General features: G+C 40.4%; 4 protein-coding genes across 6 annotated transcripts; 2 read left to right on the top strand and 2 right to left on the bottom strand.

Moving 5' to 3' along the window:
- Positions 1-645: 645 nt before the first annotated feature.
- On the top strand, positions 646-8,755 carry tpp1 (tripeptidyl peptidase I). 3 transcript variants are annotated; one of them, XM_053335685.1, is made up of 13 exons: positions 646-684; positions 971-1,048; positions 1,689-1,828; positions 2,152-2,302; positions 2,632-2,753; positions 2,868-3,052; positions 3,185-3,383; positions 3,807-3,995; positions 4,620-4,692; positions 4,799-4,919; positions 5,022-5,183; positions 5,666-5,791; positions 6,256-8,755. In XM_053335685.1, exons 1-13 carry the CDS (start codon positions 674-676, stop codon positions 6,394-6,396), a joined length of 1,698 nt encoding a protein of 565 aa, XP_053191660.1. In that variant the 5' UTR covers positions 646-673; the 3' UTR covers positions 6,397-8,755. The 3 variants fall into 3 exon arrangements, with proteins under 3 accessions (XP_053191660.1, XP_053191661.1, XP_053191662.1); XM_053335686.1 differs by having other exon boundaries at positions 649-684; positions 974-1,048; XM_053335687.1 differs by lacking the exons at positions 646-684; positions 971-1,048 and adding an exon at positions 1,479-1,515.
- Positions 8,756-9,475: 720 nt separating this feature from the next.
- yy1a (YY1 transcription factor a) lies at positions 9,476-13,087 on the bottom strand. The gene is made up of 5 exons (XM_053335638.1): positions 12,502-13,087; positions 11,332-11,482; positions 10,926-10,986; positions 10,571-10,729; positions 9,476-10,352 (listed from the first exon to the last, which is right to left on the bottom strand). The coding sequence occupies exons 1-5, from the start codon at positions 12,998-13,000 to the stop codon at positions 10,170-10,172; spliced, it is 1,053 nt and encodes a 350-aa protein (XP_053191613.1). The 5' UTR covers positions 13,001-13,087; the 3' UTR covers positions 9,476-10,169.
- A 1,927-nt stretch (positions 13,088-15,014) lies between these two features.
- degs2 (delta(4)-desaturase, sphingolipid 2) lies at positions 15,015-19,216 on the top strand. Its single transcript, XM_053335641.1, has 3 exons — positions 15,015-15,096; positions 17,803-18,545; positions 19,073-19,216. The coding sequence occupies exons 1-3, from the start codon at positions 15,015-15,017 to the stop codon at positions 19,214-19,216; spliced, it is 969 nt and encodes a 322-aa protein (XP_053191616.1).
- Positions 19,217-21,750: 2,534 nt separating this feature from the next.
- Positions 21,751-54,956, bottom strand: evla (Enah/Vasp-like a). The gene is made up of 15 exons (XM_053335637.1): positions 54,815-54,956; positions 36,540-36,708; positions 35,540-35,720; positions 30,525-30,582; positions 30,230-30,291; positions 28,468-28,473; positions 25,938-26,191; positions 25,879-25,890; positions 25,712-25,827; positions 25,386-25,413; positions 24,935-24,971; positions 24,753-24,813; positions 23,372-23,429; positions 23,185-23,242; positions 21,751-22,966 (listed from the first exon to the last, which is right to left on the bottom strand). The coding sequence occupies exons 1-15, from the start codon at positions 54,835-54,837 to the stop codon at positions 22,929-22,931; spliced, it is 1,161 nt and encodes a 386-aa protein (XP_053191612.1). The 5' UTR covers positions 54,838-54,956; the 3' UTR covers positions 21,751-22,928.
- Between the last annotated feature and the right edge of the window lie 6,310 nt (positions 54,957-61,266).

Raw genomic sequence — 61,266 nt, 5'->3', positions numbered from 1 at the left:
AACCTGAAATGTGTAAAAATCAAAATTTTGAGATGTGTAAAATACTGTTAAATATTTGTGCTGCTGTCTTCTAGGATGTCCCTATAAATACAGTATTGTTCAAAGTCCTAGTCTTGAGTCTTTTGTATTGGTCTTTTTAATAAACTTTTTTAAATTCTTAGCTATGGTTTATTTCTGTATATTATGCATTAAGATATTACAGTCATTTAAGGCAGAGCTTGCTAACCTTTATGTTTTGTCACTAAATAAAATAGCTGCTTATGACCCCTTACCACAGCCTGTGATCATACTGTGGACATGAACTGTGAGAAGGATCTTTCTGAATGTATATGTAGCCTACACTCCTTTAATTCAGATTTAAGGTGAGAACAGAAACCTTCCACTTTGAGCAGATAAATGTGAAAACAGCCTCTGTACATTCATTATCCTGCACGGTGAAGCTCAAACATCACTGAAGGAACAAGAAGAAAAACCTAATTTTGACTAAATGCACTGAAAAACGATGTTAAAAAATATAAAAACTTTAAGGTGGTAAAGTAAATGAGAGACTGAGTATTTTAAACCTGTGTGAATCATTCACGTCATCACGCTGATCACGTGAACGCATGTCACGTGACTCCTGCGCCCATTGCAGCCCAGCAGACAAACAACTGCAGCAACAGCCGAGGACACTATGGACACACTGTGAGTGTTTGTAAACGAGTCTAAAGTTATATTTTTCTGTAGACCACGTTAACTTCTTTTGACTTGAACGTAGCTCATCGCGTGTTTCATGTTTTTCGTAGCAGGTTAAAGCTGCGACTTAGCAACACTTTGTTGTTTGTGTTCGCGCGTTTCGTATTACCTACATTGAAACTGTTGTGTTGTGACCTCGAGACAACACACTGAAGTAACGGCGTGTTTTTAATATTTTCCGGCTATATTTGTTCGTACGGACTTCTGAAATGTGTTGTGTTGTTTCTCCTGTCAGCAGACTGACCTTCCTCATCCCCTTGTTGTCCAGCTCGTTGGTCTGGAGTGGATACCTGGAAAATAACCAAGATGTCTTGTGAGAATAATCGACTTTAAAAGCCATTCCTCTTATCTCTGTGTCAATTTAATCGTATTTACAAGCCAGGCCTGACTACCAAATACTGCAGTTAAAAGTCTATGTCAAAGGTCTTAGATCAAATGTGCTCATAATTTGTTTGGCTTTCCTTTTTTTCTATCTGCACTACTATCACTGCACTCGAGATATGAGCGGTTTTGAGTAATACATACACGATTCAGTTCTGGTTTCAACATTAAGCAAGGTTTAATAAGACTCAAAGGTTCAAATATGTTGTGAGGTTATTTGTAAAAAAGTAAACACTAGTGCTGCGCAGACAGTGTTGTCCATAGGATCTGTAATGTCTTCCATTACATGTGTGGCAGCTGTTAGTGGACTATTTAAATACCTTGTAAAGATCTCAAGAACTGCAGGATATAGTGAAAGTCTTGGCTAATACATTAACTCATTAAATTACTGTATGTAATGTAAGTTTGTATAAATGTTCAGTTAACTGTAAATCACTTCAATATAATAAATCCACTTCAAATTCTACATGTTGGGTAATAGCTGTATATTCAGGTCATGCAGAGACAAAGAATGTTTTCATATTCTATTTTTAGTGAAAGGATAATGAAATGTGTTTTGCTCTTTCCCTCAGGAAACCAGAGGGCTGGACTCATGTTGGCCGGGTCGACCCAACAGAGGAGCTGGAGCTGACCTTTGCCCTCAAGCAGCAGAACATTCACCTGCTGGAGGAAAGACTCAGGCTTGTGTCGGACCCTGACTCAGCTCAATATGGTAGGACTCTGTGACCTTACTGCTGGTTGTCCTCAAGCAACCCTAAAATACACTTGTTTCGATAAGCTTCCCAGCAGTGTTTGTTAATGTATTCAAATGTATTTCTATTTCTATTCTTCACGGTGTGCAGAATATCACAGGAAATATGAAAGTTTCTGAAACTGCTCTGCTCTGACATGACAGTTTAACCAGCTCTCATCTGAGAAGACTGAAGCCTTTTCTCACCCTTGACCTCTTTCTTTCCAACAAAAAGAGCCTTCATTACTTCACTGCTTCATTTAACATAGATGAGTCATGACAGAGGTCTGTTTTGTCCCCCGCAGGTAAATACCTCCACCTAGAGGAAATAGCCTCCCTTGTGCATCCATCTGAACTGACCCAGAAGGTGGTACATCACTGGCTGCAGAGTCATGGGATTAAAGACTGTCAGACTGTCCAGACTCAGGACTTTTTACAGTGCACCATGACTGCAGAGTAAGCATATATTTTTAGGCAACATTTGTTCTGCTTACTCAAGTTGTTTCCACTTGCTCTTGACACAGTTAAGTTACAAAAAGGTGCCTTTTCTGCTTTGGTTCCCTTTGTGTGTAAATCATGCCGAGGCCACACTCTGCTTTGTCTTTTGAATCAGTTCCTCTTCTCTGTGGTTACTGGCTGAGGCTTTGGATTTGCATCAGTTTTGCATATAAGCTATTAGTTTCTTACATGTATAACTTCAATTTGGGTGTTTGCTTTCCATAATGTGTGTGTGCATTTTCTTGACTTTTTGGGTGTGACTGTTTTTGTTTGGATTGTGTACTCAGGGTCGCAGAGACGCTGCTTCCAGGTAGCAAATTCCACCGTTATACCAGAGACAGCCAGTCTGTAGTGAGGTCTTCAGCTCCGTACTCTGTTCATGATGATATTCACCAGCACCTTGACTTTGGTAAGCACATTTTCTTTTGCTGTGAAGCATTCATCTATCTTCTGCTGTATATTTAGGTACCGTTTTGTACTATATTTTGATAGATTAATGTTTTCTTTACCCCCGTTCCGACAGTTGGAGGGCTTCACCGCTTTCCTCCTAAAGGGCTGGACCCCAACAAAGCCTCATCTAACAGAAAGCAAAAGCAGTCAAAGGCTGGGATACACCTGGGAGTGACTCCTGCCATCTTGAGGGCTCGCTATAACCTGTCAGCAAGTGATGTGGGAACGGCTGGGAACAACAGCCAGGCTGTCGCCCAGGTGTGACTCTTTCACAGTAACAGTTCAGGATGAAATGTTGCTTTTATATTCATTAGCTCACACTAGAATATCACTACAATTCATTGTAATTTGTCACTTTACCTGGCTGTTTTCTGTTTTTTTAATTTTCAGTTCTTGGAGCAGTACTACAGCCCAGCAGACTTGGCTGAGTTCATGGCGATGTTTGGTCGGAGCTTCAAGCATCTGTCTGAGGTGGACCGGGTTGTAGGCAGCCAAGGAAAAGGAAAGGCTGGTATAGAGGCCAGTCTGGATGTGGAGTACATCATGAGCACAGGGGCAAACATCTCCACGTGGGTCTTCACTAATCCAGGTCTGTAAAGAGAAGCTTAAGTTGGGATGTGTGTGTTTGTAATGTATGATATCTCAACCCTTTCTCTTTAAGGTAATAATAAGAGAAAAAATAATGTTATTATAATCCATACAACATAAAAGCATTGCATTAAAATACGTTCCTGCTGTTCTTCTTGACAACTGCTTTAAACAGTGTTTCTGATTTCTATTATTTTAAATGCCTAACAGTGATCATATTGAAAGACGAATACAGAGCAGCCAAAAGCTCTGTACAAAAATAAAATAGAGTGAAGTTAAAGATATCAGTTAGAAGAGTTATTAAGGATAATATTTGATGACTTGCTGTCACATTCTGATCTCTCACATTTCAGCTCTATAAAAAACATAGACACACACACACACACACACACACAGGCATTCACACTTCCTCATTGTCCTTCAGGTCGTCATGAGTCCCAGGAGCCTTTCCTCCAGTGGATGGTTCTGCTCAGCAACATGACTGACCTGCCCTGGGTTCACACCATCAGCTACGGGGACGACGAGGACAGCCTGTCTACTGCCTACATGATGCGCATCAACACAGAGTTTATGAAAGCTGGCGTCAGGGGCATCTCTTTGCTCTTTGCCTCCGGTCAGTAATAGGAGGAAGTATGCAGAATTCATCCAAAAATCATTTGACTAATAATGTCTAATTCATATCACATCAGCAAAATATGAATGTCAGAGAGCAAACAGAGTAAAACCCCTGTTACAGGAAAGTTTCAGCCTATTGTCTTTAGAAATATAATTCATTTTCTATAACTGAGGCTTCTGAAACTCTGTAGCATTTTTTCCACTTCTGTTGGTTAAAGCCTGTGACCTCTCACTTATTTGTATTTTTAGTTTTAATACACCTAGTCCAGATAGTTAAACACAAATTCCTGTTTTAAGTGGTACAGGACTATAACTATACTCACACTTGGGGAACTGTAAACTCTAATTTCGTAACAACCTGTGAGGGAGTGACGAAAATTAGATCACCGTCAGTCTCTTTGGTAACACATCAACTGACTTTGGCTTTGGTCCATTCTTACTGTGCGATTATTATCTGACTTGAAACCTGAATAGATCATTGTTTCAGATAACACACCCACAATGAAATGGTGGCTCTGGGAAGCAAATGTGTTCAAGTGTGACCTTTTTTTTTTTTTTTTTTTTTGCTGACAACTTTTTTTTTTTTTTTTTTTTAATCTCTCTGATCTTGTTTCATGTTCAGGTGACAGTGGTGCTGGATGCAAACATTTGGGTAAAGGACAAAACTGTTTCAGGCCCAGTTTTCCTGCCTCAAGGTAAAACATGAACTTGTTTTTCTGTACTGCTACTGGACCTTTTGAAGGCATTTGTCTCATGTGTCATAATAATGATAAGGGAATAAACACTTTCTCTTGTTCCCAGCCCCTATGTGACTACAGTAGGAGGAACCTCATTCAAGAATCCATTCAAACTGACATATGAAGTTACAGATTATATCAGTGGAGGAGGCTTCAGCAATGTCTTCAAGATGCCAGAATACCAGGTAACCACATCAGTTCATTAATGTGCTTTTTACACACATTTTGATACTGCTTAATGCTTAATGAGGTTATGTGATTTATGCAGAGTAATTGTGTCCCTACAGGCCAGTGCAGTGGATGGCTATCTGAAAACTGTAGCTGCAGCCCTCCCACCTCAGGCTTACTTCAATATCAGTGGCAGGGCCTATCCAGACATGGCTGCTCTGTCTGACAATTACTGGGTGGTCATGAACAGAGTACCTATCCCATGGGTGTCTGGGACTTCGGTAAAATATTTCACACTTGATTTATGTGTTTTAGTGACTAGAGAATTGATGGTGTGACAAAATTGAATAGAAATACAGGATACAGCTGTAATGAAATGCTTTTGATCAGTAAGAAGTAGTGAACTTTACAAGATAAATGTAAGATGAATACATAATGTAAATTAACATGCAAAAGATCATAACAAAAATATGTTCATGAGTCAATTGTATCATTCAAAAAAGTATATTTTTGTCAGTCTATAGTCCTCAGGCGAGTTGTTACAGGGTCTCAGTCAGAGCCCTGATGGAAAATCCATTTTTCAACCTAGTTTGGCTCTGCTGGAGCTGGATGTTAATGTAATAGGCTACACAAAATTACACAGATGGCAATATTTGTGTTCTACATCATCATTTGTGACAGAGTATAATAGTTTTATTTAGCAGTAATGCTTCTGAATGCTCATTTCATTGTGCATCATTAAATCTCTTAATTGTCCCTCTAGGCATCGACCCCGGTGGTTGGCGGCATGCTGTCTCTCATCAATGATCAGCGGCTGCTGAAGGGCCTGCCTGTCCTGGGCTTCCTCAACCCACGCCTCTACAAGCTCAAGGGACAGGCCTTATTTGATGTGAGTCATTACTCTACTATTTACTCTTTACTGGACCAATGTTTTCCCTGTTTTAAGACTTGTTTGAGGTAGTAATCCGTGTTACCAACATTTATTGTGAGTTGTGTTCTTACTTTGGGATTTAATTCTTTTCATTGATGTTTACTTATTTGTAAAGTTTTTTTAAAGTCGATATACAAGTGACAGTTTCATGACACAGCCCGAGAAATCAAATTATCCCTGTGTAGAAATTGAATTCCTTCTTAAGGCACCTAATCCAATAATAACCCAAAAACATGCACTATTGTGCAACATTCTGCTTTAAAATCACAAGACAAACAACATGCTTTCAGTTACTTAACTGCAATGATAAGTGGAAGTGGTACACTTGTGAGCATGTTTTGAAGACGCAAGAAGAAAAGCTTTTGATACACATTCTGTATTCATGGTCTTTTTTGCTAAAGTCTGTACATTCTTGCCTCCAGGTGACTGAAGGTTGTCATCTGGGCTGCCTAGACGAGCAAGTTCAGGGGAATGGTTTCTGTGCTGCACCATCATGGGACCCGGTGACTGGCTGGGGAACACCAAACTACCCTGAACTGCTGGCTGTACTGCTGGCAGAGTGAACATCCCCAGGTCCAGAAAGTTAAACCATTAGGGCAGTTTCTGCTCTGAGAGCAGGTACTATACACACATCCAAAATCCTGACGCGGCTCCTGATGCCAAAGGCACAATGGTGACATGGAGGAAAAACGATGCCTACGGTCTAGATTTATGCCTTTTAATTTTATTCTGATTTTCATGTGAGATTGAAATATTGCAGTATTACAATCTACAGGGATCTTTTTTTTTTTAAATTCTCAATCATACTACTTATTTTTACTCCAAAAGGCTTAAAACCTGTTCAGATATTTTTAGGTCAGGGTTAGTGGTGGGATTTTAATGCTTCACTGCAGTTGCCTGTTTCTGCTGTTCATTGAATTTTATCTGACCCAGATTTTTCTGTGAATCTCTTACACAAGAACTTGCAGGCAGATGGGTGTTACAGTAATCTTGTGCTTTGAAATCATGCTGCTAACTATACAGCAATGAGAAGTGTGGATAAAATGGTTGCTATGCATAAAACTTAAAATGCTGAAATACTCACACCAATCACCTTAGTTGCACACACAGGCCTATTTAAATCTATTTTGTAACCACTGGACGAAAATATAAAACAACATTTTTATTGTTTGTCATGACTTGTAATTAAAAAACGATCAAAGCCCTTTTCTATACATACATAAGGCTTATTTTTCAAATGTGTTTAAATCTTTATGTGAATGCATAATAAGACACTGAATAAACAGCAGCAGTACACAGGTGTGCCTGGGGCTGTTCACAATAAAAGGCAATGCTCAAATGAGCAGTTTATCACAAAGCAATGCAGATATGGCAAGTTTTGAGGGAGTGTACTTGGAGCTGTTGCCCTTCTATTGATGGTCCTCTCACTACCGTAAGCCGTCTCCAATGTCGTTTCCAGGAATTTGGCATTACATCCATTTCTGCAAAGTGTTAGAAACAGTCTCATGGAGGCTCATCTCCATGCTTATTGTCTTCTTCACCTGACTGTAGTTCCTACTTGACTGACTTGAGTAGGCAAATGCTCGCCTTCAATGTCATCTGGCAGTTTGGGAAAGGGTTCTATACACAGATGAATCCCAGTTTTCACTTTACTGGGAAGATGGCAGACTGATGGTGAGCTGTTTGCTAATGTCAACGTTGTAACCAGGGTGCACCATGGTGGCAGTGATATTATGGTTTGGGGAGACATACTCTACGAACAATCAACACAATGCAGAGATAACATGACAAGATCCTGAGGCCATGTCATTCATCCACCGCCATCCCCTAGTGTTGCACCATGATGTGCACAGACCCATATTACAAGGATTCGCACACAATTCCTGGAAGCGCAGAACATCAAAGTTCTTGCATGGCCTGCATACTCAGACATGTCAACCATTGAGCATGTTTGGGATGCCCTGGATCAGAGTGTACGACTGTGTTCCAGTATTCAGCAACTTTGCTCAGCCATTGAAGAGGAGTGACCACCCCTCCATAACCCATCATCAACCACCATCAACAACCTTGTCAACTCTATGTGAAGGATATGTTCCGCACTGCATGAAGCACTCGCCACACCAGATACTGGCTGGTTTAACCCCAGAAAAAAAACACGTGAATTCATATGAAATCCATAGTTCAGTGCCCAATTAATATCCTTTTTTCCAAGATAAAACTGCACATTTCAGAGTGGCTGTTTATTGTAATTGGGCTAAGGCACACCTGTGCAATAATCATGCTGTTTAATCTGTATTGATCAGCCACACCTGTCAGGTGTTTAGATTATCTTGGCAAATCTCACTAACACAGATTTAAATGAATATGTGAACATAATTTGAGGGAAATAATCCTTTTGTGTGCATAGAAAAAGTCTTACATCTTTTATTTCAACCCATGAAAAATGAGCAAAAACATGAGCGCTGTTTATATTTAAGTATATTAAGACATTATATTACATGTCATTCAAAAATCTACTCTGGATGCAACAATCTTTTTTTATTTTTAGCATTTAGGAAATTGTTGGACTTGTTTAGTTTATAGTAAGATTTTAATGCTATTCTGCAGGGACAAGCTAGTTAAGTCATTTAAAGTCAAATATTTTTGCATGCAACTCTACAAATGTCAGTTGTGAGTCGTGACACATACCGTCTGCGGTGTAAGTTGGGCAGGACCTGTAAAACTTGATTATTTTTTGGTTTGATCTGCAGCCGCAAATCAACCACATGCACTGTAGATAAAAAAAGTGGGTTAAAAGTGATTCAGCAACTCTACCCACCAGTCTGTCGTCTTTGCACTCTTTGACCATGTAAATCCTCAAATCAGAAAAAGCTGCCTGTGTTGTATTGTTTGAGAAAATGTAATAAAGATGGATTTTTACTTTGAGATGTCACGTGATAGTGTGTGATGCTGCAGGTTTTTTTAAGGAAATAATCCAAATGCTTACGAGGTGAAGTGTTGCAATAAAGAAGTGTGTTTGATCTCATTCACGGTTTCTGTCATTTGCAAAAACAGAGCTGCTGTTGAGAAATAAGGCTGTTAAATTATATTGTTACTAACAAAAATGAGCAAAAAGTAACATGTGAGATTGCATTCCTGTTATCTAAAGTGAGACATAGTACAATCTTTCTTCAGGTAGTATTAGAACATTTTTTTTCCTTTCAATGCAAATGTGATGTTCCCCTCTAGTCTCTATACTGTTATGTCTCATTTCAGGCAAAAAAATGACTTTGTTCAACTCACTGTTCCACAATGTACCAGTTAGATGTCATTTTCAAGCTTAAGTTTCTTAGTTACTTTCAATGCTGAAGATTTTTTTTCATGACACTTCCTTGTTAAGCTCACATTTTACCAAAGAGGAAATGAAGAGTAGGGTACTTTCCCAAACAACCATTAAACATTCATTATTTCTGTGCTTATTGACTTTTGGGAGAAAATCTACTTAAGACCATATTTACATTGTTGAACTGCTCCAGTATTCATGGTCTACAGAACAGCTACATGATTTATCTTATCGATGGCATTACCTGAATAACAAGCATGGCGTGTATTATGTTTAGAATTAGCACGAGTTTTCATTATGATGACAAATGACACTTTTTTGTTTTGGGTAGTGCAAGGGGAAAAAACATTTTAATCGTTGATCACTATTGAAAATCACATGGCTATTATCTACATAATTGTGATATTGCGTTGTACAAAATGAAAATATGCAAAGACCACCCAGTTCCCCCGCGAAACACACTCACATGAAGGGGAAAGGGTGAAACGAACTGTGAAATCTCTTCATACAGGGGCTACGGGGACTTTCTTACTACATACATGACCACAGAGCTTATGTCAAACAGTGTACAATATGCACACTTGGGGAAGAGTACAAAATTGAAAAGGTGTCATTGCTGAGGATAGATGCAAATTTGACTTATGCAAAAACTTTTTTTTATCTGGCTGTGTTAAGGTATAAATAAGTTTGTAGGTGCAGAACCATGAATTAACATCTTCACAAGAAGAAACCGTAAATTGTTCCTTTCAGGTAGCGCCAAAGTAGGGTACGGTAGGAGGCCTGAGGGGGTTGGGGTTCTCACGAGTTTCTTGTTCAAACCTCCATACATATCAGAAAGTCTGTGAAAAGGTTGTTTCTCTGTTTAAACCTTTTTAACTAGAGACGATACAAAGGGGACTTCTTATCTCACAACAAAGCAGGCCACGGGACATTAATTGTCTGTCAAGGAGCGGAGATACAGGTCAGATCCTCCAGTGTATGCTCATGTTGTCATTCTCCTGGTTCGGGGTTGATTCACTGGTTGTTTTTAGCTTTTGCGTGTGTGAGGATGTGAGACTTCAGGTTGGTTGACTGAGCAAATTTCTTGTTGCAGCCATCAAAGGGGCACACATAGGGGCGGTCTCCAGTGTGAATACGCACATGTGTGCGCAAGTTAAAGTCCAGAGAGAACCGCTTGCCACAGCCCTCAAATGTGCACTGGAGACAAGAGAGAAGGAGAACAGGGTTAAAGCCACTGTGTGTCTCAACCTGGCTCACAGACAAACTGATACTATTCAACAACAACAACAACAGTTATTTGAGATGACAACAGAAAGGTTTGCATATACTGTACCTGCTCTGAAACAAAGCCATGTTCATATGTCATACTTCTCTAAAAAGGAAAAAGTGACATGAAGAGAATAAAAGGAACCTACCTGGAAAGGTTTCTCTCCTGTGTGTACGAGTTGATGCCTCTTCAGTTTTGAACTCTCCACGAAGGCTTTTCCACACTCTGCGCAGACGTGAACGCGAGGCCCATGGGTGTGCAAGTGCTTTCTCATTGCCGAATTGTCCCTGAACATCTTGGTACATCCCTGAGGAGGAGAGAGGAACAGGATGAAGCTAATTACGCAGGGCATAATCACTTAACCGGGTAGTTGTAGAAACTCTACTAGTCTCTCTCTAGTCAGCATAAAGCCCTAAAGAGTAAACGTGATGTTTTAACAAAGGTCAAAAATAAGGAGAGGACAGAGTAACTGATTATGATGTAATGCTGTAAACGCTACTCACTTTGTGTGGACAGGCTATCGTCCTGGGTGCGTCGTCTTCTTTTACTTTCCTTGGTTTCATTCTGTCATAAAAATCAAAGTGGTCATATTTTTAGAAACTACAACTGTCACCACTCCTGTTACAGGAAAATACAAAAATTGTTTACTTTTCATTTGGTTTAACATGTCAGATCACACAGTTATTTCAGTCAACATCTTCAGTGCTGTAGTATTTGTATTTCACATTAAAAGTTAGTGTTCAATAATTTGCACTGCATTATTTCTCAAACTTTAGCTTTTTAAAAACATTTAGTGAAGCAAGTGCAATGTTGGAAATTGCTGCATGAATAAACACTGATGTTTGCACACTGAATCTGATGCGCCATCATTTAGCCCGGATGAATGACAACATCTGTGTCAACACTTACCGTGCAAACTCTGCCAGCTGTTTGGGGTCTGACAGGTCGATTCCTGGGATGCCTCCTGGAGGAAGCTTCTTCCCCGTCATGTACTCCGAGTAATCTGGAGGCGAGTTTTCACCCGTGATTTGCTCTTCATGGTCTATGTCTTTCTTATCATCTGAGTGAGAGAGTTAGATAGTGTGAAAGAGACGTCAATAATTAAAACAGTGCCAGAACATGTGGAAAGAATTGATCACAGTCATCTATGGCAACACTTTAATCACATGCCACCTCCCTTTCCTGTTTCATTTAGTTCTACTATTACTGATTTATTACCAAAAGAAAAACTGAAAGAAAAACAGCTCAGTTTTTTTGGCAAAAACAACTATGAACAGTATTTATACACACATACTGTTGACATAAATGTAATTATTTGAGGATATTATTTATTAGGGCTTTTTACAGATATATACCATTTTGTAGCTATTACAGAGAAATGATAGCATGAGATGTTTAATATCTAGTCATGTATACACAATATACCTTTAGTGGTCACGTAAATCACTTTGTACCTTGTTATTAAAAGTGCTATAAAAATATCATGTCTTCTTATTTTAAACCGTGCAGGTAATCTTTTGCACCATAATATACATATTAATTGGGGTATACCTCCTGTTTTGCTTTCAATAACTTGATACTAGTGATGTGCAGCACTAAATTAATCGCAAAGAGAGTAATTACTTTTGATCACGGGGTCTAGTCTGCATTTAAATGCACTTTTTAAACCATTTTAAAAAAGGTACGGTGCGTTCAAAGCCTCAGCTGTGTAAAGTCTGAGTGGTCCTTGAAGGCACCACGGATACCGTTGAACTGAACTGCGCCACAGCGGCCTAGCGGAGCCAGCTGCACTCGCTCCCACTCTCGCCGCCATCTTCGTCGGCCAAATAAACGCCATTTTTTCGGGCCGCCATACTTTCTCGACCGGGGAAATATGGCGGCGCCCATCGACACATAAAACATGGCTTCCCATAAAAACAAAAACATTTCAAATGGAGTTTAAGTGGCTCATAGTTGGGAAAATAGCTTCAACTTTAGCGGAGGACAAGGGCCCAGCTGGGCCCGGTCACAAGGCACACACGCTGAGAACAAAGCGACGGGCCAGCTTGCAGGAATTCACTCAGTTCAGTCTCAACTTACCCGAAGCCCACATAGTGACGGAAAACTCCCCCTCCAGAGTCTTTATCTGGACTTGTTTCTGTTCCCATTTTCTGCCCATTTCTCCTGCGCTCATGTAGCTCTTTTTGCCCGCTTTCTTCCCGCTTCCAGCTCTCTTCATCCGGCCCGTCGACGAGCTTTTCCCCGCAACAGTAACCAGAGTCTGTTCGATGTAGTCCTCCTCCACGGCGGGCACCGGGATGAGGATCTGGTCCTCGAAGCCGTCGTCTGCGTGCAGCTCGGAGTCATCCTCGCCCACAACCTCCTCCCTGGTCTGCACCAGAATCACCTCTTGGTGCGGGTGGAGGGAGTTTGCGTCGTCCGCGTCGAGCGGCTGTAAGGCGATCATCGGCTGGTGCTCCCCGTCGTCTCCAACAACTGTAGTCTCGATTGTCTCCACTTCGATTTCGTGCAATTCCACTATTTCGGCTGGCATTTCAGACCCGTCCGTCTCTATGTACAGGGTATCCCCCGATGCCATGGTGAATTTTGTGTTTCCTCCTACTTAAATTGTATTTTTTCCCCACTCTTGCTTTCCCTCTTCTCTACTCTCTGCCGTCCGCCTCCCTCTCCGACAACAACTCTTCACTGCTCTCGTCGCCACTACGCTCTAGTTATGAAGTATCGCGAGACTTGGCCCTAAAAGTCAATTTTTAAAACATCATATTACTTGCAGTTTGTAATTTTCTTTTTAGTTTCAAGTCTCCCCTCCATTCAAATACGTTTTTCTTCTTGTTCTTACTATTGGATGTTTGCTCTTCACTTTGCAGAATGAGGAATGTACAGTGTTTGAAGCTAGCAATTAAGCAATTAAGATATTGTATCTGCAACCTTTTTTGTGCCTTTATTCTGTCTTGTTGTATTTATCTGTACAATTATTAAACCGTCCTATATGTGCCAAAATGTCTTTTTAAAAGATATATAGGCAGAATTTTATGTATGGTGACCACATTTGGGGGGGGGGGGGGGGGGTGTGTTTATGTACATATTTTGTACATGGGATTTATTAAATTCCCTAATATCGTTATCGACATAAGTCCCAAAAATCCAGTATTGGTGGGTCCCTAGTGTCAATATATATATATATATATATATATATATATATATATATATATATACACACACACACAATTGTCTTATATATTTACAGCTTTTATGCTGCAAGTATATTTTATGTATCTTTTATTTGTTTATAGTTTTTCTGTAACTGAACCTCCTAGCCAAAGTATTTCACATGATTCCCCTTGTATAACCTATAACCGCAGTGACAATAGACATGTTGAGTCTTAGTGGCTCCACAGTATATTTCACACATGCCGTCAGTTTACAAGCATTCAAAGTCTGGTGAGATGCCACTCAGCATTTTTGCACCTGAAGAAAGGATCAGTTTGCCTACAAATCTTAGACTTGCTCCAACACTGTGTTAGTAAAGTAAAGACCTTCCTTTTCACTCAAGCATTTTCTCAGATGGACATACTGTATTTGTACAGCATGTGTGTATGCACGGCTCTTTTCGTTTGCATATTTATGATGTTTTTGTATGAGAGGGTGTTATACAGTAAATGTTTTATTTAATTAATGAAGTCATAATTATTGAACCAAAATATATGTGTGCCACTTATTTATGGTAATAACAGACCATAATAATCATAATATGTACAAATGCTGCACATAGTGATTATTTTCCTTATCAATTAATTTGCTTACTATTTTTTGATCAATCATATTAAATATGGGGAAAAAACGTACAGCTATAGGTGACATATCTATTGTTGGCTTTGTCTAATCAACCGTCCCAAGATATGAACATTTACAATAATATAAAACAGAGAAAGACAAATATTTCTCACATTTCAGAGGCTGGGGTCAAGCCAGGTCTCGCATTTTTGGTTGAAAAATGACTCACTATTATCAATCATCATTAATTTAAACAAATTAATACTGATTTCAAAGTTGAACAAATCAAATCAATACATTTCTGGTTTAGTCCCACCTCATGGAAGGAATTTATGAATTTATGAATGAAAATACAACTTTCTGCTAGGGATGCACATAAAATACTTGTAACATTGTGCTACATAGTGAAACCCCCGCCCCCCCCCAAAGAAATCATAAACATCTGTATGGGATGAAGAGCCTACAGCAAAATGTTGCAAAGAAACCTCTTTTTTTAATCGTGTAAACGTATTGTCTGCACTGTTGTCTTTTTTTTATTGTTACTCATAAACACCACGGTCATATGCCTAGTAGTTTATTGCACTATCATTACATTTTCTCATGTAACTTTGTGTCGCAGGTTGTGTGAATTTCAACAGGTCCACAGCCAGCTCTCTCTCTCTCCCTCTCTCTCTCTACACCTGTTCACACCTTTAGGGAGGGGCCTCTGTGATCACACCTTCAGCATGCAGCCTTCAACCTGTGTGTGTGAGAGTGGGTGTGGAGCCTTGATGGCACAAATAACGCCACAGTTGCTCCTGACACGCTGCGGAATAGACATGGGAAAAACAGGTGGACGAGCTGACTTTGAATGGGTTTACAATGACCAGCCGCACACTTCAAGAAGAAAAGAAATACTGGGTAAGAATCCTGTAATGGGATAATAACATCTGTCACCACCGAGAGATCTGCTGAATGTCTCGTTTGTCTGTGTGATAATTCTAAGCGTGAATTGTCTTAGGTTATAAAATCATAGCCGGTTAAACCTGTTTACTAGCTGTTGCTTAACGAGCTATCAGTCAACAATGGATGCAGGGGAAGGGCCCTATAGAAACGACCTGTTGATAAAGTCAAACATTTTCGAGTAATACACCTGTGGGGTCAATCAGAAGTAGAAATATTCTTTTAAAATTCTTTTATTTTTTAAAAATTACACATTTTGAAGGTCACGATATTAATTATTGGAATTCAGTGCATATGGATGTTAAATATGAAAATACAGCTTTATTTACTTTAAACGTTGGACTCTTAGTCTTAAAATCCAACTACATTCATGGCTGTTAATCACATTGCCTCCTCTCACAGGTGAGTCACACTATTTATTTACTTATTTATTTATTTGTAAGCAGAAGACACTTCTTAGAAAGTCAGAAAAGTCACACATAAATAAACACGCCCTTCCTCCTCCTCCTCCTCCTCTTCCACCTTCCAGGTCAAAAGGCATAATGTTAAAGTGTAGATACTTAGATAGGCATGAGAGGTGTGGACATGTTTTAGTCTCAGTCAAGTGACTATTTAGTACCAGCAGGTTACTTAAGAAACTCACAAAAGAGAGGTAGGGGGTGGGCTCGCCTCTCTTTATGTAAACTTATCCACCTCGATCATCTTTTCCTCTGACCTGCGAGACAATAACCGCTTATTGATAGCAGGTTGAATTTCATAATGCCTCCGGGCTCACTAAGTAACAAAACACATTCCCAGCTCATGGCAAACAGTAAGAAGAAAGGCTTTCTGGGAGTCAGAGAATACCATTTATTCTATCAAACCACAGCTGCTATACAAAAGAATACTTGTCTTAACTGTGTATTGAATGCACAATCCAAGCTATAATTTGTGATTTATCATGTAATTCAACTTTAAAAACAGTTTAGATCTAAACCTGATAATGTATATTTGATCCTGGCTTTGTCCATTAGTTGCATGGTTGCTCTGGTGTGTGAAGGAAACATCCAGAAGGTGTTGGGTTGTTTGATTCTATTGACCTTTGAATTATTAAGATGCTCTGTTTTAATTATCCTCTGCCATGCCCTGAGCAGGGAGGTAGAGTGATGTCAGTGTCAGAGGTTGCTGGACATAATTTTATTTTACATAATCATGTTTAACGGACAGGTGGTTTTATGATCTGAATGACTTGGTTGTTGGGCATGCATACAAGTGTAGGCTGATATTTGATCATTTTAAGCACTTCTAGAAAAGTTTGAACAATGCGCAATTTCATCTTTTCTTTGACTTGTCACATCATTTTTAGTTGAAACCTGAGGCTGAAACCTTATACAAGTATCTGCAGGTGAACAAAAGTACATGTCTATCTAACATGGTGAAGCTGCAGTCCAGTGATGGCTGTGCATGGTGCTTGGCTGTGTGGCTTTTAAAAGCCTAAGCCCTTTCTTTTATGATATCTGGTTATTGATTTAACTTTATGCCCTGTGGGTGCGACACAATACGAACAAGTTAAGATGTATAGCCTATAAACAGGGCTATAAACAAGAGGGAAAGGGGTCATGAGACATGAGTTCACATCATACAGTGGGTTAAAACCCTTTAGTTTTGAACTGTGTGTTGAGAAATTATCTTTTTTTAAATGTAGACTATATGGGAGCAGTAGGGAATTCTTCTTAGCTAAACATTAACTGATTAGATAGGGTTTGGTCAGTAGAGCAGTAGAGCAGTAGAGCATTGGAGGGGAGCCCTAGTGCACAATGTGGAAATGCCACTGAATCCAGTCTGTGTTGTCCTTAACCTTTTACTTACCTCAGTGAGCCCAGTTTGCATAGAGCCATTACACAATTGAGCTGAAAGCAAAGAAGCAGGCGAGATTTGCATGCGCGCCATCACCTGATGAGTATCTTTCATCTAATGCACGCTGGGCTATCCTTTAGCAGGACTTTGTTTATACTGGGATCGGCTCCTCACCCCGAAGTTTAAATCCTCAGACAAGCCTTTCCTAACATCTTAGTTTTAAGTCTTTTATTCCTACATATTAAGGCGTGACCAGTTCAACGTATCAGAACCTGTGCGTTCAAATGAGTGGGTTATGTCATTACGGTCTTATGAACTAAACTTTATTGCAACAGTGAGTGTTTGTCAACCACTCCCTTGCATCGCTCCATGTTTCATGTCCCTCAGCAAAACAACACCTCTGCCAATTAAAAATGACTTTTGTCTGAAAAGTCTTCCCAGGAGAAGGGCTGGTTCCATACACTATGCTGTATTGTGTTTGTCTGCACAGCATCATGTCACAGTATGACAAGGTGATGAATTGAGACCAAGGTTTTGAAATTGTCAATGATGAAGAAAATGTAAATCGTAAATTGGGGTGACAGTGAATTAGACTCTTTGAATGACATATTTTCTTTTCTATATATTCAGAAATGTTAAAATTTAAACCAATCTTTTCATTTTCTATTTCTCCTTCCTCATCACCATTTCCTTTTTTCATTTTGTTCTCTTTGTGGTCTTGTGTTTTTCCCCCGAACCCTTTCATCCTCTGCTACTATTGATACTTCATTTCTTTCCTATGACCTACTCATGTTTCTTTCCTCTCTTTCTACATGCCTCTCTCCTCAGCCAAATATCCAGAGATCAAGTCCCTGATGGGTCCAGACCCCCAGCTGAAGTGGGTGGTATCAGGCATGGTCCTGACCCAGCTCTTGGCCTGCTACCTGGTTCACGACCTCTCCTGGAAGTGGATCTTCTTCTGGGCTTATGCCTTCGGTGGCTGCATTAACCACTCCTTGACCCTGGCTATCCACGACATTTCTCACAACGTGGCCTTTGGCAACAAGCTGGCAAAGTGGAACCGCTGGTTTGCCATGTGGGCTAACCTGCCTATAGGGCTGCCATACTCTGCCTCCTTCAAGAAGTACCACGTCGACCACCATCGGTATTTGGGAGGCGACCAGCTGGATGTCGACATCCCTACAGACTTTGAAGGGTGGTTCTTCTGCACCCCAGCCAGGAAGGTCCTCTGGCTCTTCCTCCAGCCCCTTTTCTATGCCCTGCGCCCCTTGATAGTCAATCCCAAACCAGTGTCTCTGCTGGAGATCCAGAATGCAGTCGTTCAGCTCACTGTAGACTTCATTATTTTCTATTTATGGGGGCTGAAGCCCATCGTTTACCTAATTGCAGGATCTATCCTGTGTATGGGACTGCATCCTATCTCTGGACATTTCATAGCCGAGCATTACATGTTTCTGAAGGGACACGAGACATATTCTTACTATGGATCACTGAACTGGATCACCTTCAATGTTGGGTATCATATGGAGCACCATGACTTCCCAAGCATACCTGGCAGTAAACTACCTCAGGTGAGATTGTGACACTGTGATAAATCATGCCTATTTTACAGGGAAACTCTGGAGTCATGTTTCTCCAAGACTATTATGTTAAGAATAAGAACAGTTACAATATTAACATCACTGCTAGGTGTGTGCAGATAAGGTGGGCCTTTCCTGTCTTTCATAGTCAAAACAACAGAGTCAGATTTTTTTCCCATCAAATGCAAATATTTAGCAGATGAAAGGACATGTTTTGTAACTGATTACTTGCTGCATTTGTAGCAACATTAGAACATAAAGTGTTCAAAGGGAGATACCTGCCTTTTGACACAGTTTACTCATTACAACTTATCATGTTTATTGGTTAGTTTGAGCTATTTTTGGTATTAACAGAGGGAATATTTCATTTTTAGGCAGAATACTTTGTTTTTGAACTATCAAATGATATCCATGCATACCATGCAATGCGTTGTCCTGTTCCACTCTCCAGTTTGTCAAGGTGTTTAAGCTCTCATTCTCACTTGTGATTTTTTTTTTTTTTTTTTTTTGGTTGCCAGGTGAAGCAAATCGCTGCAGAGTATTATGACTCCCTGCCTCAGCACACTTCCTGGACCCGAGTATTATGGGATTTTGTGTTTGACGACAGCATCGGCCCCTATGCCAGAATCAAACGGGAGTACAAGCTACGCAAGCAGGAATAGATCTGTGACTGTGTTTCACCCAAAACAGGAACATGAATTTGAGTCATAAAATCTATGGACCACTATTAAGTGTCATTGTAGTCTCTAGTTTGAATGTTTTGTCCCATGTAGTGTTTGATTGTTACTGTATGGAAAATGTGTAACATTTGGACATCCTCATCTTAAATCAGTCCTGTGCTTCAGTTACAATGTGGAAAATTAATGTGTATATTTGATTTATAAGTGTACACAGTTCATTCATGGACAGAGATGGTTGGTAGGAGACAACAGACAATAGTAATTAACACCAATAAACCTCTTTTTTTGAAGAAAAAGAAAACAGACACATTCTCATGAAGTTTTCCAGAGACGTGACTGGATTCCATTTCCTGGCTTGAAGTATTACATCAGGCCTCTTAAGAATTTCTCAACGTTACAATTAAGGCACGTAAAGCCTCTCAGATTGCTTAATACAAATTCACATCCATCATGCAGAACAGTGCTGAGGTGGAAAATGAGCATTGAAACTTACCTGTTAGTAAGAAGAGCCTTTTCTTCAGTGACGCCCCATTCTGCTTGTTCACAGCTCAGTCTTCCTGTGAACTGTGTAAACTGTTTGATTACGTCTACAGGAAGTGGACAAAGTAAAAGCTTATAATGTCAAAAAATCCAGTTCTTTTTTTGTTGTTGATGGTCATTTTCGAGATTGCATTTTTCATGTGTTGCTTATCAAAAATCCCATCAAGTGTTAAGTTTGTGAGGGTCTTCTTGTGACCACTGTTCCTCATGCTCATGCAGTTTTCCTCATTTTGGCTTATGTTTTCATGAATTTTGAGATAACCGATGAACCAGCAATTTAAGCTGCAACTCTTACCAAGTTCCCTTAAGAACACCTGTGCAGTCTAATGCAGTCCAATAAAAAGACTCTGCCATAAATTCTACTTTTAGAAAGCTCATATAGTTTCAGTTTTTGTTGACATTGTCAGCAAGATTATAATTAATAAGAGTGCATTATAATGAATGGTGCTCTTAATATTTTTTCCACTTTATAAACATACATGAGGGGAAAATATTTGGAACACCACCCAATAAAATGCCTTTCAATATAATCCATAAGGCTCATAAAAGTAGAGTTTATGGCAGAGCTGTTTTACTGAATTTAATTAGATTGCACAGGTGTCCCTCATAAAGTGGCCGGTGAGTGAATGTGCCAATTTTACAAAAGTAAGACTTCCTGGGATGAGTACCCATCACCAGCTTCATGCTGTGAGGACCCAAGGTAACATAGGAAAAATGCACTACAGTGGTAGAAATAGGCTTGTCCAGCACAAAATATATAATTTAATGTAATAATTTGAGGAACAAAACCTTAAGAAAACTTTTGCAAAGAGTAGCAGTAGTTCCTCACCAATGTGTTAATGACACCAGCACAAACTACAGAGAATCACCACTTATTTAAAAAGAGATGTGAGATTAATCAAATTAGTACTGCTGGACACTGTACTGTAGTGAATTATGTGTCGTAAGGATTATCTTGTCTATTTAAATCACTGTACTATATACAAAAGTAAAAGATCTTTATAAGAAGAAACTGTGGAAACTTTGCGGTCATTTGTCATTTCTTGTTTGCAGTAACCAGGTGTCACATTCTCAAGTGACCCTTCTTTAATTTAAACATATTTTAAAATATGCCCTGAAGGTGAAAACCATTTGACTTTATACACATACTGTGTATACCAAAAACACACACACACACACACACACCAGTGACATAATGCAATCCCTTACCCTAACCATCATAACTAAATACCTGAACCCAACCCCTACCCTAAACTGAACTTAAACCCAATTCTAGCCATCACCTTAAAACCAACACTTGACCCTTAAATTGCCCTCTGAAGTTGTGAGGATTGGCCTAAATGTCCTCACAACATTAGTTTTCAACTTAACCACATATAGACACACCAGACCATGGTCACTTTTGGGGACATTACTTGGACTTACAATGAATTTCCTGACCATGACCATCATTACTTCTTGTCTAAATGACTGACCTATGAATCAGCTTTTTCCTAATTGGGGACACAGCTGTTGTCTCCAATTGGACAATGTGTCCCTAAGTCCTGTCTGAAATTTGTCCGCAAAACTAGCCTATGACAAAACACACACATACATTCACACTCACACACACACACACACAGAACAGGATACTGCGTAGATGGTTGACACATCTGTTGGTTTTGTTTGAATGAATTTACTTCCAGCTTTGAAATCAGAACGTAGTTGAGAGCGAACAGAGTGGATAGAATGCAACAACCGATATTCAACCAAATCCTTCCTGCAAAGACACATTTAGCTACCATCACATAGGCCTACTGTACCATTCACTTTCTGCACATTCTTATCTAGGTAAATTTTGCATATTGCCAGAACAACCCTCTTATTTTATTTTTTTTCACATTGCTACCATTATCAAGTTCAACATGTCATATATAGAGAGGGAAATCTTCATGGAAACAAACCACTATAATAAATGTACCACCATTTATATGTGTGTTTTTTTTTTTTTATTACTTCTCAAATCAAATGAAAAACGAATTTATAGCGGTGGGGTTTCATGCATACTCAGGGGGTTCACAAAGTATAGGGTGACTAATAGATAGTACTACATTGTTTTATATCTAGGTAAAACCAGGTGGCACATTTACAGTTATCGGCCTGTTTTGTGAATGATCCCCAAGTTTTAAATGATCTCACACATCTGAACAGGTAGAGAGAAACCTTTACCTCGGTCACACTAGAGTAGTAGAGCAGACTGTTATTTTTTCTGTTATTGATTTCATTGATTAATTGCCAAAAAAAATGGATTGCTCATTTGTAACGTGTTATACCTTGGATGTGGAGGAAAAGGGGGGTAATTTCAAAGGCTAATTGTGATTTAAACATTACAGTTTTTCCAACATCTCTGGAGAGAAAAGGTTAGACACACAACACCAGTATGAACAAGGTCATAAAAAGTTGTTTCTTTTTTTAAAATATGCCAGTTGGGGGCAGGTGTATCTGCAGCACCATTTTGCCCATATTGTGCTTGTTGTCATCAAATAGTTAATAGGGATAAACTAAACAAAATAAAAACAAGATAATAGAAAATATAAAAGGCTGACATAAATGGTGTGCAAGTTTCCTTTCTCCTTCTATAATATCAATAAAATACTCATTGTCATCAACAGCATCATCATTATCACCACAGTTTTTTTTAAATAATAAAACAGTAAAAACTTAGAAAACAAAAATATTTTCTCCTCAAGACTTGGACTGAACAGAGAACAAAGAGTTGCAACACCGGGCTGACTGAGTCTATAGGTGCACAGAGAGGACCACAACACCAAACTCAGCACGAATGTTCATCCATTCCTCAATTCATCTTTTACGTAGCTTTTTCATCCTCTGTTGAGTTCATCAGTCCTTTAATCTTTCTTTAATCCACACTTCTGTTCCTTCTGCTTCCTCTTACTCATTAATCCCTTCTGTCTTATCTCGGTTTCTTTCTTCCATTTTTTGCTGTCCAGCAGACTCAAATGTTGGCACAACATCTCTGCAACTTGCATCATGGCAACGTGAGGTCACAGAAACATTGAGAGAACATTCCCCCGGTCCTCGTGTCTGTGCATCTGCGTGTCCATCCTCCTCCTGCTCCTCCTCTTGCTCTCCTCCTACTGTTGCTCGGATGAGATTAGGATGTACTGATTCTGCCGATTTCTTGTCTGATGGCTGTGAGAAAAAAAGCGAGGCATTTTAGAGAGTGACACGACAAGGTTGGTATGAATTATTAATAACATCAACAAGCTTTTATCGTGTTTGGGTTCAAGTCAAAACTGTTTCATTGTCAGTGAGTTGTAAAAATCCAGAGTGTGGGAAAGAATAAAGATTAACCAGTGCTTTGCACCACTGGATACTGCGATGACTTTTAAAACCACTGCATTGCTTACCATTAATGATTTCGTCTTTCACCTTATGCAACTCACGTACGACCTCGTCCAAAATTTCCTGAAACACAAGACCTGCTTGTGAGATTCTTTTCAACAAGGAAGGGTGTACAAAATCATATACACAATGTGAAACCAATGAAAACATGTCTATAATAAAACAATTAACACAATGGAGAAATAAACCAACCTGTTTCATCCTGTCAAATTCTGTGTCTGCTTCACTAGTGCTACCAATGGGTCTGACCCTGCAACACAAAAGAATGAACTAATGAGTATAAAAGCAGCCAAGCCCTTTTTCAGCAGATTAGCGTTAGCAGAGTATAACAGACAACACATTTAAAGGATATGGTAACTGGTAAATGAACTGTGCTTATATAGCACTCTTCTAGTCTTTTGACCACTCAAAGCACTTTTTACACTACATGTCACCTTCTCCCATTCACACACACATTCATATGCTCATGGCAGGGGCTACCATGCAGGGTGCCAACCTGCTGATAAGAGGGAAACATTCACACATGCACTCATACACTGTTGCTACAGTGTAGCCATCTGAAGCAATTTGGGGTTGAGTATCTTGCCCAAGGACACATCGACATGTGGACTGGAGGAGCTGGGAATTGAACTGCTGATCTTTCAATTAGTGGACGATTAGCTTTACTGCCTGAGCCACAGCTGCCGCATACATGTATTGTTAAAAGTGTTTTTTTGTAGAACATTACAACAGTTTAGATTCTTTCTCTGTCTTAGTTCCTGCAGTACAAATGATCAGATGTATGCTGAAATCCTTGTGGTTAATGCTACTCTATAGCTGTTTTCACACATGAACTCCAGACAATGTCTGGAGAATCACATCTGGGCATTTTTCCAAGGTGACCTTTCACACATGTAGCACACAGCAGGAGACTGTCCACTGTCCACTATTAGATATGTTGTAGCCCCACTGGATATACTCTGTTAGCTTTAGGCAAAGGGTGGTGCCTGGGTAGATAGCACAGGAGGCAGGACATGACGCAAAAAGTAGGCTATTTGTAATTCAGTGTGGTTAAGTTTCTCACCAGATATAAAAAAACCCATTTATTTTACAAGAAATCACAGGATGTCCTCTCCCCCGTTAGCACTAGCTTCACACTGGAGCGTGCAGGCGTTTATCCAGCACCAGTCACATGTAAAACAGGATAAGAGGGGAGCTGAACGCTGGAAGTCAAAGACGTACTGAAGTTTATGTTCTGCTTGTTCAACAGCTGTTTGATAAATTACTCATACAGTCTCCCTCACTGCCAGATTTTGTTGCACTTTAGACAGAAAGCAGTTGTAGCCCACTTTGCTGTCTGGGAATTCTCTGGAAAATTACCTGCTTTATTTATAGATGAGCTCAATTGGACATTACACAGACTGGGAGCTATCTCCGTAAAGTGTGTTTAATTTCCAGTCTGACTGATTCATATATTTGCACTCTCATATACAGCTCCTCTGGGTAATGTTCTCAAATATGTCAGAGTTGCAGTGCATGCGTGAAAGGAGCTTATTTCATATTTAGACACTCCCCTCCCTTCTTATCTACAGACCTGGATACCAGTGAGGACTTTTCTGCAGAGTTGGATCGCTCCCATGGCTTCTTCACAGCATCTAACAAGCAGGAAAGAATGAATTATGTAAAGTCAAACAACTCCACAGATATAAGGATATACAAATTAAATTAATTAATTAAAACTGCACAATCGAGCAGTTAAGGCTATTCTTTCTGTACCTGTCGAGTTCTGCTGCCCCCGACCACCAGAGTCGTCCTACAGGAGAGAGAGAGAGAGAGAGAGAGAGAGAGAGAGAGAGAGAGAGAGAGAGAGAGAGAGAGAGAGAGAGAGAGAGGGAGAGAGGAAGAGAGAGAGAGAGAGAGAGAGAGAGAGACAGACAGAGAGAGAGAGAGAGAGAGAGAGAGAGAGAGAGAGCAAGAGAGGGAGAGAGGAAGAGAGAGAGAGAGAGACAGAGAGAGAGAGAGCAAGAGAGGGAGAGAGGGAGGGAGAGAGAGAGAGAGAGAGAGAGAGAGAGAGAGAGAGAGAGAGAGAGAGAGAGAGTAAGAGAGCAAAATTCAAAATAGTCATTCAGAAACAAACTGCTAATGATGCCTCAAGTGATTAATACTAAATAAATACTAGAACTGGTGACATTTGTCACACAGACAAATATCATGGCTCAAGACTTACTTCATCAGGTTTCTCTGAAGCTTTCCGTCTATGAGGGATGAGAGAAATTAGGGTATTAAGCAAATAGTATGATACACATACAGATAATTCAGTAGCTTTTATAGTAAGATTGTAATGTGGATAAAATACGGTTTCAAAAGAGCTTATTTCCTAACATTTACTTACTGTAAATGTTTATCTCAAAAAGGAAATGTGAACCAGGAAGACTAAAATAGAAATGTTGGCCTAACATATAACAGATTGGCTTACAGAACAGGTACTTTCTTAGCATGATTCATTTGAGGGAAAGGTAAAGGTGGGTGTGTGTGTTTGTGTAGCTGTTCTACCTGCGAGCTAGTAAGGCATTCATCTCCTGCATCAGTCCCTCCCCACCACCACCACTGCCACCACTAGACCGGTTGGAGTCACTTTTGCCACTTGATCCGGGCGGACTGCTTTCATCCTGAAGAACAGAAGGTAAAATGGATTTCACTTGATTTCCCTGTAAAATGACACCATTAACAGGCTCCAACAAAAAACGCTTTAGAAAACACCTTAGCCAGTGAAGCTCACCCTATGAACTTTACGTAGTTTGGCTCCAGCCAACGCTGCAGCCAGTCCTGAGGGTTGGTGCTGGGCCCCAGGCGGCCCCCCAGGAGGCCCTCCACCAGTGGGCAGTGGAGGGGGCATGGGTGGGGGCACTGCCATTGGGGGCGGTGGACCAGGCGGTGGTGGCGGGGCTGGAGGACCAGCCATGGGTGGCGGGACCGCCGCTGGAGGAGGCGCCACAGACAGCATAGCTGGGTGACCTGCAGAGACAGGGGGACCTGGCAGGGGCAAAATTAGACACTGGTTAATGGCAGTCTCAGCTGACTGACCTTTGTGCCCTTTGGAAGGTTGACTGAAGACAGTCGCAGAAATGATAAGCTACACCTATTCACTGATTAGTACATGGCTGCTTGCCTTTGGGGAGTGCTAGTGACGTAAAGTGGAAATAGCTGGCAGTGTGATTAGAGGTGTTTGGAGTGAAGTGACATTTGTTGTTTGGTAAACTGTGACAGCTAATAGTTTTATTTCATTTCAGCTCAGTGAAGAAATGACCTCGCAGAGACCTGAATTTAGCTTGTAATAGTCATCCATGACAGTATTGTTTTTACTATAAAATATTTATTTATTTGGCAAAGTTTCATCATCTCATGGTAACAGTTGCAAACAAGGACAGTTTTGACTCTACCGTTGTAGTTCAGTAAGTGCTTGTGGGAAACTCAAATATTCAAGACAAACTGCTTCAGTCCGTATCTTTTTCACAGTGTCTATGTTTGCAACACAGCTGGTGAAAGTGACAGTGGCAGCAAAATAAAACTATAAAAATATGCTTTTATGCTTCACCAAGAGGATCTATTAAAACAGTCACTGCCAGCTAACTGCTTTATTATATGAATTATTGCGGAAGAGAGATCAATGTGTTGCAAAATGTATGTTATAATTTGGAAAATGTGCAGAATGCATTGAATTCATAGCAGAATTTAAGCTTTAATTTGAGTGGTGTGCGAACTACAACATGACTTTCTGAAGAGCTCACTGTTTTTTAATTGGGAGGAGGTTGGTAAATTTGCAAGTTATCATCCTTGTTTTCTTTTTGACAAATCTGTATCCTGGGAGAGTCTGAGTGGGACTAAGACATTTTGTTTTGACTGATCTTTGAGTTAAAGTGTCTTAAGTTTATGATTTAGTGACACCATGCATGTCAGTATCTTTATTTTAGTGAACTAGTGATAAATCACCCTTATGCATGAATCATACATCAATAATAGCCAAATTGTGTGCATGATCCATGATGATGAAGATAAAGAAAAATAGAAATGAATGGCCCCCTGTAGTTTGAACCCTGAATATGAGGTTGTTGGCTCATTTTTGGTATGTTGAGGATTAGCACAGGTGTATATAATAACAACTTAAATTTGACTTCTTCAGTTTCAGGGTCCTGGTTTTGTGTGGGCTCACTGTCATGACTTTGTTTTAAACCTAAATAGAAAAGAGCCATCATTAATGTCATTAGCAGCAACTTCTTTTTTTGAGTTCTTTTTTATTTTCACATTGCATTGTCACACAGCCACACAGATCTTTTCAATCACTCTGGCTGACTTAACCTCAAGTCGGGTAGAGCAGTTATGGCAATTACATGTCACCAAACTATGCACTAATAATGATAACAAGGTGAACTGTCTCATCCTATATGTACAACAGGGTGAGACAGTCTTTTCACACAGACATGAGTCCCTGTTTACACCTGGAATTAAAATGCATCTAACTACAAATGTGAATGCATCCAATTGCTCAGACCACATTCTTTTAGGGTGGGGGGACTGCGCAAAACTCAAGAGAGACTCAGCAACCAACATTTCTCCATCTGAGAGTGACTGATATTGTCAATAAATGGGAATAGCTGGTCCACTTTAAAAGGTCAGTTCGCCTTCAGGTCACTAGCCTCACTGGAACACACCTGCTCACTCCAAACTTAAGGTGGACTGACCTTTAAAATGAACCAGCTGTTCTCATTTAGTGACAATCAGGTAACGGAGAAACATTGGCTCTTATGAGTGATTTCCATAGGGGCCAAAGAGTCAATACAGAACAAACAAACAAATAGGGTCTTTGATGCTAGGTGTACTTAGCTGTGGTGGTCCACCTGTGATTGGATCACCTAAGAAGCATGTTAATGCCAGGTGTGAACAGGGCCTAAAGAGTTCTAATCAGGCCAGGTAAGTGAAAATACCAGTATGGGTGGAGCAGCATATGACATATGTGCATCTTTAATGTTCTTGGTGAGGTGCATTCACTAGAGCTGAAGTCAAAACACACTCACAAACACACACACACACACACGCACACACACATACAGCATACACATGTAACATCCCTCTGCTGAGAGACAACCTCCTCCTCTCTCCACCTTATACTTACTGCTGCTGGCCATGGGGGCCTGCTGGGGGACGGGGGAGGGGGTCTTCTTGGGTGAGCCCCCATCAGACATGGCAGTGTAAGAGGGGGGTGAGGAGGAGGAGGAAGTGGTGGTGGGGGGCTGGGCCTGCTGGTGGTACACCTGCTGCTGTTGATGCTGGTGCTGCTGATGCTGAGGGTGGAAGGTGGATGAGTACTGGGGCTGGTGGCTGGGGACGGGGCCTGGGGCAGTCTGACCTAACAGAGGAGGCAGGGGGACGGCCTCGCAGTACTGCGGGGTGAGTGGCAGGTGCTGAGAATGAGGAGAGTAGGAGTCGTCTGGCTGGCCGTTGGAGTGAGGGTGAGAGTACTGGTGGGGGCCTGTCACGGCGCTCGGGTCAAGCGGTGGGGGCTTCATCCTAGTGCTCACGGGCGGGAGGGGGTGAGCCACTGGGAGGACGGGCTGTGGGGGCATACCCTGCCTCACATGCATGGCCATCATAACTGGAGGGGAGGAGGAGGGGGGCATCTGGGCATACATTTGCTGTAAATGAGAGGCGGACCAGGTGCCATGTTTAGGGGGGAGCATGATGTCTTGTTGCTGCTGTTGCTGTTGAAGGTGTAGGTGGCGGGCTGCTGAGGGAGGAGACAGGGGGATCTGACGGACCTGTCGGCCCATGGTGGCCACTCCTGCCTGGACTGGGGAAAAGGCTGAGGCGAGCGAGGTGGAGAGCTGGGAGGAGAGTTGGGCCTTGTCCCTAGCAGCCCCCACCTCTCTCTCTTGAGAGGGAGAGGAGGAGGTGGAGGAGGGAGGAGAGGAGGAGGCCACGCGGACGTAGGAGGGCGGCAGTGTGCTAGCTCTGTACTGTCTGTACTCGGGAGGAGTGTCTGGGTGAATGGGAGGAGTGGACACTTTATATTGGAGGGTGGAAACGACTGTGATGGGCAGAGAGAGAAAAAGACAGAGAGAGAGAAAAAGACAGAGAGAGAGAGAGATAGAGAGAGAGAGAGAGAGAGAGAGAGAGAGAGAGAGAGAGAGAGAGAGAGAGAGAGAGAGAGAGAGAGAGAGAGGAGAGGCAGGAAGAGGAGGAGATGCAGACGGAGGAGGACGAAAGGAGGGCAACAAACAAAGGAAAACAGAAAAGAGAAAAACGTGAGAAGAATGAAAAGCAACCAACTGAGCAACCAAGCAAGTAAAAGATGAGAAATCAGGAGCAATCCAAAAAACAGAAGCCGATCGCAAATAAGAAAGAATTAAAATATCATAAAAAGAACAAGCAGCAGAATGCAACATGACTGAGCCATGATCAGAAAGCATATGGCATTTCCCACCAACAGTAGCTGGAAGAAAGAGATGGCAGTAGAGCATGTTGCAGGGACGGGCAGGGGGACTGATATCGCCACTCACAGGGACAGAGGGGGATGTTTAAGTCTGTATGTGCATTTAAGGGGCAGACTTGAACATTTATATGTGTGCATGGATAAAACAAAGCATAAGGGTATACAGACTGGGGAGTAGTGGTTGAAACTAAAGTGGGAACACAAACCACACAGGGAGAGCCTGTTTACCTCTAGAAAACTCGCCGTATCAGGGTCTGGAATCTCTGGTATTTATCAATGATGAAACAACCTGTTTGCTTTGGGAAGGTACAGCGTGCTTTGCCTGACCCAACACTGATAACTTCCCTCATTTAAAAAAGAAAAGCAGAGCAAATAACCGTTTGCCCCGCAGCAAGTCTGCTGTATTGACACCTGGAGTCTTCTTTCAGGTTTTTTCATTGGCAGTTTTGTTTAAGCTGTTTGTGTAGCTATGCAGCCTTCAATTCACTTTGGTCTCCAAAGCAGCAATGTTTGTGTGTGTGGGAGAGAGAGAGAGAGATAAAGAGAGTGTGTGTGTGTATATAGTCAGGTGTGGATGTGTTTACCTGATCCTGACGTTCGTCGCTCCCTCTCCTTGTGCGCCTGCATCTGGTGTTGCTCTAGCATCCTATGAATCACAAAGGCGTTGCTGCTCTTTAACACCACAGACTTCATATATCAAGGCTAATGTGCATTGTTCCTAAATTAAGATGCTAAATTAAGAGGTTTTGGGGGGATTGCTTTGCACCCAGGAGTACTATGAGGCTTAGTTTGGTATTTTTATCTAAAAAGTATTGTTCCATAGTCTGCTTTACTGTGCAAACACACTTTCACATATGTGCTTGATGTTAGAAAACGTACCTCCTCTGTGCCTCGTTTTCGTCTGAGGAGGGCCCGTTTTGGCGCTGGACGACTGGACCTGAATGACACAGAGTTGGGGTGAAAAAAAAAAGATCAGCTACATGTAATACAAAACAGTATGAGTCTTCATGATATTTTTAGTGCTGCAAAGATGAATTGATTAGACAGTCCATCAACAGAAAATGTTTGATATAAACATGAATCATTTAGGTTATTTATAAAGCATACATGTCGAATGTCTGCTGGTTCAAGCTTCCCAGATAAGTAAGTGAGGTGAGTTTCTCCTGCTTTTCTGTGTCTTACACACTGGAAATGAAATATCTTTGGGTGTGTGGGTCTTTAGTTATATTCCTAAATAATTCCAATATTATCCGACTCACTGACTATTATCTTTTTCAGCAGCAGACGCCATTAGAAGCCACATACACATATTCAGTATAGGGGCATCACAGGGGGCAGAAACAGGATTGAATGACATAATATTATAAACAACATAAACAACTGCTTTTTTCTTGTTCTTCTGGTTTTCCATTCTGTCTCTGGCTGTTGCTCTCACTCCTGTCTTCACTCTTCACTGATAAGACCATCTCCATTCAATCTTTGCTTTTTCTGTTTGTCATCCTCTATATTATGCCATACAGTATTTCTCAGAATGAAAGAGCATTAACAGCTTTGTTTTTTCACTCTGCATTTATTTCCTCTAAGCTTTCTTTTGCGCCTTTATTGTCATGCTTTAGTATTAAAATGTGTCTTGTCATGCGTTTTTAGTTTTCAATCCATATGAAAAACCAACATGAGAGTGAGACTGGGCCGTCAAATTTGAATGAATCGTGCATCAAACAGTGACAGAGAAGAGGAGCTGCGTTTAACGAATGAACACATAACAGCAGGCATCATGTGAAGTACTGTGACTTTGCCCCCAGAGTCTGCTCACACTGTTTATAATGTAATTTACTCAACTTGTTGCCAACCGCAGGAACTTTAAACATAAACCACAGCAGAAAAGAGAGCAGAATAAACAGAGACTGAAAGTCAGGAGGGAAATATCATGCAAATATGAACCAAATAGAAAACAAAGGCTAAATGACGTAAATGTATAAAAATACCTGCGAGAGGTAAGCTATGAAATAAAAGGTAATAACAGTCTTTCAGTCACTATGTCAACAATGTTTAATGAATGAAGTCACCTCAGCACAGGCTCTATCTTAACAGCTGGTGCTGAATGTTACATAATTAACATCAGCTAAATGGTCATCTCAGTTTAGCACCGTGCTTGTTGACCAACTACAGCAGTCAGGACCCCCGCCACCCTCCCCTTAGGTGACGGAGTTAGATCCTCATTCTGGGGCGGCTATTAACAGGGAAGACTTATCACATATCACCAGAATGCCAGTCATTAAACTTCCACGCCCACCGCGACAGCAAAAACACCCGTGGGTGATATTTCTGTTCGCTGTGTCTGCAGCATGGGGGTGGAGGGCATGGCGATGGGGGCAGTCAACATGGGACAAACCTGTGGGACTTCAGATTGAAAAGCACAGTCTGATTTTATCTACATGCTATTTACTCAAAACAACAATTAGTTAAGTTGCTTTTTAACCAGATTAAAATCACACTTCTCATTTTATTTTTATTTTTAATTCTATTTTTAATTTTATTGTAATTTTGTATTAGATGTGTCCTTTTGATGTTCACATAAAGTAATAGAAGAGCTTTCCAGTAATGTGACAGTGGCACCTTTTGCCTCTAATGCTGTAGCTTATTAAACTATGATATTTACTTCATAAAATAAACTCATTTATTGATCTAATGTTTCTACATTGGTACTTTTATCTTTAATAAAGGACACTGTGTGCTGTTATGACTGTACAGTACATTAATTAAATCCCCTTAACGTCTGCACTGAAACCTTAACATGTATGAGGTGTTTTTTTATATATTGTAATTAGGCAATAATAGAATAAAAGCAGGTTTTATTTGCTGATGATGACAAAGCCGACCTGGTTGTATTTTGTTTAGTGTTGCTATAACGAGTCACACAGAAGAAAGAAGCGATGGCTGCAGGCTGTCATGTTTTCTTCGCTCTCTGACACTCCCCTGAACTCTGCTTGTTAGCTCATGGTAATTATCTGCACTGCTGGCAAAGCTGCCCGTTAAATTAAGCAAATATTCGGAGCGATAAAAGCAAACTCTCTCTCTCTGAGAGAAGTGAGGACACTGAAGCGATACACACGGTTTGCTTTGGGCTTAATTAAACATTATAGAATAACAGTGCTGATCTAGAATGAGCTTTCAGATCATAAGGAGTGAGATGTTGAGAGGAAGGTGATTGATGACAACTTACAGGCGTTATAAATACAGGTCTCCTGTTTAGGTATCAGCATGACACTCCGTTCTTCAATGATACTGTTTTGCACGGGAAGCCATATTTAATATTTAATTGAGACATAAATCTGTGAGAAATGATTCAAGAATATCAAGATACAAATACAAGAAAAACATTACATGCTGCCTGCACCTGACTCTGTGGTCCACCTGTCAACAACTACAGTAAGTTTTTTATTTTATTTTTTAGATCAGACTTTAGGGATTCACTCTTTAATTAAACATATTACCTGCAAGTCTTTCTATTAACACTTTTCAACCCATCTGCATTTTATTATTGGGGCAGATGTGAAGGAGACAATTATCACCTTGTGTTGCGCTGTGTTGCATGTGTATCCATGCATACTGTATGTGTACCAGCGGATGTGTCTGTGTGTTTCTTCTGCTGACATGATGTGTGGTATATGGCTCTGGCTGTTGCCATGGTGAAGGGTCAAAGATGAACAGGAAGCCCAGGGGGGAAGAGGGCCTGATCAGACTTGTAGACATTTTATGGGACCCTCAGGAGGCCGATGAGCAAGTGTGAATGTGAGTCGTCTTATTATGATCAAGAAAAATTAATTATTCTTTTGTCTTTATAAACAAATACAAGAGAACACAATAATTACAACACTGACAGATGGACATTATCATTTTGTCACCTTTTATTTAAAGTCTTCACCGACTTTTAATCTGATTTTTACTTTTCTTCTTAATGCACCAGACAATGCGGATGTCTGGTGTGGTAATATCAACCCTAACCCTAACCCCATCCCTTCTGGTCTGGATGGATACATTATCAAGTTTTGCAAAGCATTTTCAGGCTACTACTTCCTCTATTCTTGCAGACGTGTACAATGAATCCTTTATAAAGGGTTGTCTACCCCTAACTTTATCAGAAGCCACTATTTGGACACAAATTCTCTTCTTAAATATACTACATCTTTATCTAACTTTATTTGCTGTTTGGAGCAGGTAGGAGACATCTTTCCGGAGTCATTTCCAGAAATTACAAATATGCAGTGCTTCATCACAATCTTAAAGTATAGCAGACAGTCACTTTCCCTCCACCTGGTAAGCAGTCAGCAGCCATGGAAAGCATGCATGGCTAGTAGCACAACACTTACTGAGGGTGATGATGGTTGAAGAAACCCGTCTGAGCATACCAGGTGAAATCTCTGGAGTCAGCATGGTGACACTCTCCCTGCCTACCATTTATGTTTCCGCAGGCTACTTAGGATCAGTGCTGTATGATAGCAGAACAAGACTTCTTTCAACAAGAAGAACTGTAAACAACATGTTGACAGTAGCGAGGAAGGGTTTCCCATGAACAGAGACAACACTTTTGCTTTGCATGACGAGGCCCATGATCCCACATCAAAAACGCACCCAAAAAAAGGAGCTCTGCCATGTGAGCGCAACAGGGTACGACATTAAGGCTCCTTATGTGATATTTTAGCCACCAATGGGACAGTCACAAGGCTGGGATGACACCGCAGTTAAACACTCAGAGATATTCTCTCTCGGTCTCTTTTACACACACACACACACACACACACACACACACAGTTGCGCATGCACACACGCGCATACAGCTTATAAGTAGCTCGTAACCAGAGCTGGTCAGAAGATATTTAGTAAATGAAGAGAGAGTAGGCGTGAGTTTGGCTTCAGGTGCAGATCAGGGTTCCAAAAAATGCATTCACTGTCCATGTATGACAACCCTCAAAAACTACACTACTATTCACAAACTACACTACATAATATCTCTTTAATATTGCAGCTTCCTCTCCTTAGAGGCCAATTGTGTTATACATTCAGTACCAATGGAAAGTAATGCAACAAGTTTTAAACTGGGATAATAAAACTGATCTGCAGTCTGAAACCGCCTGCCCCTGATATCATTCCTGTTTGGGCAGCTGTGAGAGACCAGCTGCAGTTCACTGTGTTAACCAGCAGAGGGTAGTGCAGCTTAGTTAAGCAGTTACACTGGAAAGGCTTTGAACATCCCTGTACATTAATACTGTAGACCTTGATGCTCAGTGCAGCGAGACCTTCAGTGTAACGAATCATTAAAATGTATCCATAGTGTGACCACTCTATAGTCATTTCCATCAACATGGTTAATTGGCCTATATACATTCAGTTTAACAGAGTAGGGTTTAACTAGATGTGATGTGAGAGAATAGAAATGAGAGTAATCTACTGAAGGTTTTTGCTTAGAAATACAAAAAACACCAAGTACGCACAGTAAAGTGGAAATGTTGCCCACAAATTTCACTTGTTATTTTAGTTACTGAATCTGGGACTTGTGCTTATAGACTGTCAGATCTTTGTTGTGTTTTGCCAAGTTATTATAATTAACAATCAATTTTACTTTTTAATACAGTTTTGCAAAAATGCTGTATGCTGCCCAGACCAGAAGTATCAGAGTATCTACTCTGAAATTCAAAATGAGGCTGAAGTCAGTCAGGTGCACACTGATTTGTCCAGTCAGGTATATAGCCACAAATCACACATGCCTGTTGGACTGGTTATATCTCAGATTTTACCTGTTCTTTTGGTCATTTATTATACATTGTACTCTTTTTGCACAAAGTGCACACTTTGTTGATCTATAAAACTTGAAAGCTGAAAAGAGCAGTGCCTACCTCCACCGTCAGGTGAGCTGAGTACATTGAGGGCAAACAGCATGGCGTTGGAGAAGGTAGTGGCCTCCTCCTTACTGGCAAAGTTCAGCCCATAGACCTGGCGAGCGTCACGCCATTGATGGAAGGTTGGAGTGGCCTGATTGTATTTCAGACCCTTTACTATGGAGTAGTTGATCACCACCTTCAATGGAAGACAGAAGTTAAGTCATGAATTATAATGTTATGTAGATCTGATGTGGTTAACAATCATTAAAAAAGGGATGATGTGTATGATGTGTATTATGTTATGTATATTATGTTTATATTGTGAATAGCAGACTGAATAGTTGGTTGAATTGTTGGCGTGCTTCAGCAGTAAGTTGTTGAGAGAGTGGATGGAGAGTTTTTCCACCCGCGTTTAACATATAATAACAGGGTTTCTCTTGTGTAATGAATGATTTTTTAACCTCTATAGTACTGATATTTCAAAAGACATCCAAAATACAACATATAAATGTAATTTTGGGTACATTTTGTTGTTTGATGGTACATTTATCTACTATGATGACCTTTGATAGTGTGTTTTTTTTCTTTTTAACTACTTTAATCATGAACTTTAACATCCTGTTTTGTAGTCAATCAAAGACTAGGCTTATGCTTCGCTTTGTGTAACATTCATACAAGTAATCCTCCATAGAACAGTAACACACACCAATTTCTGTGCTGAAAAACACGTAAAGAAGTGCCCCCTCAAGTCATGTTGCATCTTGAGTAAAACCACAAATATTTAATTGGGAAAACACTTACAATTACGGGCACTTACACAAGACATTATGGGTGATGTGATGAAAACACTTACTAAAGAAGAAAGAGGATGTTTGACTGAAACAGCAAACAATAAAAAAAACCTAACCCTACACTGACATGAACACTGATTACCTGCATTAAACTAATTAGTAATACAGACAATGAATGCATTTGTTTCAATGTGTGGTGCTGATTGCTTCCTTGCGTCTCTCACCTGCTGGTCCTGCAGTTTGACACCCACCACTCTGAAGGTGTTGTTGGCAGTGTTGTGGTAGATGTTGATGCGGCTGAAGCCCTGCTGCCCAGGCTTGATGGGCACCCACTTCTTACTGGCATCGTCATAGACCATCACTGAGGCCCGCGCCTGGCAGATACTCTGTTCACTGGAGGAAGAGAGAGAGAGAGAGAACATGAGAAGAGTCCATGTAAAAATAACATTCATCTGTTGACTGTGGGGATCAGATACAGAGATGCAGTGAATTGATTTCATATGAAGGGTTTCTTTTATCTGTCTTCCTGGTTATATTTAAAAGACTAGTGTGAATTACAGGTACAGATTCTTTACAAAGAGACTGATCATGTTGTTTTCATCCAACAGCAACATATACAAGTCTTGGCCACAGAAGATGCATGTAGGTAGTTGTAAGCATATCCAGTGATGTATTTAAGCCAGGTGCCAGATAATAGACACTAATCTGACCCTAACCCAAAGTTCAAATCCTCAAGTTTAATTCTGTTTTAACAATGCTTTATTTTACAGGTTTGTAATTTACTAATAATTTTATAATACTTTCCTCTGCAGTTTCCTGGAGAGAAATACAAAATTTATTGTTATTTTTAAAAGATCATTTTTTAAGGCTCGGAGTTAACCGTGGCTGTTGTCGCTTTAATCATTAGGACACCAGGACACCTCAGAACTACATGATTTAACATTGATTACAGTAAATACAAACATTTCATTGAATAAAAAGCCTGCACAGCATGACAAAGAACTTCTAATAATAGGCACATTGAGAAGGGGCTTGACCTGAAACGTCTGTGTATTTAACAATATTTTCTGCATAAGTCATGGTGTACAGGCTTGTGCATCCGTTTTGTAGTTCTAGTACTGCTGAATTTCATAAATGAAGACAGTTGAGCACAAATCTAAATCAAATTAATTGGAAAGCTCCATATAAACCCCTAAATATTTATCTGTGATTCATTTACTATTAGAAACTTTATTCTTCATATATGTTGAATTGCATGCATGCTTGATTGCATGTAATTCTGACTGGGAGTGTAGTAATTGAGCATGTGTCCATTTTCCTCCTGATTACTACCGCATTAAGGAAATATCTTGGAAATTATTTGAAAATGATTGAAAATGTAAAATAAATTGTTTTATCTTTGAATGCAGACAGTCTTACAAAAAGGGTCAAATAACCCTTTTATGGAAAATGAAGTTGAGCTATAAATGCTAATGGAACATAAAATAACCCTTAGCTGGGGCCTGAAATCTGCTTCCTATATAGTAGAGAATATTTGATTATAGAGGTGCTACACTGTGCTGTTAATCTTCATACTCAACAGTGCAAATGTGACAGTGGTAAATAAAACACAACCAGTGAAACTTAATGACTGTATGATTATCTGGTTAGCTGACGGGTCACAAGGGAGCCACACCTTTCTGCAGTCACCACCACAAGTTACGACATCAGGAATAACATACAGTACTGCCACTGTAGTGTACGCTTGTGTGCACTGAGGGGAGGGTGGGTTGCCATTTTAAAAAGCTGTAAAAAAAAAAAAAAAAAAAAGACGACTAAAAACCTCAATCTAAAACTGAACATTGGAAAATTCCCCTTTCCCTTGTGGCCTTTACTGTGGTGTGGTTGCATCACAGAGATGTTCAGAGGCATCAGTGCAGGAGGGTGTGTGTGATGTAATGATACAGTGTGTTAAAAACACAAGTGTTTGATCAGCAAACATATTGCCAGCTGGTAAAAAGAACATTTGAATTAATTTACAACCCCCCCCCCCCCCCCCCCCCCCAAAAAAAAACAACAAATATGGCAACTGACTTATGTGTTTTATTCTCATCAAAAATCACAAAATGATCACTCTCAGGACATAAAACTGTATAGACACCACATTGAGCTTGAGTTTGTAAAAGTGTCTAAAGAGCCATGTGTTATGTGTCATGAGCGTCATGACCTCAGCACCATATGTGCCTGAAGGTGTAAGAATAGCTTCAGTATGGAAATACACACAACAACAGGTGGAGAGGTGACGTGGACATGCAGAGGTGAAGTGAACTCTACTCGCCTGTAAACTGACTAAACACTTCCCTAATTTTCACTTCACTTTCAACCCCTCAGGGACCAGCTCTCCAGTAGCCACACTCTGAAGTTGCTCACATTAGCAGTCTGAAGGTGTGAAGGCCAAGAAAAGCAGATCGAGTTGCATTGTTGACCTGCTCGTTGACTGTTAAGGCTATTTAGTGCATTAATCTCATCAACAGCAACTAAGATAAATAAAATAAAATAAAATAAAATAAAATATAACAAACTCAATTACTGCAGCAGGTAAAGTTAGTAGCAAGTCTGCTTTAAATGATTATCTTATTGATTATTTAGTCAATGAAATGTCAGAAAGTAGTGAAAAACAGCTATAACAACATCCCAAAGCCCAAAGTAACATATTCAAATAATAGATTTGTCCATCCAACTCTTGAAATACAATACAATATACTTTATTGTTCCGCTTAGGGACATTTGTCTTGGACTCAGCAATTGCGCCATAAATGTCTTTACAGCCACAATGACAACAAACAGTATCCTACATCACCAGCCATACCTTACCAACAACTATTACATAACAGTATTGCACATATCCCATAACATTGCACACACCACATACATACACCCAAAGACCCAAAGATATTTAATTCACTATCATATATAGCAAAAAATTCTCCCATTTGAGAAGCTGGATCCAGCTAATATTTCATTTCACATATCATCACTTAAAACCTGTTAATTTTTATGCCTTTAAAATCCATTTTAAATTCATCATTACAGTCATTTTCACAAACAATAATATTTGAGATTGTGTAATGATACACGGAGATATGTATAACTCATTTAGAAAAAACAAAAGGAGCCCTTCACAGTAGAAAGAGGCAGACATGACCAAACAAGCAATAGATATGGCCTCAGCTCACCTATAACAGCAAAGCATTGTTTAACTAATTGTTCCATTCCCTACATTACTGAGTAGAGACTGAAGTGAATGAGATATTATGGTGCAATATTATACCATCAGCTACAATTACACAAACAATGAAAGTGGACAGTATAATCATAATGAGGAGGGAGAAATGTGAATGAACAGATGTGCATGAGGGTGTCCACACAGCAATTATCAAAGGCTATCAGGGACTTGTTTCCAAAGCCCTGAGGACACAGTAACATTCAAATGCCAAAACATGACCCCCCCTACAACCCTTCCTTCGATGTGCTGCTCTGCAGGAGAAAGGCAGCACGACACCTGAGAGATCCCCCATAGACTGCTCGAACACGTGGTTCCTCTCACTTTCCTGCCATCATCTGCTCTCCGGTTCCCCTGCGGTCGTCTGAACTGCCTCGAATAACTCAGCAGTGAGGAGACAGCAGCAGTTTTATTGGCTTCACTCAGATGCTGCATCTTCATATTCAACAATAAATAGCTTTTTATGCCAGAGAAGGTTTTGAGGGTAATATAAATATCCAGCATTTGGGAAGAACTGATAATAATTGAGTGCATTTTGGTTTCACTTCCTTAAATGCCTGTTATAAATAAGACATCTTGAATGTTCTCATTTTTACTATTCTCATTGTAGCGTGAAGAAGTCAGTTTGACACACAGCAGCTGTAAACAGATGTTTATTTCCATGCAAAAACATTGGAAAGTGTCAGTATAAACTGCACAGTGAGGCTCGACAGGCTTGACAGATGGATTTCAGCAACAACTCCCCCACTGTCAAATATCCATCACTCCTCACTGCACAACTATAGCGGAGTTAAATAGCAGTCATATCATAGTGAAGCTAACAAAACACAAATGACTCATGATAATGCATCCAACACAGAGATGTGGTTTATTGTTAAATCAAAATCAAAGAGATGCTTCAGTTTAATCTCTGCGCATCGTGCAAGCAGTAAAAAGTCAGAAACAGTGAATGTAGATGCTGATGGCTGGAAAATGGTTACACAATAAGTATTCTCCATCTAGGGATTAACAGGAACTTCTAAACCAAACAGGAAACACATTTGTCATGAACACAAGCAGAAGTTCCTCAAGGAATGTAAAATCCAATAATTCATTTGAGATAAAAACAAAAGTCCTGTTCACATTCAACCTGAAGCAAACATCATATTCCTTCTCATACATACAGTGGAAAATAATCATCCATTTTTATCACTATTAAGCCAGGCTGAAGGTTATGTATTTAAGACCCCTTCCTCTAACATTAAGGACAGGCTCCCCTTCTAAATATAAAACCATAAGAGATAACTATAGACATTAGATTTCCTACAACCTTAAATTAGTTAAACAGACTCTCTAATCACATAACAGACACTTGTCTCCACTTCAGACACCTGGCAGACCACCAGAGTCTCACGGGGAAATGAAGAGGGAGGTGGCTGCATCACTGTGATAGATCTTCTTACAAAAACAGGCCCTATTTCTGGAGCAGTTTGGGCCAGAGGGATGGAGTGAGAGCTTGATGCCGCCGGTTTCAGTTCACTTCAGTCAAAAATAAAACAGGCGTCTCGACTGCGTACGTTACTCAATCAACACATCATGAGATTTAAAGCATTAAAAAAAAAAGAACAAGGGGGAACAGGCAGAGAAAGAGAATCTGGCAGAGAGAATTTCTGTTCATTAGTTTCTTTGATTTCGAGAGCTGTCGTTCTAATCAAGACCATCGCGAAGCAGCTCGGCTTATTTCAGAGAGAAACAAAGACTTCTCGCCACTTCTGACAGCGCGCTAAATGGTTCTGTGTGTAATCTAGTTACTGAGGATGGCCGACTCTCTCTAGGTCACATGCAAAATAGGAGACAAGGCACAATAGGGCACATGATAGCTGCTTAACATCCCAACTGAAAGAAAAAACAATCCAGCAGCCCAATTTGCTCACTTCAGCTTTGAAAAGGGTGATTGAGTGGAGCGAGGACAGAGAGGAGACCACAAAGCAAACAGAGCGACTACAGTGTGTGTTTGGGATGAAGCGAGGACAGGCGACATGGAATAATGTGAAAAAGGTCCATTACTGCTGAAAATCACAATCCATGGCATCAAAATAACACGATGAATCAACCTGGTGTTCAGAGCAGGAATGGAAACAACAACTGACAGATCAAATTGAAGGACTAGAAAACATTTTAAAATTCATATTAATTACAAATAAATGACTATTTGGCCAACTTAATAAACCCAAATTAATCTTCTTTACTGGCCTTTCTGCTGCTACAAGACTGTGTAGTCCACAAAATAACTGATGTGAGTGAGTAATGAAGACTGCTGTGTGAAGTTGTACTTAAGTCCAGCTGTGCTTTGAGCTAAATTCTAACGTAAGCCTGCTAACATGCTGATGTTAAGAGTGTATAATGTTTACTATATTTGCCATAGTATGCTGGCATGCTAAAATGTGCTAATTAGCACTACCACAAAACACAGCTAATGCTGATGTGAACAAAGTATTGGATAACATCATTTTTAGACCTGCTGATGACCCTCTAGGAAAAGTTAAACAGAGATCAAAGTTTAACAATTCATCCCGAGGCATACACGAATGTACCTTTGAAGGCAGCTGGATTTGCAGGATCACATGATCATGCAAAAATCCATCATGTCAGGCTTCAAGTTATGCGCTTGTGGTCAAACCAAAAGTTTTGGATGTGGTTTAGGTGTGACAACAGTGAGAAGTTAGCCCGGTGATGATAGTGATAGACAGATGGATAGACAATCACCTGCCAAGTATTTTTTGAAAGTACCTGTGCTTTTCCAGTTTCAAAAGACAACTTCTCAGGTGGTTTGGTTGTAACAAAACATCTGGCACATCAGGTTAAAAATTAATGTTTGAACCAAAAACCACTCAAAACCACAAATGTCAACTAGATGGTGGCACAAGAGGAAAATTTAAAAAAGTAAAGTAAATTAAAAGGGTCAACAAGCCATTAAAAGTCTCCTCTGAAGAGCATGAATGAGTGTATTTCATGGTAAAACCACCCAATAGTTTTCAACATATTTGGGTCTAGAGGGTGGTGGCCCGACCAACCAATGCTGTCATGCTTAGAGCTACGCTGCTAACATGGCTAAAAAACAAGTGCCCTGTTTGAGTGGAAATTTATAAACGCAGAATGCTTTTACAAATTACCACAGATTGAACATTTGGACAGTTTTCCATTCCAGTCCTCTGAAGGTTTAAGCCTGCTGGACTTTTTTCTCTTGTGTATTCAATAGACTACATCTTTAAAAATGCATAAGTCCTTCCCCACCGCTAGCTCATGAATAAAAAAAGAAATTCACTTCCAACACATTGACAGACTAATGAGGCGAGTACATATTTACCGACTATCTGTATCCCAGAATGCATTTCTTATTAGTTGACCATATTGCTACATGGAAAACACGTGTACTTGATTTTCTAGTTGTCTTCTTTCTCGGAAAAAAGGATCAATCTGACAGTTTGGCAACCAGCTCCTGACTGTATTTCACCTTGTTTTTGCTGGACTACGCAGATTTCTCACTGGAGGCTAAATAATATTCACCTCCAAAGACAGCCTGAGAAGAGTGAGAAAAAAAAAGAAAAGAAAAGAGCAGGCAGAGAGAAAGAGATGAATAGACAGCAGAGAGAAAAACAAGAGCAGAAAGGATATGAAGGCTTCTGCCGCACTGAGCGCTTCCTCATGTCAAATAAGCCTCATAGGCGAGTGGTGAAAAGGAGGCCACATTCCCAGGCTTTTGAATTAAGCAAAGCACTTGCCTGCACACATGGTTAGACATATGTGCCCCCCCCCCACCCCCACCCCCCCAACACACAAATCCTATATATGCACGCTTTGAGTGCATTTTCCCTCCCAGATCGCTCCATTAAGGGAATTCTCAGTGATGAAAGAAATGATGACTGAACTTGATCCTCTACAGAAAATAATGGCGTCTACATGATGGGTTAAATGTGCATATTAGGAATCAGATTTCACGTTCCTGTGAAATTCGTCAGCTTCATGATTAGAGCTCTGGATGTATTTGGGCCGGCAAAGTGTTTCCTTGGCATACTGAGAGAGTGAGTTGGGGTGGCAGGGTGTTTGAGGCGTCCTCTCTGGGTAGCACCCGAGGGCAGAGCTTCTGTTATCATGGCAATTAGCTTTTGTTGCCGGGGTAATTGTTTCATCCTGCTGGCTCACAGTGGAAGGCACCCGAACAGACCCGAACAAATGATGAGTCATTCAATACAGCCCGGCACAGCCTGGCTCATGACAGCAATTCAGTTTGTTTCTGTGATGAAAACGAAATGTCCAAAAAAACACTCTATCTAAAGAGGTGTGCTGTCAGCAAAGGTCTATTCATGTTGAATGACAAAAACAAAGCTAGTCATATGTATGAGATCCACAATAGTTCAGTTTAAACATTTTTAAAATGGTGAAATTGGCCTTAATTATAGCTGGGTTTATGTTGTCAAACAGCAACACTCAACTCCACTCAAATGTACTCAAACGTCTTTTCCAAAAATCAATTAAAAAATAGATTTTTAAAATGTATTGTGGGCCAATGAAAGGATTAGGGTCACAGTTTTTCAAGTCTGTCTTAAAACTGGAGTCCCAATATGAACACTGAAACAGATTTCCTCACTGTAATCATTCCTCCTGCTCATAAATGACTTAAAAAGATCCCATATTCAATGTAAAATACACAAAGCTCACTTTAAATCTTATATGAGATTTGACAAATAAGTCAAATCAAACGTGTATCTTCCAAAGATAAAACCTTTTTTTCCTTCTTTTTTCCCCCTTTCACTGCAGCTTAACAGGACTAATTTTGCTTTTCAATTTAAGATAAACATTTGAATACATTTTTGCATAAAACAAGGACTGTGGAATTTGTCGCTGATCACATACACTGAAAATGCATTATAAGCAGGAGGAATGATTACAGCAAGCAAAACCTCTTGCAATGTTCATCTTGGGATTTGATTGATGTTTTAACACAAACTTGAAAAATTGTGAACCTGTCCTTTAAACTGGAAACATAGAAAACTATATGCAACAAAGGCACCCGGCTGGAATTGAGGATGTTGCGGTTCAGGATCTCCAACTTAGACCACCTGGATGTCCTGTCACTTCTTTGTTGTTAAAGGTTAATCATTTCTCTACTAACAAAGATCAAATATATCCAATGTCCAATCCATGCCCAGTGTGTATTTTGTATTACTTCTGCTGACTACGATTTTAATGCTGAGATGGGAACAAAGGCTGATTCTTCCACACTGCTACTTGATCCCATAGACATCCAGGGACTGAACTAAATGAGGCTAATCTCACTGATCATCACACAAACTATATCCAGAAACTGGAAATATGCATCCATGGAGTTACTCTGACTCTGAATCAGGGCAGGAAAAATATCTCAATGCCAAGCATCATCTGCATTTAAATCTTAGATCAATAAATGCAAACAGAAAATCCAAATTAATAATTTTCTAATTTTCTAATTTGTCATGACACATATCCAGATTAGGACTCACCCGAAACCCATTTGCTGCATCTTAGAGGTGCAGGCATCTATCTGTACAAATGGTGACAATTTAATTTATCCAAATTAATCAATTCATTTCATGCTAATTAACTAGCCTGAAAAAATCATAACCTTGTGTACAATGGAAGCCAGCTGAGGGAGACAACAGTATCCACAGAGGCCTCCTGAGCAGCAGGAGAGATAATTACACAGTTTTATGCATCCCTGGTCAGTATTGTAGCTAATAGAGACATACAGTCAATGTCAGAGAGAGTTGACTTAACCCCGGGGGATGCTTGGTAAATAAATGGCATCAGGTAGACAATATTTATCTCAGCAAAGGAATTATGCTGCAACTCATAAATCTCACTGTTATTGGTGGAGGGAGACTCAGTTATGTCTGCGCTGACCTAAGTTCTAAATTATCCATGCTTGTTTGTGTTCATGCTGGATAGAAGAGACACAAACAGTGAAATGTAATGTATCACAGTCAGAAATTCAAGCACTATTTCTACTCTTAACCTCATCTTGCTGAGACCGAGGGTGTACACTCAGTACATTGTGATGTCCTGCCTCCCTTTTCTCAAACAGGAACAGAAATACATAATTATACACCCACATGCAGTATATTACGGTGCCCATACGGTACATGTACGTACACCCAAAATAATGGTCACAGATATTTTTAGTGAATGGCCAGCTTAGGGCAACAAAAACACAAACACACAAGTACACATTGGTTACTGCGTATGGATGCAGTTTGTCGTCTGTTATTATTATGCTCACCATGAGGATTAGAGCCTCTAGGGTTCACAAGGTTTCTGAGGCCACTGCGTGTGTGTGTATGGGTGGGGGTGTATACATTTACAGTATGGATGTTTGGGTGGGTTTGGAGGTCCAGCTGACAGAAGGAAGAGGTCTGCCTGACTGGTTGGATTAGAGACAGAGCCTGGCAGGCAGATCATTACCTCACTGCAGTCTTAAATCTAAATTAACCAGGACTTAACTCTCGTACAAGACCTCTAATCTGCTCCATGGGGAAAGTACTGTTCACAGGCACAAGTAGGGAAGGAGCCCTGCGGGAACTAAAAACAGCACATGCCGACTTTGTTGCTGAGAATCAGTGTGAAGCCTGGTCATTTGTAAGTGAGCAAACCAAGCACAGCTGGGTTGTTTAAAGCTGAGATGAAATGAAAAATGCCCTTTTAAACTCTTTAAGAGGATTAGGGTAAATAAAGTCGTGAACCTATTTAACAATATGCCAAAAATATTATAATAGTCTTATGTCAAAATCTAATCATCAATCATCAATCAACAATATATTTATATTGTATGCTTATGTAGGCATCAATCAACACATTGAGCATATAATCTCATGACATCCACCCATCAAATATTCAACTTTTAGCGGCACAGAGCTAAGATTCATTATGAAATTAAAGAAATGAGATACTCTAAAAGAATGAGATATACGCTATGAATGCCAGATTTCAGGGGTTGCAGTTCTGTTGCTACATGATTTAACACTGATGCAAAACTATACATACCAGAAAGTAAACTACATTTCACTGATTTAATTTGTAAATACGTAGCTGAATGCAGAAGCTAGTTAGCTTAGCATAAAGATTGGAAACAGGGGGGAAAAGGCTAGGCTTTCTCAGAGGGTAACAAAATTTGCCTGCCAGCACCCAGCATCTCTAAAGCTCACTAATTAACACGTTTATTTAACCTAGAAAACCCTACAGGGGTTATATTCCAGACCATGTGTTGGCCAGGACCAGCTGCCAGGCAACCAATGGAGACTCCAGGAAGTTACTGGCCTCAGTTAAGAAATAGCCTGGCACATAAACCCCCGTAAAAAGGCATATTGGCATTTTCACACTTTGGTTTTACCCATTTCTAGACTTTATGCTAAGCTAAGTTGGCTCCAGCTACATATTTATTGTGCAGACATGAAGATCTGACTCTCAGCAACAAAGACAATAAGCTTATTTCCCAAAATGTGAAACAGTTTAGGTAGTTGTTATAGACACTGAAACAACCAATTCAACGTACTAGTTTTTTCACATAAGGTCAATGAAAAATATAAAACCTTTTCTTTCTTTTGGTGATACTTAGACCGTTTTACACACTTTTATCACCTCACATCCGAACTTCTATCCTGTATGTGGGACTCAGTCAGTCCCTGTCTGGTCTGCAGGTGGTTCAAAATGCAGCAATGAGATTCCTCACAGTCAGCAAGAAAAGAGAGTCCATAACCCCTGCACTGGCCTCCCTCCACTGGTTACCAATGAAATACAGAATTGATTTTATGATTCTTTTATTGTTTTTTTAAAGCTGTGAATGGTTTGGTACCAGCCTACATTTCTGATCTCCTGAGTCCATATTCTTCACTCAGACCCCTCAGATCCTCTAACCATTTACTTCTCTCTCTTCTCTGTTCCTAGTCAGTATCAAAAAATGATCAAGCTTTTTCCATCATTGCTCCCAGACTGTATAACAGCATACCCGTCACTGTCAAATCTTCCACATCTATCACCACATTTATATCCCAGCTAAAAAACCCACCTTCACAGAATCTCTTTGAGCACCCCCTCATTTTTTAAATGATACAATTATTAACATTGTCTATTCAAATGTGATTACCTATTCATTTTGTCTTGTTTTAATTATTAATTTGTATTTCACATTTTTCTGTAAAAATGTAAGCACTAAGGGCAACTTGTGATTTTTAAATGTGCTCTATAAATAAATTTGACTTGACTTGAAGAAACATCAAATAAGACTACACTCAATAAAAAGGCAGGCGCATCTTCTCCTGCACCAAAGACCTATTTATCTGTCATATAGAGACACATTCTACATTTGTATTTCTACTCTGTTAATATAATACTTTCTATATGAGATATTACAACTGTACTGAACACAGAGGAAGCTGCTTTCACAGCAATTATGACTAAGAGCAGAACAATGAGGATTTAAAGACTTGAAAACTAAGCTTTAATGGTATAAAAATGTCTCCACCTCCTCCACTAATGTATCACACAAAGACTGTTACACACACACACACACACACAGAGGTTCAGAGTCTCATAATCTATACATGTCAGCAAAGCCTCAGTGCCCCATATCCATCATGTTGTCCAGATTGTGATCACTGTGCTACATCACAGTGTGTTTACCTAACCCCTGCCCCGCTGATACGTAAAGTACAGTGCAACGCTGCAGAATGGGGAACAATTAAGCCCAAAATATATGTGAGTGTGTCCGTGTGTGTGTGTGAGAGAGAGAGAGAGAGAGAGAGAGAGAGAGAGAGAGAGAGAGAGAGAGAGAGAGAGAGAGAGAGAGAGAGAGAGAGAGAGAGAGAGAGAGAGAGAGAGAGACATAGTACTGTGACCTTAATGGCATAAATGCGAACCACATTAATGTGCTTATGTTCTTAGCTAAATGTCCGGCTTGTTCTGTGCAAAAAGCTCACTCTCAAGCCATGATATATCAGTTTGCAGTGCTGCTACTTTGAATTCACACACAGCCTAGTGACAGTGAATGTGCGACCTACATACTGTCGTTGCTTGACTGGCTGATTTTCATGTATTACAATTCACTGCTATACATGTTAGTTACACATACCGCAGCCGTGTTAATGATACTCATTATAGATCCACTTGCACTTTAAAACATCTACAAAAAATGTTTAATATTGATTTACATTTTGTATGATATCAGGGATTAATGGCCAGGCGGATACTGAATGGTCCAGGTCATTTTTACACAGCAGCTGCACATACTGTACACATAAAGCCTCACTGTCCTTCATTTTATAAATAATCCCCCTCCTTCCCCACCGCATCCCTTGTTCCCCTCCCTCATGACAACAAGACGGCCGACAGAGCTGTTTGATCCTATGGCACTCATGTGGGACCGTAGCGGCAACCAAACCTCCCTCCCCCCTCTCTCCATCTCTTCCCCCCTATCTTCCATCCTCCACTCTCCCGGCAAAAAACGGAGAGAAAGAGAAGGGCACTGGCCCGAAAGGCTGTCGTTTTAGCCAGAAGCCAGGCTGCCTTCAATACTTGTGTGAATTAAACATGTATGGAGCCTTTACAGAGTCCGGCTATTCAGAGATGCTCTATGTGCGGCTGCCGAGTGTTTAGAATAAAGAAGATGCTCGGTGTAATGTCACACAGTGGGGCTGTATCTGCCGGGCAGCATCACTGGCTCTGACTCAAAAGATGCGACCAGGCGGGAGGAAACAACTAACACACACATAAAAAAGGATCATTAAAATAGATCAGACTGTAAACATCTGACACGCAAGATAAAAAAATTAGTTTTTGTTTACAGTTTGGTCCAAAATCAAATTATCTGTGCACACAATAACTAATCCAAAATCCAAAATAACCTAAATTCTGTGGCTAACCGCCCGTTTGTTGAGGCCAGATTAAGATTACAGATTAGTATTTTAGTTCTGATTAAAATACAACAAGGAAAGATTGGTCTGTTTGTACTGCTGGTATATCACTATCGCTATTTTCTTCACACTAACCTAACTATCAGATGTCAAGTGCACACAACCTGAAAGTCTTTATTTCATGCACACCAAAATGTTTTCATCTCTTTTTGCTTTGATTCCACTTTGACATATAACATGGATCACTCACCACTGATAAATACTGGGAGTGGAAAGGAGCCACTTCACACAAACTCACTCACTGTCAGAACAAAGTGTTGGTACAAACCTGGCAACGATGTGGTTGTAAAACAACCCTGAGTCACTGACACTCTGAGGGAGGCAGTAACGCAGTACTTGGAGCCGGTGTATGTCCATGATGGTAAACAGGAAAAACAAAAATAACAGCAGTGGCGGCAGCAGCAGCAGCAGTTTATGGCACAAGCTCCGTCTTGTTCTGCTTCATTACTGTAAAAATTGAAATCATTAAAAGCTATTTAATCCTCCTGCAGAGAGCCTGCAACATAAGTGACGATAAAAGAGCGATGGCTGTACAAACAACCAAAGACATCCATTTAAAAAAGGAGGAGATTAAAATCGTCCCGCAGATTTGAATTCTTATACTGCTGCTATGCACTATGAGACTGATGATCCATCCGTCTAGCAACAAAGAGATGATGGACAGACTGGCAGAGATGAAGTCATTGACCAGCCTGTTGTCTGACCGCATAACAGATGAGCTTGTGTGTATGTGTGTGTGTGTGTCATTGAACCTCTGTGCTATTGTCATTCTGTTAACCCAAGGGAGATTACCTCATATCCGACTCAATCAGCTCCTATCCCCCCATCCACACACAGAATTGGGGGTGGGTGGGATGTAGTACTGTATTTGTGGATTGATGTTGGGGTTGGTGCTGTTAGCCCCCCCCCCCCCCCCCCCCCCTCTTGACTCTGCTGTTGCCATAGCCACCCAGTATTAAGCAGAGTCTGAATTAACAACCCAGCGTGGTTGTTAATTAACCCGCACTATGGTCAGCTACTATTGATTTGGATGCCCTCTACCTCAGACGACTGATGTAGCGGGTGAGAATACATAAACATGTACAGCACACATTAACTGGAAGTGGTGTGCGTGCTAAATGCCCATTAACCTCTACTCAGTAATTGACGCTCGATTGCAATTTCACGCACTTGGAAGCAGGGGGACATTTTGGAAGTCATGAGCCTGATCATTGGCTGAAGGGACTTCAATCAGAATGTGATCCAGATAGATTAAAACTAGAGACTAGACAGATAAATCCCCCAGGCTGATATACTGTATCTGCTCATCTATATGGCCACTGATGACTAACTAGAAATATCAGTAGAGAAACACCAAAGATATGCTTGTGGCGATTTCTGAACAGTGTGTCCACCAGAGAGCACTGAGAAGTTCCTTATTGTAATGTTGGTCTATTATTAGATCCAAAAGTTCAGTCCTGACTAAAATTTACTATCCAAACTATTGGAGGGACCTTCATGAAATGTTGTTCAAAAAAGTTTTGTACTAATATTTTTGTTCCCCAAAGGATGAATCATACTGACATTATATTTCCTCTAGCACCGACAAGAGGTTTTCATTTCTGGTTTGGAGTAAAATATCCCAATGATTACTGGATTGGCTAGATTGGAATGAAGTTTTGTACTTTTATGTCTCCGTTGGACTAAACTGTGATAACTTTGGTTATCCCTTATTAACTTTTCATTTACCGGTATCATCACGTCAAATTTTACTTTGTCCAGTTCTTTGGTTTATCACCAAATACAACACTAAAGATGTTTCCGTCAGCCTCAGCTCTATTTTTGTTTGGTGGTAACAAGCATGTGGTAGTTAGCGTGTTAGCTTACTAGTGAACATTATACCTCCCAAACATTAGTTAGCTCAAAGCACCAAAGTATAGCTGCTAGCATTGCTGTGGACTTAAAATGTCCTGCTCAGTACATACTGTGTCCTGGTCACAATTCTTTAAAAAACTGATTTAATGGATCCTTAAAAAATATGTTTATGTGTAAAAATAAAGAAAAAAGACAAATCAGTCAATATCATTATCAAACCCTAAAATATGTGTAACCTTAAAAATCCAGTTTTGAACAAGTTAAACAATCAAATATGTATAACACCCCCGCCCCCCCAACACACACACACACAATCCCACTTTAACATACACACTCAAATCCCGGGACTGACAGTATTCCAGCGTCAATATGACAGAATATTACTGTGAACTCTGACCTCTCTGATTCGCTGGCCTCCACTCTAATGGCTGACCTCATATGCCATGCTGACATTAAAACTACACGAACGACACAACATCGCCAAGGGGTCTGACCAGGCGCTCCGCAGCAGAAAATGCCACTTGTGATTGGTTAAACAAGCGCCATAGTGGACAGTGATTGGTGTAACAGTGATTTTGCCTGTGCCAAGCTAAATGAGCACTGGCTCGTCTGTGGCTTTGATTGTTCAGCTGGACTGTAGGACATTTCTGTGGCAGGCCGGGCAAACGTTAACGAGCTAGATCTGTGACAGACGAGACTCTTCCTGGCCCTGAGATGGGGACACTGCCTGTTCACTAACATTTATAAAATGGTAACAAGCAACCTCTACACTGCCCCAAGGGTAAGTGATTACAATGAGCATTAAACATGTGATGCTAACATGGGAATGTGATGTAATGTGCCGCCTTGGGACAGGGAAAAAACCTAGGATGATACTTTTAAGATATGTGTGACAGAAAAATACTATACATCCTGTTAAATGCCAAATCATTGAATATTTTCACTATTTATAAATACAGTTTAGGTAATGGTTGGAAAAACTGACAAACCTAGGTGTGTACAAGTGTGAATATTTAATGAGAGAATATCAATGTTTTAAAGATTTTTCTGTGATATAACTGATTGTTTCCTTTTACTTCTTAGATATGGCTTCTAGGAACAGCCTCACACTCTTTATATTACCCAGATTACAAGACTTTTAAAATGTTTCCTTTTTTCTTTATTCTTGTGAACTCCAAAGATACCAACATATCATGCCAGAAATGTGCTTCACTAATTAAATCAAAGTCTGTGCACCCAGATTTTATTCTGATAGTAATTATCTAATAATTTACAACTTAAAGAACGTATGCACAGCGAGGTCCTGACCACAAAAACAGGAGATAAAGTCTAAGATTTATTTCCTTGTCTCATATGACAATACCAGTTATACAGTATATTGATATACATTTAGAGCTGCAAATACTTATCATTTTCATTATCGATTACTCTGCTAATTATTTTCTTGATTAGTCGATTAATTATTTTGTCTATAGATGTCAGAAAAAGTGAAAAATGCCTTTTTCGAGCCCACAGTCACATCTTCAAACGTCTTGTTTTTACTATCATGTGTGACATAGAAAATCTTAAAATCCTCACATTTAAGAAGTAAGTATTTGCCATATTCTATCCATTGACTAATCGATTCCTTGACTAGTCATTGTTCATCTATATACAGTATTTAAATGTCTCAAAGCTTAAAGGATTCTTTAACAAATGGATTGGAAACCATTGCGTTAATGAAATGAGATCATTTGTTGATCACATATCTACAACAAGGAGCAATAAACACTCCCAGAATGAAATCAACATATTGACCCCAATAATGACATCACTTATTTATTACATACTGATGCCAACTGGCCCTCAGGCGAATTGTTACGGACAAACACAATATGGATAGCAATCCCCACTTCACTACCACCCCTCCCCCACCTCCTCTTCTGCTCCTCCTCACTCCAGCTTCCTCAGTCCTCATCGTGTCACTAATCCTGATCCTTAAAGGTGAATGCCGCTTCCGTTTGGAGAAACGCACTTCACAGGTTACACAGACCTGTACAGTAGGCCAGGTGACTCAAGTTTAGAAATGAACTGAGTTGCCTGTGTCAATATTTGACCAAACTCTGTGATTTTACATTCAGTGTATAAGAATATAATCATGTATGTAGTGTCATTTATAGGAACATGTACAGCTGCTAGATGTCAGCAGGATGACAGGGAGGGAGACGAGGAAAGGGGGCAAGATGAGGAATACAGAGCAGTAACTAATGAGGAAACAGGAAGAGATGATGATAATCACAGTATGGATGAAGAGTTAAGCAGAGATAGTTAAGCAGAGCCTAAGAATATGAGCTTCAAGGTCATGTTTTCTGAACTATTTAAATATATTTAGACAAACAAACATTGGAAATTATAATAGGACTGCTACTGACAATTATTTTCATTATCGATTATTGTGCCTATTATTTTCTTAACTCATTGATTCATTGTTTTGTCTAGAAAATGTCAGAAAATTAGGAAAAGTACCTGAGCCCATTGTGACATCTTAAAAGTCAAACATTTAGTTTACTATCATGTATGACACAGAAAAGCTCAAAACCGCTGCAGCTCTAAATGATACTACAATATGTTTTGGGGTTTTCATTTGTAATATTTTACAATATGCTAATCTACACGACTCTGTCATTAAGAGCAGTCCCTCATAACTAATGAACATACTGTGAGAGAGAGGATTTCACATTGGTGTACTTTATACTTTACACTAGATTACAAGAGTTCATGCAGTCAAGAGTAAAACCTCTCATGTTATCTCTTCTGCCCCACATCTGTATTTGAGCTTCAACAAATCACCACGCCCCGCTGTAATCTGCCGAGGACATATTATACAGGGACCCCTCTATCCCTCTATCATCTGGCTTTTGATAGTCCCACTCAGAGATTAGCACGCTTTATCCCTTTCTTCCTGTCTTTCTTTCTCACACAAACACATGCAACGAGTCAGATGGGATCAATCCCGTGAACAGCCGAGAGCAGCTGAGCGGACACACACTGACAGCCAGCGAGAAAGTCATTCCTTCTTCCCAGGAAAAGACTGAACCAATGAAAGATTGCTGAGGGTAACCAATCAGGCGTCCCCGCTAACAGCTGGCTCGAGAGAAAACACAGACAGAGGGGCTGGAAAGGAGGAGACAGACGAGAGAAAGTCAGCAACTCCTGGAGGAGATTTTCCTTCCTCTCCCGTTTCTCCCCCCCTTTGCTTTTTCTCCAACTAAAGCCAGTTGCATTATTCAACAGAATGTACAGCTCGAGAATGAAGGAGGCAGATACAAAAAAAGAGAGATATACATGTTTCCTTATGGGCAAACTATGCTACTACTGCTGTTTGAAAAAGAGGCAGAGGTGATGAGGAGTTGTGTTGCCTTACCCGAAATCATCCAGGGAATACATGTTGCTGAAGGAGACAGTCCAATCCTTAAGCAAAGGATGAAAGGAGGTATAAATGGGGAGATTATGGAGGAGAGGGGGAAGCGTTAGCCTGAGACGAGAGAGCGGCGGTGCACATGCTGTCCAACACTGCCGTAAAAAACTCAACCATTCCCTTCTTCACATCCTCTAGAAAGGCTAGAAAATCCCCTACGCCAACAGAGCAGACATAAGACTGAGACAGAGAGAGAGAGAGAGAGAGAGAGCGAGAGAGAGACAGTAGGAGGGAGAGAGAGAGATGAGGAGTGTTGCAACAGAGTAAGGGAATGCAAGATAGAGAGAAAGAGAGAGAGAGAGGGAGACGGGGAGAGAGAGAGAGAGAACATGTGACCGGTACAGACCAGTCACCTCTCTCCGCTCTGAGGATTTGTCTTTCAACCTCCAAGGAATCATTTCCACTGGATGGAAATTACATGTTAGCCTATACAGCCAACAAGAGAGAGAGAGCATACACCCGCCTCTCTATAGCACACACAATTTAGACAGCTTTAAATAGATTCCACGCTAACAGGATTTTTACGGTGAGAAATGAACGCATGCAGCCGTAACCCCCAATCACAAGTTAACTACAGAGGAAGAAATAACAGCAAGACACCATTCATTCATTCATTCATTCAACTCAAGTTTTCATTAAGAACACAACATTCCAGTTCAAGCGTCTGAACAGCATGAACAGATGTAATGATTATGTTTTATGTTCCCTCACAACAACGGCTTTATTTATCAAGTGCAACAGTTGTGGTTTCCTCAAGGCTTTATCATTATTTGTTCTCAACGATGGTCCATCTGTCTGCAGCAAACTTAGACTATTAAGCTTCTTTGCCACAACGAGCCAAGGTAGGTGTGGGGTAACAAACAAAGAGCAATCTAGTCCACTAAAAGATTAAGAGGGCTTTGAGGGGTTTAGAAAATAGTAAGAAACATGCAAACAGACCCAGGGTCTAAAATTCAGCCTGGAAGGTCAGAGAACATAATCTTCTTTCCCAAAAGTGGATTTATACAATATGTGTGCCAGCTTCCCTCAATTGAAAAACATTAGAGAAGTGAGATGAACTACAAGAACATATACAATGGGGTTAAACTGGAGGATGCTGCATTCAAGAACCTGGGGAGCGAAAGGTCAGGCAGAGAGAGAGAGAGAGAGAGAGAGAGAGAGAGAGAGAGAGAGAGAGAGAGAGAGAGAGAGAGAGAGAAGAGTGCCTCTCTTTGCTGTAAATGCTCTCCAGTATGTGGTGGGGTCATCTGACATGGCCTGGTTGACCACCATTAAGATAAAGGACATGTGATGCAGATTCATTATTAAATCATCACAAAGCCTGTATGGTAATGTATGGAAATGACCAGATTACAGTATGAAAGGTTATGTGTTTAATGGCTTGGTGGTGTTTGCAGAGCATAGAGTGTATACACATTAGGAAAAAAAATGACAGGAGAATTAAGGCATCCTTTTTACTTTGAAGAGGAACCATTGCACTGCAAATAAAATAGAGATGATCTAAAAGAATATATTTATGTGGTGGATGTTTATCTGCATATATCAACAATTTGTCTTTTGCAGGCCCGAAACACATCCACTTAAAGTTTTACATGTCCTATAAAATTGTATACAATGTCATAATATCACATGATGAAGACAAAGCTTTGAGAAATGACTTAAAAGTTGAATCAGTCGTCAAAATAGCTGTTGATTATTTTTCTGTCAATCAGCTTATCGACTAATTGCTGCAGCTATGATGTCTAAATGTCATAGTGGCATGTGTTTAGCATATGTTGGCATGATCTTCTTTGTGTGATTATACGTCCTCCCTCTCATGAGTCTAAATAAACACAACTAAAGTCAAATGAGAAACAGAACCCCCAAAATGTTTAAGCTGTCTTTTTGAAAAATGTACCAGCAGTTTAAGGGCTACAGATGATTTACACCATTTGGAGCTAATGCTGTTTTGAAAAAAAAGTATTGATTACCAGACTGTAACACATGAGAAATTCAAACTGATAAAGAATGTGCCACATTTGTTTAGGACTGTATCAAACCTGAACATTCATTTACTATTAACAAGGATGGCATTGAGTTATTTGATGAGATACTTCCTGATTCAAATTACACTTTTGACAGATATTCTTGTACAGCTGCTTCTATTTACACATTTAACACTGAACACTTAAGAACCTCAACCTCACATCAATTCAAAAGTCTGTTTCCTTTCCCCTGGTCTCCCTGACATCCAGGCTGAATTCACATATTATAGCTGTCAATCACATGCTGGAGAGTGGGAGTGTTGTGTCGCCGGCTCACGTGGAGCTGTTCTCTGATCAGCTTGCAGCAGCCTGCAGTAAGATGCATAACTCAGCGTTTTACCTTCCACTGGCTGCACTCGCTCAGTCTACCTTCTCTACGATGAGTCACCACAACAAGCGCTTCAGAAATCATTCTGCGTTAATAGTACAGGACGGACGCCTTGCTTTTTGCCCTCCAAACCCACTCTCTCTCTCTATCTCTCTCTTACACACACACACACACACACACACACACACATAAATATGCAAACACACAAAGACACACACACGTGCATCCAAAAGCAACCAAATGACAGCAGCCCCCCTGACAAGGAGAACAGAGAATTACCATCGCATAATGAAACCTCTAACGTTACTAGACCAAAAATAACTTATATGGTGATGCACATACATAAATGCACACGCACACTTACATAATTGCTACAAAGGAATCAGTGATGCTGAACAAAATTATCTTGTTGACATAATTCTTTTTTTTTCTTTCTGCAAAAAGAAAAGCCTGGTCACCTTGTTGTTGCTTTGTGGAGATTTAAGACTTCCCTTCTGGGCTTGAGTCAAAGAGCAGATCTGCCTCTGGCAAAAACAGACACACAGGACAGGACGCAAGCAACACAGCTTTACAGAAAAGGCCCGTTCATCCAACTGGATTGGAAGATATGAATCTTACATGTTTACTGTCTGAGAGCAAAATAGTTCAGCTACTGGCTCTATGTTGTGTGAGGTTACAGGAAACAGGAGTAGATCAGGACATGTAATAAAAGAGAAACGGGTACAGTGGCATACACTCAAGATATCCAGATGTGCGAGCACCTATGGCTTTCTCTTCTTCTTATTCCCTTTCTCTCCGTGTCTCCTTTTCCTCTCTGGAGAGAAATATACACTGAGACAGTATGAAAACACACACACACACACACACACACACACACACACACACACACACACACACACGCACACCAGTAGCTAGAGTAAAAACAGGGAGAGTGCACTGAATGTGAGGAGAGCTGTCAGAGTAAATCTGAAGCCATAAAACAGAATGGTGCAGGCTGCAGCTACAGAGACACGGAGGAGTCAAACTACAGGCAGGGGGGGAAATAAAAATAAAAGGCTTGTTTCATAAATAGAAAAAGAATACAGAGACTCTGGAATCTGCTGGAGAAGATTTAGGGGCCCGGTGCATTCTGCATACCAACATAACCAGGGAATGGCTCAAAATATCCCCCATAGGCTCAGATTTAGACTATGGGTTTAGGATTTTCCATAGGCTGAACAGTGCATATGAGGATCCGTTATGGAGTAAGTAGACTTATGTAGGTGTGTGTGTGGGGAGGGGAGGGGTGGGGTTTGGGGGTGGGGTGGGGTGGGGGGTCTTATAACCTGCCTGGCAACCACCAAAATAAACACTCCTCCTCCTCCTCCGGTTATATGCACCCTCAGTTATCCTGTCCACCCCCTGCAGACACTCACAGTGGCCGGTGCATCTTTCACCTCCAGCGTTTTATTTCACCTGGTTGCACGGTATGTGCAGAAATACGTGATGCTGTCGTTTCCATGACAACGTTAGCCTGGCTTTAATCCTGCATTCAGCACAATGGGCGGGTCCGGCGATGACAATAGATGAGCAAATGAAGGGAAAACAACACAATTGATGTAGATATTTCGCCTGTGTATTATGACTGTGAAGCGAATTGTAAAGGACGCCTGTATGGAGCTGAGGCCCGGTGGGTGGGCCCCTGGATGCTCAAAATACTGTCCCTACATATGGAAAAATGAGTCAAAAGATGTAAAAGATGCTGCAGTTATTTAATACGTGATGATCAGCTGTTTACTCGTATGAGATTAAAGTATATAAATGCAGATGTAGACTGGAGGCAGAGGGCTGTGTGCTAGCCGCCACTTACCTCATTTTCTCGTCTTTTATTCAACCGGAGATGATGGCACTGATGAGGCTGATCGGTATTAACACCAGTCCGCTTTTTAAAGTCTGAATGGACAGTGTGGGAGGCAGGAATCAGCCTGCCGGCCTCCACCTTGTGTCGCCTGTGTGCGTCTCTGGGAATAATACAAGCTGATGATGAGTCGTTGTTGCAGAAACGCTAAGCGAGAGCGCGAGCCTTTTCTCCCATCCGCTTTGTGCTCCGTTGTCTCTGCTCTCCGCACGCGCCGCTGCGTATCCTTAAGTCCATGATCAGGCGGGGCTCTCGCTCGGTAGAAGACGGTGAACGGTGGTCGTCAGCCGCCGCCTCCTTCATGTCATATTTTCTTCCCATTCGGAGTGTTGTGGTGAGGTGGAGAGATTTTTTTGGGGAAATGCTAATAACATGCGAGCGGAGGAAGAAGGGGGCGAGCTGACCGGCTCAATGCTGCCCACCTGTGGTGAAGACGCGCACATGCAGGCGACCACCCCCGCCCCACCGCCTTCCCCCCTTCCGACTAAAGGACTGGTTCACAAATTTTCAAATGTCCATATGTACACTGGAAGAGGTTTTCTCTCACTGTAATCATTTCAGAATTTAACCCTTGTGTCGTCCTCCCGACTCAAATTGACCCTGTCTGTTTCTTCCTTTCTTCCTTCCTTCCTTCCTTCTTTCCTTTCTTCCTTTCTTCCTCCCTCCTTTCCTTCCATCTTCCTCCCTTCCATCCTTCCTTCTTCCTCCCTTCCTTCCTTGCTTCCTCATTTACTTCCATTCTTCCTTCTTCCTCCCTTCCTTCCTTGACTCGAGGACAACAGGGGGGTTAAAAGTTGATGTGAAGCTTATATTAGGCTTCATCAGTCTGAGTTAGTCACTTCAAGTGGATACTTGCCACATTTAATCTTTTTACCATCAAATTCCCTCTAAAGTAAGGACTTTGGGACTAAAAAGACTGTAACGTTGAAAGATATTTAATTAATTTGACTCATTTGGACAGCTGAAGCTTCATATTAGCTTCAGATAAATGTTCATGTAAATTTTGCACAGAACAAAGACTGGAGTTTGTCCTCCATCACTTATTGTAGGTGCATTATGAAGGGATCTGCTAGTGGTCAGTATGTTCATTTGGACACCTGACTGTTGTTTTAAGACAGACTTAAATAATTGTGAACCTGTTTTTCAACAGCATCCCTCTATAATGTTATGATTGGTTATATAACTTTACTTAACTACAATATTATCATTATCATAAATGAATATAACCCTTGCAGTAATATAAAAGTGCATTATGTTCAAACATAACACAAAGGATTGAATCATGTTTCCTCTTTGATTAGAAACATGCACAAATAAAAAATAGAAAAGAAGAATAGAAAAAAGGTGAAAATATGACACAGCATCATAGAAATTTCATGTTGCATTTACTTCCAGACAAGTGTTAAATGTTCAATGGTATTCTGCAGCCGAGTGTTAAGTGGTAAGACAAATCATTTTACATTCACTCTGTAGAGTGGTGACTTCATATCACTGCTGTTAGAAGATTTCACTGGTGTCTCTGAGAACAACACGGACAACCTTCAGGATCTTAAAAAAATACAACACGCCTTCAGTCAGTGGCAGTCATGATCATACCAAAACCTGCTTTAACCCAATCAAAGAAATCTTTTTCTATTCATGCATGTGTGTTATCTTGGCTTGCCGTTAACCGTAAAATGAGGAATGTGACATGCTATGTGCCGTACAGCAGATGTGACTGGATGATACACAGCTTGGAAGGCGGAAAGCAGACATCATTGGTGTATGAAAAGCTCCAGTAAAGTAAGTGCTAAACGGTGATTTGCTTGTTTTTGTGTGAATAGAACAGGCTGAAGCTGTGTATTATAGGAAAAAAAACAACACCTCAAGAAGTTCAGTTAAATATCTTGCCAGTGACTGATGATGCTCACCTGAGGAGCACATCAGACGTAAACAGTTACAGTGTTACGGTCTCATCCTTCCCCTTCCTAAACTGATTTGGGTGCAATACACTGTGGTCAGATACAGATTTAAAAATGGTTCACATCGTTGAAACAAAAAACAAAAAAAAACCTCGATACATGCTTGATTTTTGATAAAAGCAAAATAAAATTAGCTTTCAACTCATTCCTAATATCTGAAATGGTTTCAAAAACTGTATAATCACCCA

This window comes from Scomber japonicus, chromosome 16 (assembly GCF_027409825.1).
Source record: "Scomber japonicus isolate fScoJap1 chromosome 16, fScoJap1.pri, whole genome shotgun sequence".
In the NCBI taxonomy this organism is placed as follows: domain Eukaryota; kingdom Metazoa; phylum Chordata; class Actinopteri; order Scombriformes; family Scombridae; genus Scomber; species Scomber japonicus.
Note: the sequence above shows the minus strand (reverse complement) of the source record. Positions and strands in the feature narration are given on the sequence as shown.

What these genes read in the sequence shown, in the direction of transcription:
- degs2 (XM_053335641.1), top strand. Translation starts at nt 15,015, where the DNA reads ATGGGAAAAACAGGTGGACGAGCTGACTTTGAATGGGTTTACAATGAC. An exon ending in AAGAAGAAAAGAAATACTGG is followed by an intron (nt 15,097 to 17,802) that starts GTAAGAATCCTG and finishes CTCTCTCCTCAG; the next exon opens with CCAAATATCCAGAGATCAAG. An exon ending in CTGGCAGTAAACTACCTCAG is followed by an intron (nt 18,546 to 19,072) that starts GTGAGATTGTGA and finishes TTTGGTTGCCAG; the next exon opens with GTGAAGCAAATCGCTGCAGA.
- yy1a (XM_053335638.1), bottom strand. Translation starts at nt 13,000, where the DNA reads ATGGCATCGGGGGATACCCTGTACATAGAGACGGACGGGTCTGAAATG. An exon ending in CAGCTGGCAGAGTTTGCACG is followed by an intron (nt 10,987 to 11,331) that starts GTAAGTGTTGAC and finishes TTTTTATGACAG; the next exon opens with AATGAAACCAAGGAAAGTAA. An exon ending in CAGGAGAGAAACCTTTCCAG is followed by an intron (nt 10,353 to 10,570) that starts GTAGGTTCCTTT and finishes TCTTGTCTCCAG; the next exon opens with TGCACATTTGAGGGCTGTGG.
- evla (XM_053335637.1), bottom strand. Translation starts at nt 54,837, where the DNA reads ATGTATTCCCTGGATGATTTCGG. An exon ending in GAAAACGAGGCACAGAGGAG is followed by an intron (nt 30,292 to 30,524) that starts GTACGTTTTCTA and finishes TGTGATTCATAG; the next exon opens with GATGCTAGAGCAACACCAGA. An exon ending in CTTCAGAGAAACCTGATGAA is followed by an intron (nt 24,972 to 25,385) that starts GTAAGTCTTGAG and finishes TCTCTCCTGTAG; the next exon opens with GACGACTCTGGTGGTCGGGG.
- tpp1 (XM_053335685.1), top strand. An exon ending in CTCTTTGCTCTTTGCCTCCG is followed by an intron (nt 3,996 to 4,619) that starts GTCAGTAATAGG and finishes TTTCATGTTCAG; the next exon opens with GTGACAGTGGTGCTGGATGC. An exon ending in AGGGACAGGCCTTATTTGAT is followed by an intron (nt 5,792 to 6,255) that starts GTGAGTCATTAC and finishes TCTTGCCTCCAG; the next exon opens with GTGACTGAAGGTTGTCATCT.